Raw genomic sequence first — 70,832 nt, 5'->3', positions numbered from 1 at the left:
TGTGCGTGCGCGTGTGCACGCCGGCCTCTGTGCGTGCGGCCCTGGCACGCTTCCCCGGAGCAGACTCGCCCACAGGTGCTCCTTCCAGCCTCAGGAGCGACGACCCACAACTTCACCTCAGGCCCTCCCCTCTGCACGCCGAGCTTGTCACCCCTGCTATGATCAGCAGGTGACAGTTGATGGGGCATTCGCTGTGTGACTGGCAGTGGCCTCGGAATAACCCTGCAAGGTGCCTACTATTGACCCCCGTTTTATAGATAAAAAGGCCAAGCTCAAGAGCCCCTCAAAGGCCACGTGTGTGGAGGGGGCAGCTTTGAATCCAGGCCCGTTTGACTCAGAGCCTGATGTTGGCCTGGAGGACACGGCTTGCACCCCTGACCTAAGAACCCTTGGCCGCCAAACACCGAATGGCCAGCTGAAGGAAGGCCGGGGAGGTGGCAGCTGGAGATGCCGAGGGCAGGTGGGGTCTGCGGAGGGACACTGTCCTCGCTGTGCTCTGCTGCACGTGCGGGGCTTGTGCAGGGGAGCAGAGGAGGACGCAACGGGCAGCTCACCTGGGCTCAGCTCGGCAGACACTGACGGGCTCCTGCTTGGCTCTGGGCCTTGGGCCCTGGGATCTGAGGACCCAGAGGACCTGCAGGCCTGCCCCTGAGGCTCAAGCAGAGCAGTGGGTGCTCACAGCCCAGTGAGGTGAGAGAAACTCGGAGTGCTGTGTCTGGGCTCCCGGTGAGGCGTCCATGCTGACCTGGGGGCTGCAGAAGCCTCCCTGGGGCTGGAGTTCGGGGCAGGCATGGAGTCTGGGCCAAAAGATGGAGCCAAGCCACCCAGATGAGGCAGCTCCCTCACTCCTGGGTGAATTCCTAAATGAACTGAAAGCAAGCACTCATGAGATATTCCTGCGCCCACATTCATCGCAGCATGATTCACAAGAGCCAAACGTAGAAACAACCCAAGTGTCCATCGATGTGGGGGGATAAGCAACATGTGGGCCATTCACACAAGGGGATATGGTGCAGCCTTAACAAGAGAGGGGCCTCTGACCCCGTCCAGCACCATGGGCCTTGAGGACACTGTGCTCAGGGAGACAAGCCAGCCACAAAGGGACAAGGACTGTATGACTCCATGTCTATGGGGTCTCAGAGGAGCCAGATTCACGGACACAGAGAGTGGACGGGGGCGCCCGGGGCGGCGGCGGGGTGGGGAGTGGGTGCTTCATGGGGACAGAGTTCAGTGTGAAGACATGAAAAAGTCCAGAGACGGATGGGGGCGACGGTGCACAGTGGAGTGACCGTGCTTAATGTCACTGAGCTGGACACCCAAAAACCGTTAAGGTGGGAAATGTTATGTTATGTGTTATTTTATCAGAAGAAGACCCAAGTGACCCACACTCATCCTGGGACTGTTGAGGGTGAAATGAATGAATGAAGGATGAATGAATGAATGGAAAGCAAGCACAGTAGACTTTTAGGGGTCCTGAGAACTGGCCTCACACTCCCGAGTACATACGAGTCCCATGAGAGGCGGGATCCAGACCAGGGCCAGCCTGTGGCGCTTCTAGACCCCGGAGCTCTCCATCTGCGGGCCGGGCCGGAGGGGCTCCTGAGCTCCTGCACCGCCAAGTTGCCCCCAGAAGCCAGGATGCTCCACGCAGGGATGTCCGCCTGGGCCAGGGGCTTGGCTCAGGTCCCCTTGGGACCCCTTTCGGCTCTGGCACGTTCCGCGATGCCACAGAGCTCCCTCATCTGTTGGAGAAACTAGAGAGGCTGCGGACAGACGGCCGGGTCCAGGAGCCTGGGGGTCAGCCCGCTAAGCGCCGGGCCCCGGTGCAGCCTGGAGGGGAGGGACACGGAGGGGCCAAGGCTTCCAGCATCTTCCGCGTGCCTCCGCCTTCCGCCCTCGGGCATCCATTCGTCCTCCACCAAGTCCCTCTGCCGGGACGCGGGCGCCGTCCGGCGGGGCAGCAGGCCTGCCAGCAAGTGCCAGAGGCAAGATCACGGCAGGACGGCGTCCGGTGAAACCAAAGGCAGAAAAAAATCAATTTTCCAATACTCCCTCTTGAAGTGATCTCTTGAAGCTGATTCAAAAATAATAATGTCTGACACTCAGAGGGGGCAACTCGCAATTTCCTAAGCGTGGCTATGTTATCGCTTTCGGGCCTCAGGACAATCTTGCGGGGAAGTAGCCTTACTCGGCAGAGGGAGAAACAGGAGCGGGGAGAGGTTAAGGAGCTCATCAGGCCGCAGAGCGTCTGGCAGGACTTGGGAGGAGCAGAGCACCCGCCAAGGAGTGCGCGTGTCCCCGCTCCCGCCCGCGTGGCCTGCCCCGGCCCCCAGCGCCAGGCCAGCCTCTGGCCACCCGCCCTCGTCCCTGGTGCTGGGGACAGACGGGCCCAGGGGTCCTGCACCGGCAGCCACAGCCTCTGCCTGTCCCCTGGGTCCCTCCTGCGTGGGACCCCGAATGAAGCCCAGCTGACTGGGGGGATCACGTAGCCGTGCCGTGGTTAGGGTTCTCCAGCGAAACAGGACTGCCTCACACTCACGCACACCACACCATGCACACACTCGTGCATGCACACACAATCTCACGCATACACACTCACAGTACTACACACACATGCACGCACACACACTGAAAAATATTTATTTGAAGGAATCGGCTTGTGAGATTCTGGAGTCTGCAGGGGGACAGGTTGGGGCAGGAGCGGCAGGTTGAGGGGGACCCGGGGAAGAGCTGAGGTTGCAGTCTGGTCTGAAGGCCGTCTGTTGGCAGAGTTCCCCCTTTCTTGGGAAGACCAGTTTCTTTCTCTTCTGTCTTCACCTGATGAGATGGAGCCCACCCACCTTAGGAAGGCCAGTTTGCTGTGTGGAAATCCACTGATTTCAGTGTTAATTCCATCCAAAAAAAACCACGTCATAGAAACATCCAAAATAAGATTTGACCAAACATCTGGGCACCATGGCCCAGCCAGGCTGACACATAAAATTAACCGTAACACCCTCACCTGGCTCGGGCTACTGTCTCCCTGCCCCGCTCCTGGCTTTCTGCCCCGAGGTCCAGGCTGTTGGCACTTTGATCCCCCGATATGCCCTGGAACGATGTCAGGGCATCAAGGCGGCGTCCCCTGGGGTCAACTCCTGTGGGCCTATGGGGTGCCTGCCTGTGTGCCAGGAACCCCCACGCCCTGGTGGGCGGGGCAGGGTGGAGGCTTGTGCGCCCGCCGCTCGCCATCCGTGGACTGGGAGCTGGGGGCCCCCGGGCACATGGGCCGTGCACAGTTTTGAGCCCCTGCTCCCCACTGAGTTGCCTGAACCCCTCCAGGGACTCCTCCCCAGACCACGGCCCTCCATTCCCGCTCTCCTCTTCGACACACCCCCTCGCTGGCCCTCAAGGAGCCCCTCTGCTCGGCCTCGTCCCACTTCAGCCCTACAAGGCTGCCGGCGAGGAGCTGGCAGCCCCGCCTTCCGGGTCAGCTCTCAGGTGAGTGGCTGCAGGTGGCAGATGCCCAGTCTCATTTTGTCTCGCTGCCACAGGCTGGGCATGAATCCTCTTTGTCCTGCCTAATTGGTGGTGGAAACCCACTTGGATCATCAATAATCTCTGATTAGGGCTGGATCCAGACTCCTGGCAGAGAGTGGGCCAGCCTCCGGCCCTGGACCCTTTCCCTTGCTGGTGCCCGGTTGGGCAGGACGAGGCCTGTCCAGGTTGCTCACGGACTGGCTCAACACTGGCCTCCCCTGGCGCTCACGAGGCAGGAGGGGCACGGGCCTGGCCAGGCCCTCCCACGACTACCTCCCCGGTCCACCAGCGGCCTGCCCCCCGCTGCCCGGGCCACCTGCTCTGCTCCCCTTCCAAGGGCAGCATGCCTACCGTGCGCCCCAGCACGTGCTTCAGGGCAAGCTGGCTGCTCAGCTGTGTAGACCAGGAGCACCTGCAATATGGAATCTGCCAGAATACGGGCTCCACAGGCCTTGGCGAAGGGAGTAGAAGGTGGTGCTAATGGAGGCCAGATCAGACTCTGGCTTCCGGCAGTCCCGTTCTCTGGCCCCGTCTGCTCCTGCCAATTAGTCAATGAACTACAACCCGCGGAATGCTGGATGCCGCGGGCTGTGGGCCCCGGGGGCGGACGTACCTGAAGAGAGGACAGATCCCAGTCAGCCTGGCGGGCATCACATCTGCTCCAAGTGAGCAGACCATTTGGAGACACACGCATGTGATTCCCACGCCAAGCCTCGCGTTAGCAGTCCCGGGGGCGAGGTGTGGACCTCTGCTGCCGAGTTGGGGTGACCTGGGGAAGCTCGCTTTCTCCGGCCAGGCTCCAGGGCAGTGGTGTGGGCCCAGCAGAGGGGAGCAAGTTCTGCAGTTAGGACGGGCCTGGGCTCTGCGAGGAGCAGGATGGAGATGGGAGAGAGCGAGCCCCGGAGGTGTGTGGAGCGAGCGGTGAACAGGGCAGGCCAGGGGCTCAGAGCAGCACCGCAGGGTGTGGATCGCAGAAAGTGCAGGGCTCTCGCCGACGCCCAGTGCTGTGTCCCCAGCTGGCAGCACCCCGTCTGAGCTGGAAGCCCCTCGCCGCTCTCTTCCCACCGACCCCGTCACGTGGTGCTCGGTGGCGTTGCACCCCGAGTTGGGGCTCTGCTGGGTTCCCGCTCGTCTCCTGCATTTTGCTCAACGGAGTCACAACAGCCGAGAGGTAGAAGCAGCCTGTGCGTCCCCCCCAACAGATGAAAGGATAAACAAAACGAGGTCCATCCAGACAAGCCTTAGAGAGGAGGGGTTCTGACACGGCTACACCAGGGAGGGACCTCGAGGGCACGTGCCAAGTGAAATAAGCCAGGTACAGAGGGACAAATACCGGGCGAGTCCATTGACAGGAAGCAGGCCGAGCCATCAGATCCGTGGAGACTGAGCGTGGATCGTGTCACCAGGCTGGGGGTGGGGGCGAGCGTCTAACGGGGACAGGGTCTCAGCGCGGGAAGATGAACAGGTGGTGGACTCAGATCGCGGTGCTGGTCCCACAGCAGGCTGAGGGTTCTTAGTACCCCGGAACGGCATGTGTAAAAAGGTCAAAATGTAAGTTTTTATATTTTACCACAATAAAAACAAAAGCAATGATACCGACAAAATGCACCCGGGACGCCAGCCCCACGTTCAGCCGAGATGGACGTGGCTACTTCCTCCGGCCACTTGACTCAGCAGAGCCGGGTTCTGAAGAGGACGGGAGCGCGTCATTCATCCGTCACCTACAGAGAGCGAGGGCGACCAGAGAGACCTCACGACAAAGCTGGGAAGACCAGAGGACGTGGTGAACTATCGGTCCCTGGAGAGAGCGCACTGGGCCCTCTGAAGGTCCCCATGTCAGGCCCGGCCCTGGCACATGGACATAAATAACCCGCCTTTAATGATGCCGGAAAACAATGCTAACGTGCTGTCAGATGGGCCATCGGGGGTGGCCAGATGGCGGCTGGAATCCACACACACTTCATTCTTCCATCTGCTCCCACGTACAGCACCCGCTCTGAGCGAGGCCGGGAAGGTGGGTTTTCCTCCAGATTTTGTCATTAGCTTCACATCGAGTTGTTTAGTTGGCTTCATGGGCCATTACCAGGCACCAGGCTGTGGCTCTGGGGCGGGGCACGGCGGAGGGGCGCAGGGCAAGGGCACCCGGGCAGCTCCTCGGGCCCAGCTGCCTCTTCTCCGTGCCCCACGGGCCCGGACCCCTGGGACGCCCCGTCACTGTGCACCTGCTTGGAGAGGCTTGTCTGCCTTGTGCTGCTTGTTCTCCTCTCCCCAGGACCGACCACCCTTGTCTGGAGTCAGAGAGAGCATCTTCACCCTCCCCTCCTTCCTTCCTTCCTTCCTTCCCTCTTTACTTCTTTCCTTCCCTCTTTCCTTCTTTCTTTCCCTCTTTCTTTCCTTCCTTCCCTCCCTCCCTCCCTCCCTCCTTCCTTCCTTCCTTCTTTCCTTCCTTCTTTCCTTCCTTCCTTCCTTCCTTCCTTCCTTCCTTCCTTCCTCCCTCCCTCCCTTCTTTCCTTCCTTCCTTCTCATCTGCTCAGCAGTTCATTCATCCATCTGTCAAGTCATGGAGGCCACCCATGGCCACAGACCCCATAAACCACAAACTGTTGATAAGCAGAGAACTTTGTAGGGCCCCTACTCACAACTGCATACAGATTGCCATGTCATGTTTGTTTAATAATCTCATTAAAACATCCAGTTCCTGCTGCGTGCACGATCGGGTGTCAGGGACTGTGGGCGTGTGGAGGGGCCAGGCGAGGCAGATACACACAGAATGACCTGGGAGGAGCTCACAGAGGACGCGGACCACGTTCCACGAAGCAGGGAAGAACCTCAGGGATTCCCTCTGAGTCTCAGAGACCAGGGCCCCGAGTCCCAGGGAAGGCCAGTGTCCTGCCCGAGATTGTGGGTAATGAGCAGTGGGCCCGGGGCTCAGGCCCAGCACTTGGAGGGCTCCTTCCCTCTAACAGGGGCAGTATAAGGGCTGCAGAGGTTGAGAGAGAGGTGTCCCAGCTGGAACCGCGTGCCCACAATCTAGGTGGAGGACGGGCCCAGAGTTAGGGGGCCTGGCGGGGGTGCTGGGTGGGAGGGCAGGCCGCTGGCGGGAGCCCTGGGCAAGAGCAGGGGGCCGTTTGCCCTCCGTCCTTGTCTGCTCTAACCACAACCCCCACCACGTGCACTAACCTGCAGGAGCCCTGGGCCCCGGGGCAGAGAGCCGGGGGCAGGGCTTGCAGGGCTGAGCATTCAGCTGCTCACTGCATGAGTGCCGGCCCATCTGCTGTGCACACTTTCATTGTGTTTTTATTTTCAGGATAATTGTTGGGGTCTGCAGGACACTGTGGGGACGGGGGCAGGCATGCTCTAATATCACCCTATGACATCCCATCCTGATCCCGTTTCACAAAGAAGACGTGACTGACAAGCCCAGGCCCCTCCCTGCCACCCCCTGAGAGGACCCCCGCCCACGACCGGCACCCGGAGCTGGGTGCTCCTCCCTCTGCCCCAAGGGCACCCCCACTGGACGCGTGCGTTCTACCTGGACATCTGCAGGCACCCGGGAGGGAAATAGGGCATCAAACGACTCAGCACAGGCTCCAGGTAGAGGCCCGGGGCCGGGGGGCGTCACAGGGCGCCCCCCACCCCCAGCCTGTCCGTACATCCAGCTCCTGTGTCTCCGGAGCCGCCCCCGAGGGAAAGATCTGGTTTCCCTGCCCAGAAACAGCACCCAGTTGCACAGCCAGTGTGCCAGCGTCCTCTGGGGGCTCGGGGAGGAACGGGCTGGTGAGGACTGGTGGGGGCAGGGGCAGGGTACACTGAGGCCCTGCTGCTCCTCTGCCCACCCTGACCCAGGGGAAAGCTCACCACATGCTGCCCCGCGTGGCTCCTTCCGACCTGGGAGTTCGGGTATCTTGGCACAATATGTTCCTGTTGTATTTAAATCAGGAGGTACTGATTTGCATCCGCAGCATTTCCACACTCCGCGGCCATCTCTGTACCTTCCGTCCCCTCCCTTCCCGTCTGCTCCTCTCCAGTTTCAGGGGGGTTGCTCCTTCGGCCTCAGGGATGATGGAGAAATCAGTTTATTACACTGTCTTACCTAAGGCAAACCTGACCTCGGCACGGTGTGGGGCAAGGAGAGGGGGTCAGTCACCGTCTCCTAGCAGCTGCTGGGCCCCCTCCCCCAGGGAAAGGGGGCCTGGTTATTTGGGGCACCTGTTCCCTCCCCGGGTGACAGGGCCGGGCCACCACAAGACCCCGAGCCTGTGAGATTATCGCTTCACTGCTGGAGAGTTCCTCCCACCGGTCAGAAGGGCAGGCCCAGGCTCTGCGGGGCTGGTTAGGATGAGCGACCCGGGGTGCTGACGGCAACGCTTCCAGATCCCTTAGTAAAGGGGCCCGGGGGAATCTCGGAGGACAGGGGCCCCAAACCTACCAGGCAGTGTGCCGGGGGCTGTATCAGACCCCGGGAGCACCAGGGCCAGACGCTGGGTCTGCAGGCACTCGAGTGCTGTCTCGGTGCCCGCTGGTTTCAAGCAACAGTTTGTGGGTCAGCTGAAACACACCCGGACCAGCTTGCAGCCTGGGGCCAGGGCTCCTGAGCTGGCCCGGGGGGCCACGGCGCCTGCCTTCTGGAAGTGGTTCCATCCGCAGCCTAGGATGCGGGAAGACACCTGACCGTGTTCTCAGCAGGGGGGCAGCACCCCTCGGAACCCCGTCTGGAACGGCTTTCTACACGTCCTCAGGGAGTGAGGTTGCCACCTGCTGCAGCATCGTCAGGATCCACCTCAGTCTGGAGCAGGGCTGCGGTCAGCCAGGGCCCAGCCCGGGGGCCAGAGCCTGGCCTTCCGCTCATGCTGACCCCCGAGGGCAGCCTTCTTTGCCCCCAGCACCCCGTCGGGTCCCCGCCAGGCATGGCAGCCTCGCGCAGCATCCCGGGTCCCCACCTCACCTGCACCAGAAGTGCTTGAGAGGAGACCCCAGCTGAGAGATCCCATCCGTGGCTCGGATGGCTGCCCTCCAGGGTGGGCACAGAGCAGCTAACAGAGACAAAAGCCTCAGGGTTGCAGCCTGGATCGGGGAGACCGTACCCGACCAAATCCAAAGGTAGGGAGTCAGGTGGTGTGAAGATCTATGGAGAAAAGCCCACGTGGTGAGGAGGCCCAGGAAAAGGAGGTTGGAAGGAGTCCTCACGTTGTGACGGTGGTGGGGAGGGGCTCTCTGGTGGATCTTTGGAGTGGCTATTTTTATCTTAATGTTTTGTTCATAAGCTGTCGGTGGGAAGGGCACGTCAGGACCTTGACTGGATGGAGAGAGTGACTTAGCCTGAGGACATCCCCAGGCCTGGATGGGACATTGTGCCCCGTGTGACAGTGACATTAGGAACACAGACCAGCCCAGAGGACCACAAGTTCTTCCAAAAACACAGCGGGGCTTTGGCGGAGCTGGCCTGGCAGCCACAGGTCACAGATGGAGATCCAGGGAGGACAGTTACTCTTACGGTGGGAAGGGGGGTAGAGAGGTGTCCCTCCCCACCTGCGAGAGAAGAGGGAGAGGGTGGAGGAGCACCTGCAGACCCTGCAGAGAGCCGGATCTGCAGCCCAGCCAAGGACAGTCCTTCAGCTCTGCTCCACAGAGGACCTTAGGAAGGGGCGTATTTAATGGTGATTCAGGAAAACATGCCTGAGAACAAAAAGAGCAAACAGTGAAGCAACATCCGGGAGGAAAGACCGAGGGCATCGCAAGAAAAACAACATGCACAGAGACCTGGCAGATAAATTGGAAGTGACAAGGACGGGCAAGTCTTCTCCTCTGGAATCACCAGCATAAGGAAGAACTCGAGATCATCACAGAAACACACAGGGAAAATACAGACAGGATAATAAGCCAGGTGGTGATACCCACGGAGGGCACGCGATGAACTGCTGCCCGAGTAACTGAGGCTGAGGCGAGCAGGCGGGGCATTTGAGGCGAACATCAGGGAGAAGAAACCTCCCAGGGGTGAGTGAGCTGGCAACGTTATCCCAAAATCCAATACAGAGATAGCTCGAGATGAATCTTGATTAGGTTATTGGACTGTAGAGATAACAACAAAATAATTCTATGGACGTGCACACAGGAACAGAAAACCGTGGTCACCCACGAGATGCAAGGATCAGGCCACCAGGCTTCCTTGTGGTCCCAGGCTCTGGAGCGGTGGGCGAAGCGCAGAACTCAGGCACCTGCATTCACGGAGGCAGATGTCGGGATCTGTGTGCCGCCTGGGGTCAAGCAGGAGAACCGTGTTTGTGGTATTTTCAGGGGAGTCCTGTGACCTAAGCGTTCTGTCATTTAAATATAGCATTTTCTATTTAAAGTTTTTCATTGAAATGTGAGAATCAGCCATTCTCAAGCATGAAAGAGCTTAGGGAGCAGGTTACCAAGGACAGCTTCTTGAAAACAATACATAATCTGAAAAAAAAATACATAATCTGGGCAAATTAAAAGATGAAAAATGAAGACACCCAATTCAACACAGTATCGGTTCAGAAGAATGGATATGGGGTATGTTGACGCAAAATGAACAAACCTTTCAGAGTTCCTAAAAAAGGAGAGTTTTACTCCAGTCCAGGTTAGGACAGTTGCCTGGATACACAATCTTCACGAGGAAGGCTGTGCTCAGGGAAGCGAACATTTGGTGTACGTTATACACAGTTTTTACATAAAAAGTTACAGATTATGAGAAGGTTGCAGACCTTATTTTAAGTTGCTGGGATCTGCAGGGCTGTATGACTTTAATCTTATGGGAACCAGGGAAGTTGGTCCCTTCTTCTTCTCTTGTGTTCAGAAGGCTCCTTTTTGGTTATTTTGTTTAATGAAGCCGATGTGCAATGTGTGTTCAGGGCAGAAATGGAGCCCATGCTTTGAGGTTTCGCGGACTCATTTTGACCCTTGGTAAAAGTTAAAGGATAGCTTCCCTGAGAGCCCAGGAGCAGGGCCCACAAATATTAAAAGTTGAAAATTTCCTTTATCAGTTATACTCAGGGAAAGATGCATCAAACAGAAATTTTATATCCAGCTAAATTGCCTCTCAGTGTCCAATCGCCCCCCAGACCTTCCCTGGAAGACACAGCCCTGAAAAACACCTGTTAGAGAGCCCAGATGAATAACTTGGTTGTGGAGACAGGGGTTGCGGGGGTGGTGGTGGGGGAGGCGTCCAGGCACAAGCAGTGAACACGGAGCCCTTTAAAAATTAGGATGGAATGAAAAATCCTGTGTGAACAATTGTCTTGGAACAACATTGACCTCTGCAAGAATGAAAGACAATTGAAAAAACATCAGGGGAGCTGGAGGCGAGGAGAACAAGGTGGGGAGAATGGTGTCCCCTTCCCCTGTGAGGGGCCTTGGGTAGAACTAAAATGAAAGCATGCTGAGGGAAAAGCAACAATGTCAACCTAAGGTTTCAATGTATTTATTTTCCTTCTTCTTGGAGGTAATGTAGAATAATAAGAACAGAAATTCCTGCAATCTCTCTTCTCTCCCTTTTTATCCTTTTAATGGGAGTAAAATTAAATCAAGATCTAGCTGCAAATGCCCTCAGTACCCTCGTCTTGCTTGGTACGGTTATTCCTATCGCATATCTGCCTGTCTACTCATCTCTGTGCATCTCTGCATCTCTCTGCCTCTCTATCAAGAGTGATCTGGAGTCTTTTTCCCATTGTGATGTTGTTTCTGGGTGATAGGGTTTGGGGTGATTGCTTGCTTTCTTGTTTGTACCTTGGAGTTGCTCTAGTTCTTTATGATAAACGAACATTACATTAGCGAGACCCGTGTCGTCCCTCTAAATAGAAACAGAGGAGCTGGACTCGCCCCTCCCCGCAGTGTGTCTGGGGCAGGGGGCTGGGGTGGTGGGTGCGGCACCTCTAGCCATCGCGGGGCCTGCTGGGCACATGGCACCTGCCCGATAAGCTGTTGTCCACCGTGTTCAGGATGTTGGGACATGGGGTTAAAGACCACAGCGGTCACGTGAGGGGGCCTGTGGTCCCACCAGGTCCTCTGTCCCCTCAGGCTGCCCCCCATGCCCCACGTGCTTGCACACACCTGGGGGAAGGTGGGCTGAGAGGACCTCCAGGTGGGTGTGAGGGAGGCAGGGGGTGGGCGAGGGAAGGATAGAGCGCCAGGGGCACCTCTGTCCCCACCCTGGCACCTTGCAAACCCCTTAAATGTGGCGTTTACCTCCCGGCCACCACCTCTGCCCTAGACGGCTGGCGCCCTGAAGCCAGGAGCCACCTCTGTCCCTCCATGTGTCTGGCAGCCTCGAGTGATCCCTGTGCGGCGCTGGGTTTACTTTGGCTGCTCCTGCCAGGTGCAAAGCCCCCTGCTCCCCTCTCCATATGCAATCCTCCAGAGTCCCGGGCTCTTGCCGGAAACCTCGCCCCTCACAAGGGAATTGCTTTCATTTCCCTTCATGAACTGAAGCATGTTTAAATGACATGAATTTCCATGTGTTCCATCCAAAGGCAGCTTTTTTTTGGGGGGGGAGGGGCTTTTCTCCCACATTTTTTTCCTTCTTCCAGGTTAAAGAAAACATCAGGAAAATGACAACTTGAGTGGTATTTACTACTTTGAACAGGGCAGGTTGCTTTTGGAAAGGGAAATGGGAGCTTCCAGAGCTTTTGCTCCCAATAAAACTGCTGAAGCAAGGTCAAACATTCCCAGGAGGAGATAAAATGTTAATAAATGACGGCCATTGTCCCACATTTCTGAATTTATGCAGTACATCTATACGGCATCGTTCTCTCCTTGGTTAAATTCAGTGAGTAATTTCTGACTGTATTCATTGCCGGAGGATATATTTCTTTAGAGTTAAATATCACTAGCTGTGCATTTTGATATGAGGAATGCGGGCTGCAATTTATAACCAACAAGATCGTCAGTGAATCTGGGCTGCACGGAGAAGCAGGGCGCAGGAAATGTACGCGGCTCCAGTGTTTATTTTAGAATTCATTTGTGAGGAAACATCATTTCAAATTCCACTGTCAAGTTCTCATCCGGGATTGCTCATTCCTTCAGCAGACATCCAGGGGCGGGCAGATGCCCGGCACCGGGGCTTCTGACACCCCGTCACCCGCCTCTGCTCGCCCGCGGGCTCGCTCCCTTCCGTGGTCGGATGAAGGGGTGGCCGTGCAGCGTCCTGACAAGGGTGAGGCGTGATGCCCGAAAGCCCCCGAAAGTGCACAGGTGAGGAAGGAGGCAGCAGTGGGCTGGGGGTGCCCACACCTTTCTGCTGGGGGCCCAGGGAGTCCCGGGCTTGCTGGGAGCTGCAGGGGCTGGAGACCAGGGTTCCAGAAGGGGCATGGGGGAGCTAGGTCTGCAGGAATTCTTCCTCTGGAAGCACCTCCCCTCCCCTCCCTCCTCCCTCCTCTCCTTCCTCTTTCCACCCTCCTCCCCTCATCTCCCCTCCCTCCTGGACCTCCCTTCTCCCCTCCCTCCTCCCTCCCTTCTCTCTCCCTCCTTCCCTCCCCCTCTCTCCTCCCCCCTCCTGCTCCATCTGCCCTCTCTCCTCCCCTTCCCTCTCTCCTCTGCCCTCCTGCTCCATCTGCCCTCCCTCCTCCCCTTCCCCCTCTCCTCCCCCCTCCTGCTCCATCTGCCCTCCCTCCTCCCCTTCCCCTCTCTCCTCCCCCCTCCTGCTCCATCTGCCCTCCCTCCTTGCACCCTCCTCCCCCTCCTCTTCCTTCCCTCCTCCCCCACTCCTTTCCTCTCCTCCCCTTCCTCACCCCTCCCTCCTCCTCCCCCTCCCCCTACTCTTCCCTCCCCTCCCTTCTCACACCTTCTTCCCCTTCCTCTTTCCATGCTCCTCCCCCCACCTTCTTCCTCCTCCCTCCATTCCTCCTCTCCCTCCCCTCTCCTCCCTCCTCCTCCCCCCTTTCCCCTCCTCCCCTCCACTCTAGCTCTCTTCCTGGACTGGAGGTGGGGACACAGGAGGCCCTGTTGTCTGGTCACAGTCCTTGGGAACCCAGCACAGTTACTGAGTGACCTTCCTTCTGTGGTCCTGCCTTCTTCTGCTGGAAGTCTGTGTTCATGAGCCAGGTGCTCTGTAGAAGCCTAAGCTTGTCTATGAAATGCAAGCCTGCCCTCTTAGGAGTGAATCGAGTGGACTGTGCAACCCGGCTGGCCTGCTGGAAAGCAGTGGCTTTGGAACCACCCTGCCACCAGACGAAATGCAGGTCTCCTACTCCTCCGCCATCTTGCTCCAGAATCGGAACCACCCTGCCACCACCTGTGTGCTGTGTGACCCTGGGCAGGTGTCCTAACCTCTCTGAGCTTTAATGCTCCTCAATTGCATGCAACACGGGAATGTTATTGCCAACCTCAGAGGTTTGCTGTGGGAGTCCAGCTGATTGTCTGGGACGGGGCAGGTCCCCAGTGAGCACCAGTCCCCACCCCTCTGTGCTTTGCTCTCCCATCTTGAGATAGGCATGCGCTTGCTTACCCTTTGCGGCTGCAGAGGGAAGCTGTCGAGGTGCTCAGGTGACCTCTGGCAGTGATCCCGTCTGTCTGTCCCCTGACTGTCAGGGACACTCCCAGCTGCTGCCCTCACCGGGCTTGTCCAGGCAGAGAGGTCATGATGCGCCTGCTGCCCATACCGGGGAGACGGTGCGGTGACCTTCGCCCAGCGCCTGGCACATTGTTAACACTCGCAGCGGGGTATCTGTTGTATTATTTAATTTTTCCTATTGCTGTGAGGAGCAGGGGGAACCCCAGGGACACCGGACCTGACAGTCAACAACCGACCATCAGTCCCTCCGCGGGCAGCGCCCCCATGGCCCAGGGAGAGGTCTGTGGGCTGCCCGCCTTCTGGCCTGGAGACACCATATGGCTCCAAGCACGCCCCAGTGTGTACTCTATGAAAATAGCACAATTCTGAAGCCTACTGACAAATTTTATGGGTTTTTATCTTGTGCTAATTTATGGAAAAATAGCTCTTAACCATTTATCCACAAAAGGGCTGCCTGAGCCATGCTGGAAAGATCCACTGGCAGGACCGTCTCTCAGTTTCTCGGTAAGTGACTGTCCACGTAATGCAGACACCCTGGGAAGAGGGTTGTTCTCTATGAGAATGCGTCTGGGCGTCCCCCTCTTTATCAGTGCTGGCGGGGAGCAGGGGGCAGGGACCGTGCGGTGCACTGGGCTAGGGGGCCTGACTGCGGTCCATCTGTGTCTGTAACCTGTCCCCACTCGCCTCCATCAGGTGGCCCCTGTGGGCACGGGAGACACGGGGAGAACACGGAGGCTGCTGCCGGCTCCCCATGCCCTGGCCGATGCTCGTGGAGGACGCAGAGTGAGGGGCTCAGGGAGGGAGCTGGCCTCAGCCTCTGCGTTCCACGCAGCTCTGTTCAGCGTCTCTATGGGACCGGTGGCTAAAGGGACTGGCCCGGCTCCTTGCCAAGGGGACGGGCTGGCTGGGTGAGAGTTCGGGCATCGGGGCTCCTGGAATCCTCAAGGAGCTGCAAGATCAGAGTGCGCTCACTGTGTCCTGGCCCTTGATGTGTTTTCCTGGAACAGAAGCCTGTGAGATGTGCCAGCTGATTGCCTCATCTTACAGAGCAGTGCCCAGAGCTCAGCGTGGCCAAGTGGCTGGTGGAGGCAGGGCAGGGGGCCACCTTGAGGCCCCTCTTGTGTCCCCTATGGGCCCTTCTTCCTGAGTCGAGCTGGCTGAGCTGTCTGTGCACAGGGAGAGTGAGCCGGGGCCAGTCGATCTTGCCGGGCCTCCGTTTCCCCACCTGGGGAGTGGAGACAGAGAGCCTCCCTCCCAGGGCTGCTGGGAAGACGAGTCCCAGGCACGTGCCTCACTCTGGGCTCCGAGTAGCAGCTGAGGGACGCCAGCACCCCCCCCACCCCGCCCGCCGTGGTGGCCCGAGGTGGGCGGTGACCAGTTGGCAGGTTGCTGTGGAAGGACCTCCTCCGAGGGGCTCAGCCCCTGTCCACTTGCCCTTTGCCCCACCAACACTGCACCCCTGCGCTGACCACAGCAGAGCATCCGGGACAGAGCACTCAGGGGGGCAGAGGAACTCAGAAGCCCCCAGGGCAGTTCTGCCCACCCGAAACCCCGCTCCCAAGTGCTTTCTGGACTCAGACATCTGTCTCCTTCCGCGGCCTGCAGCCAGCTCCTCGTTCCTGCTCTTCCCCGCGAGGTGCACGGCCTCCTCAACGAGGCCCGTCAGGGCCAGCGTGTGCCCAGGACCTCCTCTGGTCCCTCAGGTGTGGGGAAGGTGGCAGACCCCAGGCGGCAGTGAGCGTGGAGTGTGAGCCGCTGCAAAGCCTGCCTGACTGGCGTGTGGGCACAGGGACAGAGAGCCGCTGTCTCCCCTCTGGGTCCAGGATGGCTTCATCTCTCTCCCCTCTGGCTCCCGGGCACCTGTCCCTGAGGAACTGTGCTTTGTGAGAAGGACCCGCGGTCCCCGACGCATCCCTGTCTGCCGTGTGAGGCCACCATCCTCACTGTCCAGCCCCCGTGTCACAGACTTGAGGCTCGCCTGCTCTCAGTGCAGTGCACACCTGGTCCGTGCCCAGCACCTGTGCCCTGCCTTGGCTTCCCGGGAGCCCCAAGAAACAGCTTTCAGGAGCTTCCTTGTCTTCAAGGAAGATGATCAATAAGCTGCTGGGCATCACTTTGTGGGTTTAACATGGCTACACCTCTGGTTATTCCTGCTTCGGATCATTGTTTGTAAAGATACAAAGGAATAGTTAGAATCAGGGAATCTGGCCTGTGCCCTCCACTGCCTCCCCCCGCCCCGCCCGGCAGCCTGAGTAGGGGGTGGTCTTGGGCGCTCACGTAGCCCACGGGCCCCCGCCGCCTTCCAGGTCTCGTCTGTTAGCATCACGTGTGTCTCTGACTATGACTTAATACCACACTTGGTGTGTGAGCCTCCGACGGCCCTCCTTCCTCTCTGCCGACCTGTTCTCCTAAGCCCCCAAGGTCCTGGGGTGCACGCGCTCGGCTGTGGGTCCGCGGATGTCGGCTGTGGCGCGGGTGACGGCTGGAGGCCTCGTCGGCGCCCTGGCTGAGTCTGCCCCAAAACTTCAGGGACGTTAGCCTCCAGAAGCCCCTTCCAGGATTCAGGGGGGACAAGCGGATGGCCTGTGGGTTCACACGGGCTCTGGATGCCAGGCCTGTCCTGACGGGGGAGGCAGGCTGGGGCCCAAAGGGCAAGGCGTGGAGGAGGTGAGCCTGGCTGGTCTGCGCCCACTCACCTCCCAGGACTGCTCTCCCTCCTCCAACCCTACAACCTGCCCCCTCTCCGACGTCCCAGCTAAGTCCCACCTCTGCTCGGACCCCTTCCTTGCTGGCTGGCCGCCCTCCCCTCCTCTCTGCGGTGGACAGAGAGGGGTCCTGCTCCGGTCTCCCCACTCACTAGCTCTACGGCCTTGCACGGGTGGTGGGGCCAGATGCTCAGCCAGCAGGGGTGGGGACACTTGTGGCCTCCTATGTTTGGGTGTTGGTGCCGAAAAGCACTCAGCAAGTGCTCCCGGGCTGAGTGGAGGGGTCTGGCCCCAGGTCCCCCAGACCTCAGGGCGGAGGAAGCTCCGGCCGGCCCGGGGGGGGGGCTTCATTGCATTGGTCGGCGCCTTGCTTCATGCACGCTCTCCATGGATGACCACCATCAGCTCCTCAAAGGAAGGGCCCTGTCTTGCACATTTAAAAATAGCCCAGGGTGTCTTTCTCCGAGGCTGGCACATAAGAGGGGCACTGAATCTTTTGTGACTCAGTGTCAGAAATTGCATCCGAAGGCACAAGGCACTGAGAACATTTGCCCAGTGGGCCACTTGGGCCCAGGACGCCCCAAGCCCACCAGCAGCTTCAGGTCCGTGCGTGCCGCAGCGCCTAGGCCGGAGGAAGCCTCTGCCCTCCTGGCGTCCCTCGCCCTCCAACCAGAGCGGCTGTCAGGGTCCCCTCAGTGCGTCTGCAAGGCCGCCTGCCGTGGGAGGGACATGCCGGGCGGACATCGGTGACCCCGATGAGGGGGTCCCAGGCTCCACACCTGGAGAGCCACGCTAATCTCAAGGAGCCCGATTAGAACAATGTCTGGGGAAGGCAATGTTTTCTGGCTCAAACTAACAAAGAAATTCAGAGCGTGCGAGCCAGCGAGCCTGTTATCCTCAGGCTGCCGCGCGGCGCGGAGCGGGCGGGGTGTTCCAGAAAGGTGTTGGAGGATCTGGCGAGTCCTCAGGCTGGTCTCAGCCGCAGTCCGCTCTAGAGAGGGATGAAGTGGCTCCAAGTGGATTTATCTGAAGAGGAGGGATGCTCGGCAGGAGCCCACAGCCCCCAGCCAGCCCGCCCGCACTCTCCACGCCCAGCCTCCAACTCGGGGGCACTTCACTCCCATTTTAAGAGGTTTTTGTCCATCCAAAAGTATTACACGCACACTGTAGGAAACAGAAAAGTTAAAAGAAAATAATCTTAATCCAATCACTCAAGCTAAAGCTATTACTTCCTTTTTCTTCTTCTTCTTTTTTTTTGTATATATTTTTCCTGTGTATTTCCTTCTAGGCATATCCTTCGTACCCAAACAGTAAACGGGAAGAGCTGATGGGGCCGTGGGCCCGGTGTTATTCCGAGCGCCCCACAGACCCTGTGTCCCCTGCTCCCACCAGCCAACGCGGTATCTTACTCACCGTGAGCGGAGGCGTGGGGGGCGGGCTGGCCCCGCACTTCCCACAACACAAGCACCTGCAGCTTGAAGTGCATAAAGTGTGTCTTTGTCCCTTACGAGGCATGGGCTTTCCTCCATGACCGTGTTTATGATGTGGTTGCACCACCACCTGGCTAACCGTCCTTCCGTGGCCAGGTATTCTGGGTCTTTCCAAATGCTCACGGTGATCTGAGAGTCCGTCGTGAGGATGCAGGGCTTACTTCTTCATGGCATTTCAGGTTCCATACCAAAGGAATTCCTGGGTCAGGTGATGAAGGTGTGCCTGTCGGTCGGACTGAGTGGCCGCTTCGCCGTGGCGGCATCCACATCCGCGTCCGCGGGCCGTGGGATGGGCAGGCGTCTTTCTCCCGGCTCCGCACACAAATCGCAGATGGGGGATCATCCCTGTCACTGCAGCTGCTAAGTTATGGAGCCAGGATTCGGACCCAGATCCTGCTGGCTGCAAACCCCACACCCCTTCCACCAGACAGGGGTGCACCTCATTCATTCAGGCATTCATTCATTCAGCAAGCAGTGTCTGCTCAGCACCTCCTTTGTCTACGCTGAGCTCGGCACGGAGTAAACATCAGCGTGCAAGATGAGCAAACTCCCTGCGCGTAGGGGCTTGCGTTCACGCGTGTGGTGTGTGCGGTACGGGCTGCGTGTGTGCCCTACGTGGTGTGATGTGTGTGGGCGTCTAACCACAGACAACGAGCCAGTAAACCAGTGTAGAAACACGATCAGCCCCCAGTGTGGCGTCTGCCGAGGGAGCACCGCAGCAGGACCCTGTGGTGGGCGGCACCTGGAGGGGAACGTGGGGGCTACCCCTCCCAGTAGGTGTCATTTAAGCTGAAGACCCTTTGTTCTAGGGAACATGCAAATGACATAGATGCTTTTAAGTCTTCTGACTGCACATCCCAGGAATGGGGACGAGGGACAGGTACCAGCAGGTGCTCAGAGACGATTGGGACAAGACATGGAGGGCTCCGCTGACTCTGGCCTGAGCAGAACAGATCACAGAAGGCCCCGTGTACGTCCTGCTGGGGCCCTGGGCATTTCTGGGGGAGCCCATCCAGGCAGGGGTTCAGAAGCCCCAGGCAACAGCTGAGGTGACCACCAGAGCCAGGCCCACCCTCAGCCACAGGAGGGACAGAGACCGCTGTTTGAGGGCAGAGCTGCCTTCCCGTCTCCCAGGCTGGTGCTCCGATGAGGGCCCCGGGCGGTCTGCTGGATGGCAATGAGCCCAGGCAGGGCGGGCTGTCCGCTGCTCCGTCAGCCGGGCGCCAATGAAGGCTGACAGGTTGGATTGGGTTGTGTTGCTGCACTGAGGGGTCCAGGCTGGGGGTTGGCCGTGTTGGATCCTTGTCCCGGGAGGGGAGGGGAGGCAGGGAGAGTCCACCTCGGGGCATGACCTGGGGCCTGCTGGTTCCTATCTGAGTCAGGGTGAGCCTCCAGGACACTGAGCTGGCCTCGGTGGTGGAGGGTCCCTGAGGGGGGGTGCTCAGCTCGCAGCAGGGCATGCCCAGAGTGGCGAGGGGCCAGCCTGGGGCGTGAGGTACCAGGTCCAGATGTTTCACTAGAAAATTCTGTCAAACATTTAAGAAAGAAATTATACCAACTCTTCACATCACTGCCAGGAACTAGAAGCAGAGGAAATACCTCCTAACCCATTCCATGAGGTCAGCATGACCTTGATATCAAAACCAGCTAAAGACATCGTAAGAAAGGGAAGTATAGACTAGTGTCTCTCATGAGCACAGATGCAAAATTCCTCAACAAAATGCTAGCAGACTGAATCCAGCAACGCAGAAGAATGATACACCATGAGAAGTGGGACTTAATTCAGGAACGATCTCTATTCCTTTTTAGAAACTCCTCATTAGCTTGTGGACCTTTCAGACCTCTTGATGAGTTATGGCTCCTACTTTATATAGCTGTTTTGTTGTCTTCAGGGGCTTGTTGCACCAAATTTCTCAGCCCACCATAACCAGAAGAGGAGTCCCTTATCCTGTCCTTACTCAGTTTTGGATTTGCAGCATTAGCAGTGAAACAAACCAGTGAAACATCTGGACCTGGTACTTTTTTTTTTTTTTGTAACATAAATTAACTATCAATTCAATTTTCTTGATAGATATAAGCCATTCAGATGATCTATTTCTCCTTATGGATGTTTTGGTAGCTTGTGTCTTTTGAGGAATTGGTCCATTGAATTTAAGTTACCAAATTTGTGGGCATAATGTTGTTCATAGGATTCCTTTATTTTCCTTTTAATGTCTATGAGATCAGGTATGATGGACTGTCTTTCATTTCTGATATTAATAATTTATGTCTTCTCCTTTATTTTCTTGCTTAGACTAGCTAGGGGTTTTCAATTTTATTGATTTTTTTGAAGAACCTGTTTTTGGTTTCATTGGTTTTCTCTGTTGGTTTCTACTCTTCAACTTAACTGATCTGCTCTAATTTTTATTATTTTTTCCTGTTTAAGTTTTAATTACTCTTCTTAGTTTTCTAAGTTTGAAAGTAGATTATTGACTTTAGATTTTTCTTCTTTTCTATTTCATACACTAAATGCTATAAATTTTCCTCAAAGCATTGCATTTGCTGCATCCCACAAATTCTGATGTTATATTTTTATTAAAAAATCTTAGAGAAGTTTTAGGTTTACAGGAAAATCACAAAGATACAAAGAGTTCCCATGTATCCCACATCCAATTTCCTTTTTTTTTAACATTATACATTAATGTGGTCCATTTATTACCATTAACGAACCCATGTTGATACAGTATTTTTCCTAAAATCCATACTTTATTCAGATTTTCTCATTTTTTAACCAATGTCCTTTTTCTGTTCTATGATCCCACATTACATTTAGTCATCATGTCCCCTTATGCTTTTCTTGGTTGTGGTGGTTTTTCAGACATTCTTTGTTTTCTTTTTTTTTTAATTTTTAAAAAATTTTTAAAAAATATTTTTTTTATTTATTTGTGAGAGAGAGCGAGCACGAGCAGGGTGAAGGGCAGAGCGGGGAGGGCCAGAGGGAGAGGGAGAAGCAGACTCCCCGCTGAGTAGGGAACCCAATGTGGGGCTTGATCCCAGGACCCCGGGATCATGACCTGAGCCGAAGGCAGACGCTTAACCCAGTGAGTCACCCAGGTGCCCCAGACATTCCTTGTTTTCGATGACCTTGGCAGTTTTGGAGACTACTGATCATGTCTTTTACAGGATGTCCTTTAATTTGTTGTATTTTCATTTTCATTTAGTTTGCTTCAACTTTTCTCGAGTCTTTTTCTTTAACCCATGTGTTATTTAGAAGTGTGTTATTTCATCTGAGAGTAATTTGGGATTTTCCAGCTACTTTTTTTGCATTTTAGTTTTAATTTTATTGTGGTCTGGGAACATACTCTGCCTGATTTCTGTTTTTAAAAATTTGTTAAGGTGTGTTTTATGATCCAAAATGTGGTCTGTCTTGGTGAATGTCTCATAAAAACTCGAGAAGAATGTGTTTTGAGCTATTGTTGAATTAAATATTCTATAAATGTCAATTAAATAAAGTTGATCAGTGGTGCTGCTCAGTTCAACTATGTCCTTACCAATACACTGGGTCTATCTATTACTAGCAGAAGAGTGTTGGAGTCTCCAACTATCATAGTGGATTTGTCTATTTCTCCTTGTGGTTCTATCAGATTTTACCTTGTGTATTTTGATGTTCTGTTGGTAGGTGCATACATGTTTAGGATTATTATGTATTTGTGGAGAATTGACCCCTTTACCTTGTTCAGAAGTTGCCTATATCTGAAATTATATAGTTATTCCAGCTTTATTTTTTTAATTTAAATTCAATTAGCCAACTTATAGTACATCATTAGTTTCAGATGTAATGTTCAATAATTTATCAGTTGTGTATAGCACCCAATTGCTCATCACATCATGTGCCCTCCTTAATGCCCATCTCCCAATTACCCCATCGCCCCACCCACCTCTCCTCCAGCAACCCTCAGTTTGTTTACTAGAGTTAAGGGTCTCTCATGGTTTTCCTCCCTCTCTGATGACTTCCCATTCAGTTTTCCCTCCCTTCCCCTATGATCCTCTGTGATGTTTCTTATATTCCACATATTCTTTTTTTATTAATGTTAGTTTGATATATCTTTCTTTATCCCTTTACTTTTAGCCTCTCTTTGTCTTTATATTTAAAGTGGGTTTCTAGGAGACTGCTTATAGTTAGATCTCTCTCTTTTTTCTTATCTATTATGACACCCTGGTTTTGAATTGGTATATTTGGACCATTCCCATTAAAAGTGATTATTGATGTAGTTGGATTAGCATCTACCATGTTTGTAATTATTTTCCAATTATTGCATTTGTTCTTTATTTCTTTTCTCCTTCAGTATCTTCTGCCTAATATGGTTTTAACTGGACATTTTATATGATTGAATTTTATCTCATTTCTTAGCAAAGCAGTTATATTCTTTTTAGTGGTTGTCCTGGAGTTTTTAATATATAGCTAAATATTTGAAGTCCATCTCCAGTAATACTATACTACTTTGCATACAGTGTGCTTAGAGTACCACTTTCTCCCTCCCATCACTATGGCACTGCTATCATTTATTTTAACTATCCATATGCTATTATCACCCAATACATTGTTATTATTTCAAGAAATTGGTTATCTTTTAGATCCATTAAGAATAAAAAAATAAAAGACTTTTACCATCATTTATCTCTTCTCTGTTACTCTTCCTTTTTTATGTAGATCCATGTTTATGACCTATGTCATTTACCTTCTCTTTGAAAAACATTTTTTAAACCTTTCTTGCAGAGCAGGTCTGCTGGTGATGAATTCTCTCCATTTTGTTTGTCTGAGAAAGTAAATGCAATGCCATAAGAATAATAACAACCACCATAATAATAACAGATTTGTATTTTATAGCCCTTTATAGCTTACAGAAGTCTTTCACTGACCTCCTTTTCCCCACAGAGCTAATTGTTTTATCCTTGGTGCCCCCATCTCCTATACTTCCTGTTTTGCATCTGTCCACACTCCATAATTGCTGACTTATGTTGCTGTCTTTTCTACCAGGCAGTGAGTCGTTAAAAGCAGTGGCTGTGTCTGCTTAATTGTTTCATCTACATAAACCTGACAGTTTCTCAGTATACACATTTTTAATTAATAGACTTAATTTTTAGAACAGTTTTACATTTACAGAAAAATTGAACAGATAGCACATAGAGTTCCCTTATGGCTCCATCCCCATACACTTTCTTCTATTATTAACATCTTGCATTAGTGTGATACCTTTGTTAAAATTAATGAACCAATATTGATATATTATTATTAACTAAAGTCCATAGTTTACACTTTGGTTCACTCTTTGTGTTGTAAAGTTCTCTGAGTTTTAACACATGCATAATATCGTGCACCCACCATTACACTTTTCTTCAGAATACTTTCTCCACCCTGCAAACCCCCTGTCCTTCACCTACACATCACTCCCTCTACCCTTGCAACTTTAGGCAATTGCTAAACTTTTACTGCCTCCATAGCTTTGCCTTTCCTAGAATGCCATATAATTGAAATAATATATTATGGAGCCTTTTCAGAGTGGCTACCTTCACTTAGCAATGTACATTTAGTGTTCTTCAATGTCCTTTCATGGCTTGACTGCTCATTTGTTTTTAATTGCTGAATAGTGTTCCAATGTATGGCTGTATTACAGTTTGCTTATCCCTTCGTCTATTGAAGAACATCTTAGTTGCTTCTGTTTTTTTGGCAATTGGAAATTGTGAATAAAACCACATTAAGCATTTGTTAAGTTTTATTGTTGTTGTTGTTGTTGTTTTATTGCTGTTGTTATAGACATGTTTTCCAATCAGTTGGGTAAAGACCTAAGAGCACAATTACTGGTCTCTTGGGAAGAGTATGTTTAGTTTTGTAAGAAACTGCTTAACTGTCTTCCAAGGAGGCTGTACTATTCTGCATTCCCACACCATCAATGAATGAGAGGTCTTGTAGTTTAGTGTGCATTTAGTTTGTCACTGTTGTGGATTTTAGCCATTCTAAGAGGTGTCTGGTGGTATCTTGTTGTTTTAGTTTGCAATCTTTTGATATACAATGTTGAAAATATCTTTAAATGTTTATTTGCTGCCTGTATATCTTCTTTGGCGAGGTTTCTGTTCAGATCTTTTATTCATTTTTAAAAACTGGGTTGTTTGTTTTTTATTGTTGTTTTAATAATTCTGAGAAATTTAATGTTAACAACTTCTTTGTGTATTTTAGATACGAGTACTTTATCACATATGTATTTTGCAACAACTGTTTCCCAGTCTGTGGCTTGTCTTCATTCTTTTAACAGTATCTTTGGCAGAGTAGAAAATTTTAATTTCAATGAAATCCAACTTATCAAGTCTTTCATGGATCATGTTTTTGATATCTAAACAGCCGTCTCCAAACCCAGGTCACCTAGATTTTCTCTTATGTTATTTTTAAAGAGATTTTGTAGTATTGTGTTTTAAAATTAGGTTCGTGATCCATTTTGAGTCAGGTTTGTGTGTGTGTGTGTGTGAATGAAATAAGGTTTGTGTCCAAATTTATTTTTCTTCTGTGTAGGATGCAATTGCTCAACATTATTTGTTGAAAAGAGTATTTTCCTTTGAATTGCCTTTGCTCATTTGAAAAGATCAATTGCTTATATTTGTGTGGGTCTGTTTCTGGGCTTTGTTTCGGTTTCATTGATTTTTTTTTTTTTTTTTTTTTTTTGAGAGAGAGAGAGTACACAAACAGCAGGGGAGGGGCAGAGGGAGAGGGAGAGGGAGAGAGAAAATCCCAAGCAGGCTTTATGCCCAGCATAGAGCCTAACATGGGCTTGAGATCATCACCTGAGCCAAAATTAAGAGTCAGACACTCAGCCAGCTGAGCCACCCAGGTGCCCCAATCTATTTTTTTAAATTCTTATCTAATACCATGCTTTCTTGATTACTGCAGCTTTATAGTAAGTCTTGAAGTCAGGTAGTGTCAGTCTTCCCACTTTGTTCTTCTAAGGTATTATGTTGGCTATTCTGGATCTTTGTTTTTCCTTATAAAATTTAGAATCAGTTTGTCCATATCCACAAAATAACATGGTAGAATTTTGATTGTGGTTGCCTTGACTTTATAGATCAGGTTGAAAGGAATTGCCATCTTAACGATATTGGATCCTCCTGTCCATGAAGATGAAACCTGTCTCCATTTATTTTGATCTTCTTTGACTCTTTTCATCAATTTTGTTAGTTTCCTAATGTAAATCCTGTACAGATTTTGTTAAATTTATATATAAGTATTTAATTTTTTGGTGCTAGTGTAAATGATATTGTGTTTTTAATTTCAATTGTTTATTGCTCATACGTAGGAAAGCAATTGACTGTTGTATACTGACCTTGTATTCTCTGCAACCTTGCTTTATAACTTATTACTTCCAAGATGTGGTGTGTGTGTGTGTGTGTGTATTTCTTTAGAATTTTCTGCAAGACAATTATATCATCTGTAAACAAGGACCATTTTATTTCTTTTTTCCCTATCTGTATAGCTCTTTTTTCTTGTCTTATTGTATTAGCTAGGACTTCTTTGACAACGTTGAATAGAAGTGGTGACAGACTAGATCTGATAACTATTGTTGGGCAGAGTTGTTCATATATTCCTTTATTATCTTTTTTTAAAAATTTTATTATGTTATGTTAGTCACCATACAATACATCATTGGTTTTTGATCTGGTATTATCTTTTTAATGTCTGTGGAATCAATAGTGATCATGTTTTGATTTCTGATGTGTCTATAGTTATTTCTTGCTTAGCTAACTAGAATTTTATCACATTTATTGATCTTTTTGAAGAACCAGCTTTTAGTTTCATTGGTCTCTATTGATTTCCTATTTTCATTTCTACTCCAATTTTTATTATTTATTTTCTTCTGCTTACTTTAACTTGCTCTTCTTTTAAGAGTTCCTTAAGGTAGAATATTGATTTTCCATCTTTATTCTTTTCTGATAGATGCACTCAATACTATAGATTTCCCTCTAAGCATTGTTCTTAATACATCCTACAAATTTTGATAGATTGTGCTTTCATTTTCATTTAACTAAATATATTTTAAAAGTTCTCTTGAGATTTTCTTTTTGGGCCCATGTGTTATTTAGCAGTGTGTTGTTTACAAGTATTTTGAGATTTCCCAACTCATTTTCTGTTATTAATTTCAAGTTTAATTCTGTTGTGGTATGCAAGAATACTTTCTGTGATTTATATTCTTTTAAATTTGTTAAGGTGTGTTTTATGGCCGAGAATAATGTCTATTTTGGTAAATGTCCCATGTGAGCTTGGGAAGAATATGTATTCTGCTGTTGTTGAGTGAAGCATTCTCTAAGTGTCAATTATATCCAGCTGATTGATAGTGTTGTTCAGTTCAACTATGTCCTTACTGATTTTGTGTCTGCTGGATCTCTCAATTCCTGATGGGGGGTGTTGAAATCTTCAACTCCAATAGTGGATTTGTCCATTTCTCCTTGTAGTTCTCTGTTATTTGCCCCACATATTTTGACACTTTTGTTGGGTGTGTGCACGTTAAAGATTCTTGTATATCTGTGCATTATTGATTCCTTTATCATGATGTAAGGCTTCTCTTTATTCCTGATAATTTTCCCTATTTTGAAGTCTGCTTTGTCTGAAATTAATAAAGCCACTTAAGCTTTCTTTTGATCAGTATAAGCGTGGTATATCTTTCTCTATCCCTTGACTCAATATATCTGTGTCTTTGTATTGAAAACGGGTTTCTTATGCATAATATATAATTTCTTTTTCATCCACTCTGACAGTAATTGCCTTTTATTTGGTGTATTCAGACCATTCACCTTTAAAGTAATTATAGGTATAGCTGGATTACTATTTACCATGTTTGTAACTGTTTTCTATTCATTACACTTGTCAGTTACTTCCATTAAAAAACTTTCCTCTCTTTTTCTGCCTTCTCTGGTTTTAATTGAGTATCTTATTATTCCATTTTTTGTCCTCTGTTAGTATACAATTATATATATAATTATATAAACATTTTATATTTATAATTATATTTAATATTTATAATTATATAAATACATATTTAAATTTAGTGGTTTCCCTAGACTTTGCAATATGCATTCAAAACTGATCTAAGTCTACCTTCAAATGACACTATGTAATCCGTTCACAGGGGGTGTACTTATAGCAGAGTATTCTGGATCTTTCCCTTCTGCTCCTTATAACATTGCTGCCATTCCTTTCACTTATTCATATATTATAATCACCCAATACATTATAGCTATTACTACTTTGAACAATTATCTATTAGACAAATTAAGAATAAGCAAATTAAGATATTTTACTTGACTTCTTTTTTTCTTTCTCTGATGCTCTTCATTTCTTTCTGTAGATCTGAGTTTTTGATCTATGTAATTTTCCTTCTCTTTGAAGAATGTCTTTTACCATTTCTTGAAGAGCAGGTCTTCTGTTGGCAAATGTTCTCAGTTTTTATTTGTCTGAGAAAATATTTCTCCTTCACTTTTGAAGGATAACTGTGCTGAATACAGGCACCTAGATTAGTGCATTTTGCTTTCAACTCTTTAAATATTTGACTCCATTCTCTTCTTACTTTCATGGTTTCTGGTGAGGAGTCTATTGTAATTCTTGTTCCTTGAAGAGTATACTTTTTCCTTTGGTTTCTTTCAAGGTTTTCTCTTTGTCTATGGTTTCCTGTAGGATGAATATAATAAGCCTATGTGTAGTTTTGGTACTTGTTATGCTTGGTGCTTTCTGAGCTTCTGGGATCTGTGGTTTGGTTTCTGTGATTAATTTTGGGAAATTCTTATCCATAATTACCTCAAATATTGCATATTCCCTAGCCTTTCCATCTCTTATCTTTCTGGTATTCCATCACACATATGCAACTCCTTTTGTCATTATTCTGCAGTTCTTGGATATTTTGTTCCATGTTGGTCATATTTTTTTTCCTCTTTTTTTTTTTTTCATTTTGCAAGTTCTTAATGATGTATCTTCAAGATCACTGATTCTTTTCTTTCTTTTTTTTTTTTTTTGGCTATGTATAGTCTACTTTGATAGCCTATCAAAGGCATTTCTTCATTTCTGTTAAAATGTTTTTTGACTTATGTAATTTCCCTTTGATTTTTTTCTTAGAGTTTTCATCTCTGTCATTAAATTACCCATCTGTTCTTGAATATTGTCTTCTTTCCCATTGAGCCCTTAGCCTATTAATCATAGATGTGTTAAATTCCCAGGCTGATAATTCCAGCATCTGTCCCATGTCTGAGTCTGCTTTGTCTCTTCAGACTGTGGTTCTGTTTGCCTTTTGGCATGCCTTTTAGTATTTTTCTTGAAAGCTGGAAATGGCATATCTGGTAATAGGAACTCAGGAAATCAGGCTTTTAGTGTAGGTTTCAGGTTGCTCTGTTGGAGAGCGGGGCTGCATTCAGTGGTTGCTGATGTGCCAGAGCTTCCAGTTCTCCTCCTTTTTTGCTGCCCCCTCCCCTCTCCAGTTGCCTCTGGGTTTCCCTAACACCTCCTTCTTAAATAGAGTCTGTATTTTGCAACTCTTTCATTTGTAACCTCCTGCCATCATACTGGAGCCTGGTGGGTGGTGAGGGGTTAGGTATGGCAAGTGTTTCACTGTTTTATGATTACATTTATTATTTTTTTATTTTTTAAAAAAGACTTTATTTATATATTTGAGAGAGAGAGCACAAGCAGGGCTGGAGAGGGGCAGAGGGAGAAGGAGAAGCAGACTCCCCACTGAGCAGGAAGCCCTAAACAGGGCTTGATCCCAGGACCCCGAGATCATGACCTGAGCTGAAGGCAGATGCTTAACTGACTGAGCCATGCAGGAGCCCCATATTTGATTTTATTTATTTTTTTGTGGGCCTGAGTTCTTGAGCTGTGACTTTCAGAAGCGTTTTTTTTTTTTTTAATCTGTTTATTCTCCTCTTGCTGAGACAAGAGTGCTAGAGGTCAGGTAAGGCTCTGGGAAAGTAGTTTCCCTTGAAGACAGGTAGTCTTTGTTACTGAGAATAGAACCGCCCAGGCATATCTGGTTGCTCCCCCTTCCCCCAACCATCCCTGGTGCACCATTTTTCTCCCATGTTTGGATCTTCACCCTGAGACCCAGCTGGGAGAACGTCTACAAAAGCCTGGGCCCACATGAGTTTTTAACCCTCCACACGCAGCCTCCAGACATTCATCCACTCTTGTGTGAGTGTCCTACCGGTTCCTGACCCCAAAGCTCCTGCTCCCAGTAAGCTGATATCAGCTGTGATTCTCTGCATCCCCCATCTGTCTCTCTGGTTGTCAAGGTGGCAGTTTGCCTTGGGACCTCAATTCTCTGATAGACCTAAGTGGCTGATTTTCAGCTTGCTCATTTTATTTTCATATTGTGAAGACAGGAGTGATGACCTTTAAGCTCTTTTCATGTTGGAGATGAAGCTGGAAGTCTCTCAGTGTATTTTTCCAATGGGATCCCACCAGCCTGGCAGGTGCTTCACTACAGCCCCCTGGTAGGAGGAGAGAGATGCTCACCACTGGCCCAGGGTTCCTTGCTGGAAACCTGCCTTCCACTCTCCTTCCTTCCTGGCCCAATGCAGCACAAGTAGCAAAAGGCATTGCAAAGGCAGATTACAATATGGCCTTGTGGTGAGACTTTCTGTAGGCATAATTCTGTCCCAGTGATTCCTCAGCTGAGCCACACACCAGCCCTAATTCAAGGCTGTAGGGTCTGTCCTGGCTGCCTCTGTATGTGACCTAATGCGTGTGATGGAAAGTGGAAGAGTCAGGATGGCTCAGCAAGGTCGGCCACCCCGGTTCCGCAGGTGGACGGCACATGGGCGTGAGGGGAAGGACGCATACTGGCCGAGAGTTGTGACTTTGATCTGAGTGGTGACGGTGCAGTCAGCAGGCCTCGTGTGGGTTCCCTTCCCTAACGCCTCATGCCTCCTGCTCTGTGCCCACACATTCAGAGCCGCACAGTCTCCAACCTGCAGAGCTTGCTGGCGAGTGCCCAGCTCCCGGCTCCTCCTGCCCTCCCACTCTATATCCTGCTCTGCAGCCAGGGCGATCTGTAAAAGATCAGATCATGCTGTTCACCCTGCTCCACACCTCCAAGCTTCCCCTGTTCCTAAACTAAAACCCACGCCCCTGCCCCTGGTTGGCAAGTCCTGGGCCTCTCTGGTCCTTCTTCCTGGGCCCCCATGTGCTCACCCGCTGGATGGCCCTGTTCCAGCCATGTGGCCTTTCTGCACCCTGCAAACTCTTTTGGTGTTGACATGCATGCTGGCTGGCCCTCTGCCGGGACCTCCCTCCTCAGCGCTGCTTCCCCGCCACCCCATGTGGAGTGCCACCATCCTCACCAGCCCAGACTCACTGCCCTTACCCTGCTCTTCCCCCGTCAGGCCTCATGCAAGAGGAGAGCATGTTCGCGTTTACGACACCTCTCAAGAGGGCACAGCCGAGCATTAAGCCCAGCACGGGGCCCTCTTGAGCCAGACCTGCTCACTGTATATGCATTTGCTTGCGTTCTCATTGTATTTTTCTATTTTCGTGCAGAAAATAAATGTCTGCCTTGCTCACGTCTGTGTTCTGAGCACCTGGCCTTCCAAGTACATTTGTCCAGCACATGAATGAAGCTGGAGGGAGCTTGCATCATTTGCAGGGCTGGAACAGAATGAAAGACAAGACCACATGGGTTCAGGTGGGATTCCCAGGACGGGATTCCCAGAATGGCTCCCCATTCCCTGCAGGTGCATCCACACTTCCCTGGGGCACAGCGGCAGCTGTCTGAAGACCCCCCACTCTTGGAAGGCAGGAGACAAAAGGCGAGGTTCTGGGTGGGGGCGGGAAAGTGGGGAAGAATGTTGAGCTGATAAAATCCCCTTTTACATTTGCGGCTGTAAAACTTTATAGAGATTTCTCAACACAAGACATGAATAGTAACCATGCTTTCTTTTCAGTAACTGCCAAAGCCGCCAACACCCGTGAGGCCCTTTGCAAGCAGGATAATCCCTGGGCGCCCGGCCCTGGGCAGGAGGCCCCTGGGGAAGGAGCTCCGTGTCCAGGCTGGCCTGAGAGTCGGGCAGCTGCTTTCAGAGGGGGCCAGCTGGGGTCTGCCCACCCCACTCTGCTTGGGCAGGGATGATGCTGCCACCAGGCCAAGGAGCCTGGTCCACAGCAACCTCCTGCGGCCTGTTCCAGAACCTTCTCCTCTCCCAGGACAAACTCGGGGGTGGATCCCGGATGATCTCATGCTCCATTTTGGGCTGGATTCTGCTACCCTTTGGTGAGCTTCCCCCAGCCCCCACCCCCAGCGCTGGGCTTCAGCTGTTGAAAGAGAGAGAAGCCTGGTCGCTTAGCTCATGTAACTGACTGCACTGATTGAGAGTGAGCCTGGCCAGGAGGGAGGCAGGGCCAGGCTGAGCTGGACGCTGGGGTCCCGGGGTCCAGGCCCAGGGGGTGGGGGGCAGGGGCTAGGGCCAGAGCCACGGAAAAAGATGCTCCCCTCCTTCTTTTCCTCTCTCCCCCAACTAACACCTCACTCTCTCGCCTCACAGATCAGGCAGCTTCCTTAGCAGCTCTCTGAGGTCAGGCTCACTATGAAACAGGAGCAAGCTAAAGTGTGGGCATCCGCTCCTTCGCCCACTTGCATTTTCAGCCCCCAGATGTCAGAGGCTGTCTGTCCCCTGAGCCAGTCACATAGGTAATGATGTGCGTGCCATAGTCAGGCGCGGGCTCTTGAGTCCTGACTGTGGGCTGCAGGGTGCACACACAAGTCCCGTGCCTGCACGGCTCCCCCCGCCCCGCCGCAGCTCTCGAGAGCACAGTCTTCAACCACGGCTCGTGCATCAGGGCGCCAGGGACGGGGCAGATGTGTGCAATGTTTGGGGGCCTCCTGACTCCAGGCGCACCTGCTTCCATGGCCCACACCGACAGGCAGGTGCCCTTCTCCTTGGCAGCCTGCGGTTCAGCATGTGCATGTGTGCGTGTGTGCATATCTGTGGATATGTGTGAGGGTGTATGTGTGTGAGCACAAATGGATGTATGTGCACGCGAGTTTGTGTGAGTGTATGTGTATGTTTGCAGATGTGTACACGCATGCGAATTCATGTGTATAGGTGAGTGTATCTGGGTGTGTGTGCGTGCGTGTGTGTTTGAGTGTGTACATATATGTGAGTGTGTATGTGCATGCTCACACCTCACTGCACATCTCAGTGGAGAAAGGGGGGCAGCCACACCTGGGAGGTACATGCCCGGGTTAGTTTTCTCACCCGCAAGCCTCCCACACTAGAACCTGCCCCCTAACATGACCTTTGCCCTGACCTTGTCCTCAGGCACCTCCCCCACCCCTTCCTGGCATCTTCCAGCGCCCAGGGGCATGTGACCTCCCTGCCCAGGGCTGGCTCTCTTGCCTAGGTTCTCCATGCCTGCCCTGTATGCACCTGCCTCATCCTCTGCTGGTGAAGGTCTCTTGAAATTCCAAGTCAAGTGATGTTTCTCTGAGGTCTTCCCAGAGTGATCCTGCCTGAATCTGCCATCTCCTCGGACTCACAGCACAGGGGTCTGTGCTAGTCAACAACACAGAGCGACCGGCTTGCTTACTGTCATTATTGCCATCTTAATTAGGCTGTGAGTTTGTTGGTGAGAAGGGTCTGTCTCTTGTTTCTTGGAACCCCCAGCCCCACCCCATCCATGGCAAAGGCTCTTCAGAGACAAGGAATCATCTGCTTGGCTCAAGAGTCAGACAGGGCTGGATGCATATCCTTTCTCCCTTGCTTTGCTTCATTTCTACTTCATGCCCCCTTGATTAGAGCAGTTCCTGTGGTCAAAGCAGGGTCCTCTGTGCTGTGTTGGCCCCTGGGGAGCAGCATCTTGGTGCATGGAGACTCATACACTCCATGGCTAGCCCTTCCAGAACACATGGACTTCTGAGCACACAGGACCCTGAGTGGGTCCCACGACCCGCTTGAAGGAGGAAGTGACCATTCTACACAGCGGAAGCCTGGAAGGCACCTGCCTCTCCCTATCGGTCTTCCTGACCTCAGCTGACAGACCTGCGCCTGCCGGGAGGTCCAGCCCAGCCCCAGCCCTTACCTGGCGAGTTTGCAAATGGCATCTGGTCCCCATGTGCTTTGACCGTTTGGGTTATCTTTGGGGAAAACCTGAGTTTTCTCCAACTTGAGAAACCACTCTGTGCCCAGGGTTTCCCTGGTGTCTTCAAGGGGCTGCACCTGTGACGCCGCTCCGAACATGGGCTTGCCGGGTGTCACTGCACCCTGAACTTGTTCTCACTGGCTGGTGGTCAGTGTAAAGGAGCCTCGGTCCTTCCACAAGTAGACCTCACACAGCCATGCTACTGTACACACTCAATTTGGCAATTCAAGTTTGTACTCCATATTATATGAAAAGCACTTTTTGTTTTATTACACGGAACTTTTCACAATGACTTTAAATGCTGTCTAATAGCCCATCAAGTAGATCTGTCATAATTTACTTACTTTCTTCTCCCTCCACCCAAACACACCAATGATGTGCTCATCTGTTGGCTCATGTTCTAAAAAGAACCTTCTGGATCCTCCACTGGACAGGATGGTTTGGGAAGGCCCAACTGGAGTGAGGGAGGCCAGTTGGAAGCTGCTGTGGTGACGGAGTCTTGAGTAGAGCACTTCTACATATGTCCATTATACATTATGTTGTAATTATTTCTCCCTCTCCTGATACTCTGAACAACTCAAAACCAAGATCTCTGTCTCACTCAACTTTGTAGAGTGAACTGTTCACACAGGGTCTGGTCACAGGAGGCATCCAGTGAACATAGATTGAACACGGAGTGAGTGGTTAGCAGTCAGGGAGAACAGAGGCCATGAACCTCATGCAGGCCATAGAAGGCTCACTGAGGACCTGATCAGACTCCTGGATACCTGGCCCAAGGGAAAGGAGCTTCTCAGAGAGCAAAGTTAGCACCAAGGGCCAAAACCTAGAGTAGGCTGATTCTGGTTCCATTAAGGAAGACTTTCAATCAAGAGGGGTTTCCATTGGGAATGGCTGATTAAAGGGGGGGGGGTTCCTCGTCACTTTCCTGTTCCTACCACTGTTTTTTTCTTCACAGTTTGGATACCTCCAATATATTATACATGTGTTTGTTTATTTTTGTCTGTCTTTCCTTGTAGAAGGAAATAATTTCTTTTTTCACTATTAAAACCCCAATTATTCTATGAAACATGCATTGGAGGCCCTCAAATAACATGTTCTGAATGAACAGATGGATAGGTAGGTGGATGGATGCGTGTGTGTATGGATGGATAGATGGATGGATGGATGGCTGGTTTGATGATTGGATGGCTGGATGGATGGATAGCTGGGTGAGTGGATGGATGGATGGATGGGTGAGTGGATAGGTGGATGGATAGGTATATGGATGGATGGATGGATGGATGGATGGATGGATGGATGGTTGGATGTATGGATAAGTAGGTGGGTGGATGAATGAATATATAGATAGATGGATAAATGAATGAATAAGTGGATGGATGGATGGATCAATGAGTGGGTGGGTGGGTAGATGGGTGGATAGGTGGGTGGGTGCTTGGATAGGTGGATGGATATTGTTGGACTAGACAGCCTCCAAGGTTTCATTCAATGATGGAATGTACCTGCTATTATCTGCCTCTTTCACTGCATTATCTCTCTAGCTTTTTGGCCTTGAATAACTTGATGTGGCTCCCTGGGTGTCCTTTGTCTCTGTCTTCTCCACACCCCCCTCCTGATTGAGTGCTTGCTCCTTTCTATTAGTTGTCACCTTGGACTAGAGGTCTGTCCTCTCTTACCATGGTACATTTGAGCAAAAGGGGCTGAGACCAGTGTTTGCCAAAGTCCTTCCCATAGTAACAAGTGGACTGAAAAGCAACATTACTTGTCTGAATGCATTTGGAAAAACAGTGCTTGGGTCCTTGGAGATTCAAAATGCTCACTAGCATTTCTAAGGCTCTAAAATGCCCTGTGTCAATCAGACTAACCTGTGCAATGAAGGGTTCCCCAACCTAGTTGACCATGAAGCCCTTCTGTTGTCAGGACTGAAAGACATCCCCTAATGGGTAACACTGTGGACTTGGGCGTTGCATAGACCTGGGCTAGAATCCAGGGTCCATTTCCTTCTGAGCTTCACTGCCTGTGTCTTCGTTTATGAAACAAAGATGGGATCTCAGTAGGGTACAAAAAAAAGTGAGAGAAAGCATGACAGCATTTAGCTCGGAGCCTGATGTGTATGAGCTCAACAAATAATATGCATGTATTAATTATCACTTTTATTTATTATTTATTTTTATTGAGGTACAATTGACATTGAATATTTTATTATTTAGGGGTACAATGGCACACTTTCATGTTTGTATACACTGCAGGATGAGCACCACGATGAATCTAATTAACACCTGTCACCATACATAGTTACAGAACTTTTTTTCTTGTGATGACAACTTTCAAATCCACAGCACAGTGTTACCAACCACAGTCACCATGGTGCCACACATCACTTCCCCGTGACGCGGTTATTTTATAACTACCGGTTTGTACTTTGTGAGCCCCTTTGCCGTTCTGCTTACCCCCATCACCACCTCTGCCACCACTAGTCTGTTCTCTGTCTGCGAACTTGCTTTTTTTTTGGATTCCTCTCATAAGTGAGATCGTTCGGTATTTGTCTTTCTCTGACTTATTTTGCTTAGCATAATGCCCTCGAGGTCCACCCGTGTTGTTGTAAATGGCAAGATCTTGTTCTATTTTATGGCTGAGTGATACACCACGTCTTCTTTATTCATTCATCCATGCGCGGACACTGAGGTGCAGGTATCGTTTTTGCTGTGGTAGAATACACACAACAGGACATGTACAAGCAGCGACAGGTAGTGCCGTCGTGATGTCGCACAACTGTCACCGTTGTCTGCTTCCACGTTTATCACCCCAGACAGAAACCCGTTCCGACCCTTTGGTGGCCATTCTCTGCTCCCCCAGCCGCTGGCAGGCACGAACCCACTTTCTGTCTCTATGGATTTGCCTCCTCTGAACGCTGCTTATTGGTGCAATCATAGGATACGCGGTGTTTTGTGACTGGGTCCTTTCACCGAGCACCATGTTTTCAAGGTTCCCCACGTGGCAGCCCCTGTCGGAGCCACAACATTCCGTTGTATGGAGAACACGTGTTTTATCCTTCTGTTCGTCATCTGATGAACATCTGGGTTGTCTCCACCTTTGGGATGTTGAGAATAGGGCCACCATGAACATGCACATGCGTGTTTTTGTTTGGGTGTCATTTTAACGTCACAAGGAACACGACTGTTCGTGAGGCTAGGGAAGAACGCTTTGGTTCTTACGGACCCCGTGCTCTGTCCTCTGTGCTCTCAATCCATTAACTTCAGCACCTTGTCTGCAGCATCCTATGCACAGTGTGGATAAGGACCCCGACCCCAGAGACGCACCCAGGGTTGCCATGGGGGTGGGATCCCTCCTCGCCGTGGTGTGTGATGTGCAGGTAGATTTCCCGCCCCCCCCACCTTTGTCACTTCCATTCTCGTTCTCGTTCGTCCCTGCCTCATGCTTGGGAGAGAATGTGGTTAAAAGCAGCCCCATTGCAGGACTTCACAGAGGAGACTGGAGGAGGCACTTCATCATCCGCCCGTGACAGGTGGGATGGAGCTAATTTCCTTCCCTGTGTTCTAATAAAGCTCCGAGGCTCACAGTATCTCTTACTTGTCAAAGAGGAGAACAATGGTGCTGTGTGTCACCCCTTCACTTGGGATCCGGTCCACTTTGTCAGAGTCGGTAGGAGCCTCGTTTTCCTACCCACGCACTCAGCCCGCTAAAATATTCATGCAGCGTACTGCCCCGGCGAGTGGCAGACTCCCATGGAGTTGCATGGAGCAGGAGAGGGGCGCCGCCAAGTACACGCACGCCCGTGGTTTCAACATAAAGAAGAAACCACTGGGATGCAGACAATCAAGACTCAAGTTTATCCTTCACTCTGCTTAAAGGCAAAGCCGAAAATAGCAAAGCCCACAGTCCAAACACGTGGGGGTCCTCTTAAGAAAGTTACCTCGTTCTTTCCACCAGCACATGCAACGGGCTCAGCATCTAGCATCCCCACGTGAGTCCTCACCCCACTCAAGGCCTGGGTCTCAGAAAAGGCTGCCCATCAACTGTTTCCATGAACAAGGCAGATGGTCCATGTCCTGGGAAGCCAGAAGGAGAGCCACGCCAACTTGCTTCGGGTAGATACTGCGTGCCCGGGAAGGCACACGGTGCTAATTCTTCCTGGACAGAGCTCTAGAGATGTCATGAGGCCATTGGCTTGAGGATTTGATGGGCACTCTCCCTGGCAGCCTCCCAGGTGCCCCCTCCCTTGCTGCTCCCTCTGCATTACCCATCGGCTTCCAGAGCGAGTCTGGGGCGAGCCTCGACCAGGGTGGAACATCGTCCCTGGACAGTCTGTTCTCTGTGGAAGCTCACCACTCTGTCTCTGTGCTCCGTGCCTCCGAGCCCAAAGTCTTGCCCACCAGGCTTTGCAGTGTGGTGCTCCGAGCAGGCCCTCTTTATTAAACAGATGGTGAGCAACCCTATGTGTGTCCCTGACTCAGAGTGTATTCTCTGCAACGATGTTTGTGAGATCAGAGGACCACGCATTCATTCAACAGAGAGCACCTGAGCACTTGCCACGGGGAAGGCACTGAGCTTAGCACCCTGGGAGCCTGACAACAAACCAGCCATTGTCCCAGTGGTGGAAGAGCTAGTGGTCCAGGGGGAGGGGACCCACTGTGGTCGGGATATAATGGAGGATGTGAGAAGAGGAAGGTAAGACTCGTAAACTCTGCTGAGAGCAAAAAAGGATGCACTGGTAGTGAGGATGTTTAATCTGGGTTTTGAGGGATGAATAGGAGTTCGTCAGGTAGAGGGAATAGTAGCATCTTCAAAGGCTCAAGCGCAGAGCCGGAGGGGACGTTTGGTGTTTTGCAGGTGCTGCAAGGTGGTTAGAGGGCAGGTGTGTTCAGAGGGAGTGAGTATGAGGGAAGAGGTTTGAGAGACAGGTGAGTAGTGAAAACTAAGGGGTTTGCAGGTGATGGGAAATCACTAAGTTTCTAAATAGGAAGTGACATAGTCATATTTCTGTTCAGAATAGTTAAATTTGGTAGAGGCCTTGAGGGTTTTTGAGAGCAGAGTGTTAATAGTGGAACGTCAGCGACCACAGAGAGAGGGTGTGATGAGGAATCGGACCCCACCTCTGACACCAGCATCTGGACGTCCCTACTGGGACACCCTGGGCCTCCCATTTCAGACACACCGTTTCTGGAAATCTACTGCCAACCCACCTTGGCCAACACACTCCTCCAGGCTCCTTGGACGGGCTGAGAGGCCCAGCTGCGCTTGGAGCCCCCGCGAGGCAGAGCACACACAGCCTCCCAGGCCTGCCTGGCAGGCGCCTGGGCCACCGGAGATGGTCAGAAAGGGGCAGGTGACTCCTCGCCAGGGAAGGGCACGTGGGAGGTCGCCAGCTAAGGCCCGTCTGTCCCCACCCGTGGTTCCCCTCCTTTAGGGGCAGAGAAAAATGACACACACCCCACAGACGAACAGACACATGGACGCAGGGGCTCAAAACCTTTCCTTCCCTCTGCCACCCTCTCTTCCCGCCTCTGCTCCTGGGGAGTCAGGCCTCCTCCAAGCTGGACACCCAGGCAGCAAGCAAGTGTGAGCTTTCATTTCCCATCTTTGTAACCTGAGAGGGAAGACAAGCCTCTTGAGACCCAGTTGGGAAGACCCTCGACCTGTCAGGTTGGTCTGGCCATCGGGCCTCAGGGTCTGGGAAGTGGACGCTGGGCGGACCTGTTTGGACAGCTTGCAGAGGGTAGAGCAGCACAGTGTCTTCTCGTGGGTGCGCTGGGCCAAAGACCTGGCCGTCTACACTGGGAGCCAGGCTCCTGATGTCTGTGCCTGGACTGGGGGAAGGCAGGGGTCAGCAGTGCCGGGTCCCGGGCCCCCTGCTTCGGGAGCCCTGACTCCTGCATGGGAAGCGAGCACGCCACGGGGAGGCTGAGGCCCCACGCGGCAGCTCTGGGCGCTCACGGCAAATCCACAGGCTGCTCGAGCACGGCCTGTTCGCACTGGTCTGGTCATAAGGTGTAAGCGGGGCGAGGGAGAGGACAAAAGACCTTTCATTTATTTTGCTTTATTTTTTCTCCAATTTGTAAAATCATGCCCTCGGAGAGCATAGTGCCTCCGGGCTCCAGGACACAATCTGAATACATTCAATTAAAAACCTCGGAGCGGCCTTTGGGGGGCTGGGGCTAGCGCGGGTCCGCAGAGGCCGTCCGGGGCGTGCAGAAGCCCACACAGGGGGAAGCCACCAGGCCCCGTTCTGAGAGCGGCGGGCAGGGCTGGGAGGCTCCGTGGGGCCAGGCGGCCACGCTGGGTCTGCATAATCAGAGTCTGGGGAGCGGCCGGGCCGCAGTCATGGCTTCTGAGCACAGGCATTGAGTGGGCCGGAGGGTCCCAGCTGCGTCCCTTGTCCAGACGGGCCTCTCCGCGGCGTCCTGTCTCGGCTGGACTGGCTAGGGCTTCAGTCCCGCCGGGCGGGTCTCTGGGCGGTGGGGCCCTGCTGGTCTGCAGAGGGTTCGGCTGCCTTGCTTGGTTAACAAGACGTCCCTTCCACAACTGGGGGCTCCCCTTCATCCTGGGCTGGGTCCTTGTCCTGGCTGACCTGTGCTGAGTCCTTATGAGGGACATGACCTTATTTGAAAACAGGGTTAAGATGGGGTCCCTGGGTGGGCTCTGATCCCCTTCCACTGTTGTCCTTAGGAAAAGTGGAAATATGGGCACACACACACACACACACACACACACACACAGCGAGCACCGGCCCCATGCTCACCAGCCTCCGCGGCAGGTTTCCCAAGCAGAGCGGGGTTCTTGGAACTCAGTACTGGAGAGCTGCGTGGTGGAGGCCAGGCCGCTCACGGGTGTGTGAGAGCAGGCGGGCAGCTGGACGTGGGTGAGAGAAATGGGCTCTGGTTTCAGCCGCGCTTGGCCAGTGCTGATCAGTGAGTCCGGCTGTGCCCGAGTCTGAGCCCCTGGAATAAACCTTCTTGCAAGGGTGGCTGTGACGTCATGGGCCATGCCCATGACAAATGGGCAGAGTCCATTTGGGTAAAAGTATGCAACATGAACTTCTCAGTCTGCACTTCTTGCTGGAGGAGCCTCCCTCCCCGTCCCGCTAAACTAGAGGGTAGAGCTGCCATTTCCCAGCCGGGCCTGAGCTCCTGGCCCCTGAGGCCCCCATCCCTCCTCGTGGCCTTTTGCTGCTCGGTCCACAGTGAGTTGCTCAGGCCGCTGACCCCGCGTCCCACGCTGGTCTCCACCGCAGAGCCCCTGCGGCCAGATCCCTGCGCAGACCCTGCCTTCTCCCTGCTGCTGGAGCCCGCGCCCACCTGGAGACAGCGGGCTCCCCCCCTCAGGGAGCGCTTCCCAGACGCTGTCTGTCCCCAGCCTCTGAGTCACCCAGGACCTTGGGTGAATTGGCCTCTTTGGTGGCGGCCCAACCATCCCTTGCTGTCACGTCTTTCCTCTGCACCCTGAGAAATGTCTCCGTTGTTCTTTTGCCCACGTGCCAGGAAGCCTGAGCCTCTCCCATTTTTAACCTGCTGTTGAAGTTCTCTGTCCTCCCTTTTACGGGAGCAGAAGTGTTGGACTGTGAGGCCTTCTTCCTTTGCACCTGCTCTTGAACCCATTCCCTTGGCTCTGCGAGATTCTGCCCTGCAGCTCTGCTGTCCTGCCGGACTGCCCCGAACATCTGGTGCTCGCCCTCGCTCGCTGAGCTGTGAGCCCTAAGGACGCATGTTCAGACCCCGACCCACACCAACAGTGGCCCCCGACTGCAAGACTCCCCACTGGTGGGTTTCAGCTCCCCACGCCCACCTCCCGGCCCGTGCACGTGGATCGTGCTGCACCTGCGGCCCAGGCTTGAAGCCGCTGTCCCCACGAGCCCCTTGCACCTGTCGGGAGGCCACGTGCTATCATCATGACATCCCAACATTTGAAGGGGGCTCTCCCCCGCCCGTGCTGGGGGCGCTCCGTGTCCTGGGGGCTGTCCCATTAAGTCTCTGCCTCTCTTCCTCTGTTGATTTCTTGCAACAGGGTAAGAGTATTTCAGTCCTATTTGCAATGAAAACACTGCCTGTTTCCTTTCCCATCTTCAGGAGAAGCCAGATGCGGTGTCCCTTTCTGGTACTTACCAGTTTCCCTCGTGGGGGTCCCTCTCTTCCTTCAGAACCTGACACCCCGAGCTGAAGCCTTCCCCTGCTCACCTGGACGCCCCAACAGTTTCCTGACCTGCTGCCCGAGGTTCTTTCATCTCTGAGCCTCCTGGCCTGCACGTCGATGGCTTTGGATCCACGGTCAACTACCTCCCTGATGCAAGAGCCCCTCCTGTGACCCCCAAACCCTCCTTCACTGAAGCATCCGCCAGGCTTTCGGGGTCACAGACCTCCTCCTCGAGCCTGTGTTGTAGGAGATGTTGTAGGAGATACTCCAGGAGTCTGGATGCGGTAAGAAGTTGCCCCTGCCCCATCCCCTCCTGGGATCCAGATGTTTTTCCCGTAAGGAGGAAAGGGGTTAGGGCGCTGGCCTGTGGCCCTCCACGCTGCTCCTCACCCTCTAGGGCTGCAGCTTGTTCATTACTTCTTCTAACGCAAGACCAGGGGGATGCCGCTGTGTCTGCAGGTCCGTACCGAAGGGACAGACGCGGTGTGCCTGAGATGAGTCTCTGCCGGAACGGCAGTGGGACACGCTCGCGTGCCCAGCTCGCCTCTGATCCCGAGTTCCTGGCACTCAGCTGTGGACACGGTGCTGGTGGGGAGCAGCACGGAGGCCGGGAGACCCAGGCTGACCGTCGTGGGGGCCAGTGTCCAGCGCAGACCCAGCCACCACCGTGTGCCCTCCCTGCACCTCGAGTCATGCGCCGCCCCCTTGTTACTTTGGTTTCTAAATGCCAGGCTATTTATCAAGGGTCATGACCAAGTTTTCCCAGGAAATATGCAGTGTGTTGGAGTTTGGGGGTGATACCCAACTGCACCTCTTTCTCTTGGTGGATTCTAAACCAACGAGGAGTCTGTGAGGGATGCTTTCGCAGAGCCCTCCGGGTGTGGGGAGAGCCTGCCATGTGAGCAGAACGCTGGCCAGGAGCGGAGGAGAAAGGCTTGCTCACCAGGAGCCTCAGGAGAGCAAGGAGGGCAGGCCCTGTGGAGCAGGGACCTCAGCCTTGTCTCTTGGAGGTCACTGCCTCGTGGGGGCCACGGACGCTGCGTCCAGACTCCCCCGCCCGCCATCCTTGGGGAGAGGGCTGAGAGGTAGGCTGCAGTGGGCTCTGGTGGAAGCATCTTCATGGAAACAAGGGTCCACACAACATGGACTGTGACCTGAGGCTCCCTGAACCCACCTTCTCAGCTTTGCCTAAAGCTCTGAGCAGGCCCTTCTTTGTACCCGAGACCCCTTCATTCTAGGAAAGGACATGGCCACGGCTCCCTTGGGCCCCTTTCTCTCTGTGCCTCCCCTGCTCTGTCCCCTTTCCCCACCACGTCGGTTGACGCTCCCTCCCACGAGAGCCTGCTTTCAATAAAGGATGGGCGCGAGAAGGCGTCTGCAGCATTTCATCTTGAATTCCTGCGATGAATGCATTTGGTCCGGTCAGTGGGCTGGGCCCTGGTCTGAGGAGCTTTGCAGAGTCAGGACCGGTTCTGTGTGGGGGTCTGCATTGTCCCTTAGCGAGATGGGGAGATGGGCCGGCGGCCGCTGGATGTCTGCAGGGACTCTTTGTGGACTCCTCATCAGCAAGCATGTCGAGAGAAAGCCAGCGGTGTGCCCTGCCTGCCCCAGTGTGTGTGTTATGAGCTGCGCCCTTGATGTACTGAGCACCAAAGTATTCTCAACAGAGAGCCCACATTGGGCCTGACGTACCAGTGGGACAGTCATCCATTCATGGAAGGAAAATTAACAGAGAATAGCAAGATCGCCACGAGCAACAACCACAGGTAATGATGGGGATCGTGTCGTGCGCTCCATACATCAGGCACGAGGGTCTTCGACCCCTTTGCTGAGAAGCTCTGGGTGATGCTCCCGGGGTGGGCTGCACAGGGCTGCTCTGGGACCTGGCTCCCGGCAATCCTAACGAGACTCTTCACCTACCACCCCCAGAGCCTCGGATTCTAGGGACGGGGAGGGCCGTCAGGAGTCCTCCCCGACTCCCATCCCAGAGTTCCCCGTTTGCGTATTTGTGAATCATTTACAAACCAGCAGTGGGGGGCCTCGTCGCAAACACACCCTCCATGTCTGGCTCGGCCCCAGGCTGCAGATGCCTCCTCCCAAGGTGGTGCAAACAATTATCACAGTCTTAACAGATATTGCACTCAGAATTGCTTGTCAGACTTGGGAATATCACTTCTCTCTTTTGCAAGGAGGTCATTACAGTATGCACTGCAATTGGATTCTGCTCTGGTTTGTGGCATCACGGAGATGTAAGAAGGTTAGTAATGATTGCTAAAAACATTTGTCGTTGAGTCTTTTGAAAGAAGGACTGCATTTGGGGGAATTAAAATGGATGAAATGCACATAATAGATTTGTGTTTGGAGTTGGCTGACAGTCACAGAACCCGTCCGGAGGATGCTGCCCAGCCTTGGGCCGCTAGGAGCTTCCGCTCATCACCCATGGGGAACACTCACCTCCTCTTGCTGGAGCGTCTCGGGTTCATCAGGGAGCCTGACCTGGGAGTCAGGAGGCCGAGTGGAAGACGTGGAAGGCAGACAGGGAATGTGAACTCTTAGAACCAAACTGGCTTGGGCACGATCTCACCTCCTTTACTATTAAATGTGTGATTGTGGACCTCCGATTCACATGTGCAGACGCGTAGTGACACATAACTGTGGGGTGAGTGCAAACACGTGATGATATGCGGGACAGAGATTATGAGAAGTCACTGTTGTGGGGATCCCCCCTTCTCCGGGGAAGCCGCAGACCCCCACGGGGCCATGGCCCCCCCAGTGCCTGCGTCCTCATTCACAACACGCTCCTGTTAATCCCACGCCCACGGCCCTGGAGGGATTAACGGGGCCCCAGCAACGTAATGTGTCCAAACGACTCTAAGGGCTAAAGTAAAGAGAAGAAAAATCCCCATTTCCCCCTAAAAGGATTATTTAGTCATCAAGAATTAAACTTTGCATTCAGAAAAATCTAAGCCTGGATCTTGGCTCTGTTGCTTTTTCATTGAACGTCTATGAAAGTGTTATTTGTGTGGGTCCCAAAGCAGTCAATTATTGGCCACGTCACATGGTTCGACTTACTAGCGCGTGGTGTTGACTATGCCACGTAACTTTTCCGTGGCCCGGGGCTTTTGTCTGCTCAGTAGATGTCAGCGTGGGAGCCCAGCTCCACGCCTGACTTACAACAGGTGCACTCTGTCTCAATCCGAACCTTCCTAATAACCCATGGCCCACACGCGGGGTTGGCCGTGGTGCTAGGAATTATTTATCCTGTGCAAGAGTGACGAGAACCGTATGTGGGCCTGCATTACCCTTTTGGCTGAAAATCGAAACAAAAAGGCCATGGATATGGTTTCCCACCTGAAATGTCAGCAGATTTTCTCTCCCATCACTTTACGTGAAAACATATTTACAGCCACAACATGGCGTCCAAGGAGAGTTTGCTCTTCCTTTGCTCTGATAGGACGTGGAAAGATACCTTCTGGGAGTTCCTCCAGCTGGATTCTTGCAAACAAGGAGAGATCCCTGTGTCCGTTGACCCTCACCTGTGCAGACGGGCATGGCATTCACCTCCGGGCCCTCACTGGGTGTGTGCGTGTGCATGCGTATGTGTGCGTGTGCGTGTGTGCACGCGTGTGCATGTGCGTGCGTGTCTAGACTGCTGGCTCCTACTGCACCTGTAGTCACAGAAGCCTCCTGAGCCCCTGACTCCAGAGCTGCTGAAAAGAGGCGCTGCCCCATCACATGGTGGGCAAGTTCTAACTGGGTCCAGACTTGAGCTTTGACCTTTATGTCCATTCCTGTTTAATGTCAGCTTGTCCAAAGTCCCACTGCTCGCTGAAGTTGCCTGAGGTTCTCACCGGTCGTCCTGTGATGTGTGTTCTCTCTCTCCTACACATCGGACCAGCATGCAACACCTACCACCTTCTATACCAGCCATTAGCTCGCTGTCCGTTTACTTCTCTGTTCATGCAAAAAGCATTTATTAAGCAAAACTTGAGACAGTATTATTAAGAATCTTTCTATGGTAAGTTTGGGCTCAATTTAGATATCTGCGCCTTTGGATATGATTGCTTAATTGGGTTGAATTCACCCAATTGCCCACTTTCCTCATCTCTACATGGAAAATATTTGTGGGTTGGATGGTTGATTTTATTTGTCCTAAAATTACTTATCTCAGAGTCAGATCATTCTAGGGTTTAATGAAGAATCAAGTATTCCTTTATTCCTGCATGTTATGACAATACTCAACTCACTTCAGTGTTCGACAAGTATCAAGTTCTGTTATTACCCAGAGCATTTAAAGGTCAGCAACGGCTGCCCGCATACTGCACCCCGACCCCGGCAGGCATGCCAGCATTTCTGGGGCTCCAGGTGTGCCCCAGATCTGCGACCCCACTGCGCTGTGTACGGGTCTCCCTGGGCTCTGCTTGTCACCTGCTCCCAAATGTCTCCCTTCTGCTCGAGTCTTGTTCCTCTTTTCGGGTGAAGAATATGACAGATTCTAGTTGCATCAGGAAGGCCATGTCTGGGCACCTTGGAACGGGGGCTCACCCCCTTCTATGCACAGGGGTTAAGGGTGTGACTTCTGTTCCTACCTGAGGGCTCGCTTTTACCTCCCCTCGCCTCTCCCTACCAAAGTGGCTCACTCAGCCACGCACCCCCAGGCGTCCGAGTGGGAAATGACCTGATGTCCTGCACAGAGGCGCGCCCCTCTGATGGAGATGGGACTGCCTTTTCCTTCAAGAAGCCCCATTTCTGAGCTCCATTTTATGGTTAAGATGCAATGTTCTGGCCCTTGTTCTCGGTGTCACATTCTGCAGAAGCAGAGACGTGGGGGTCAGGGCCCCCAAGAGGGGAGGGCGCACAGCTCCCAGGACACGCGGTCTGGTTCTCACAGGGAGGACACCGAGTGACACTGGGGAGTCAGGAGGGCCGTCCTGGGAAAGAGGGGCAGACCAGGCCCCGAGACCCCACGCCGACGAAGAGGGGCAAATGCAGAACAAACTGGAGGAAGAGAAGGGTCAAAGGGGAAAGGTCAAATGGTGGACGTGGGGGCAGAAGCCAGGGCTCGACAAGCAGCCCACATGTGTTTCTTGTCTCCGCATCTCTCTCTATTCATGGGGTCTTCACCTGAGGGTCATGCTTATCATTCCGGACTCTGGGGTTCCTCTGATTTCTCAGCTCTCTTGACCCGGCCCCGGAGAACACGCCTGGAGCCGTGGCCCCTTGCGGGAACTAGCACAGGCAGCCCATTCCCAGTGGCCTCTCCTGAGCACCGTGACCCCTCCGCCTGCACGCTTTGTGGCCCCGGGCGGGGTGGGGGCCCAGTCTCAGCTCATCCTAGCACTTCCCACAGGTTGTGACCGTCCCCCTGGACCACCCTTCTGGGGGTGGGGCGCGTGCTTTTGATAGCTCCCCCTCGCCCGTGGGCCGCGCCAGGCTGGGGGCCGCGTCGGAGCCTAGTCGAGTCTTCCCCCAACTAACGGTTCCATCCCGGCTGAGCTGTGGGGGAAGCAAAGGGCGATGTGTCAGAGAGCCTGGGCCGGGCCCGCTGGGGCCCTGGCGAGACGCCGCATCCTCGGACGTCACGGTCCTCCTCTGCCATCGGTGGTGCCCGCTGCCACGTGCCTGGGGCGGGCCTGAGCCCGTGGGAAAGCTCCTTACAGAAGTAGAAGTGCTGTGTGAGCTTCGTCCCAAGTGTGGGCTGCTTTGGTTTCCCATCAATGGTTCAGATTCAGTTCCTGTTCTCTTGCGCGCCACGGCTTTGGCCCGGGCTCTCCAGCGTCTGGCCCGCGGCCTGGAGAGCACACGGCGGCGGTGGCGTGTCCTGAGGTCCTGTCCTGAGCTCCGGCCAAGCCGCCCCCACACGCGGGCAGGGGCGTCCCGCCAGCCCCTGGAAGCAGGCCGGCCCCCGACGGCAGTGCAGCGCGGGCCCTTGGGCACGCTGGCGGGTTCACTCCGGCTCGTCCGCGCCAGCCCTGGGGCCCTCGGGTCACTCAGCCCGCCGGACCTCGGCAGAAAGCAGGCAGGACTGAGGAGAATAACCACCGTCCTGGCGGCCACCGAGCACAGCGCGCAGAATGTCGCCTGTTTCCAGCAATGACGTGCGCGGCAGGTCCGTCCCTGCTCGGGAAATCTGTGTCCCGTGTGGGGCGCAGACAGAACACACAGGCAGGATGGACACGGCCCCCCCCCCCAGCCCGCCCTCCGTCCACCCCCAGAGCGCAGTGAGCGTCCCTACGCCCCCTCGGTCCCGTGTGCCTGACCAGAGGACCCAGAGGCTGTGTCTGCAGGGCACGTCCATCCACGCTTCCCTCGCCGAATCCCGGCCAGAGCGCTTCAGCCTGAGGCCATGAGAGCCTCCCTTCTGCAAGGGGGGAAACCGAGGCCTGGGGAGGTCAAGGTGACAGAGCAGGGGGTGACGGAGGCAGCACTGGACCCAGTTGTCCCCAGCCCATCTGCATACTGAGCGACTGAGGACAGCACTCCATCAGGACCGCCCAGGCCCCCTGGACCAGCTGCCTCGGCGGGGGCTCCTGCGCAGGTACAGCCGGAGGTCCTGGGGCTGTGGACGGTGACAGACTGGGGAGGGCGCCGTGATCAGGACGCTCAGCTCCAGTGGGGGGCTGACACCACGTGGGGCTGCACATCTGGGCTTCTGCCGGTCGGAGCAGCTGAGGGCCGCTCGGAAAGACCCAGGCACATGCTGCAGAGAGTTCTGATGGAGCCTCGGGGCTCCCAGGTCCCTTCGTCTGCATTCTGTCAGCTAAGTCATGAGGCCAGCCCGGATTCAAGGAAGGGGTCAGATTCTACCTCTTGATGGGATCAAGAGCATGTTAGCAGGGGAGAGCACAGGGCAGCCAGCCTTGGAGCCTATGTGCTGCTCCTGATGAGGAGGGGGAGGAGGGAGGGGAGGGAAGGGGAGGGGAATGGGGAGGACAGGGAGAAGGGAGGGGGCAGGGAGGGGGAGGACTGGGAGGAGAAGGGGAGGAGGGGAAAGGGGAGGAGAGGTGGGGGCTGGTAGAGGAGGAGGGGAGGGGAAGGGGGAGGACTGGGAGGAGAAGGGGGAGGAGGGGAAAGGGGAAGAGAGGTGGGGGATGGTAGAGGAGGAGGGGACGGGAAGGGGGAGGACTGCGAGGAGAAGGGGGAAGAAGGAGAGGGGGAGGGGAAGTGGGGGTGGTGGAGGAGGGAGAGGGGAGGGGAAAGGGCAGGACTGGGAGGGGAAGGGGAGGAGGGAAAGGAAGAGGGGAGGAGGGGAGGGAGGGGGAGGACTGGGAGGAAATGGGGGAGGCGGGGGAGGGAGGCGGGGGCAGGATGACACCTGCGCGTCATAGAGACCTAGCTGGGTGCCTCTACTCTAAGTGCTCCCCTCGCGCTGACCCCAGGGCCTTATCGCGAGCTCACACACACCTGCCCGTAGCTCTAGGCAGTGATGACTCAGCGGGATGTTCTGACATCACTCTGCACTGAACACTCACTTGCAAAGCCTCACCCTGCTCGGGTTGCTTACCTCTACATCACCCGGTCGGACAGGAGGCCTGCCCTCGGGGATGGGCGGACGCGCGGGTGTGGAGGTGGTGAAGGTTTCCAGGGGCTGGAGCAGCTCACAGCGGAACACCGTGCAGACACACAGTAGGATCCCTGCCGTTCAGCAAATGAGACTGGAGGACGTCCCCCCTCTTCCTGGAGCCAGCCTTCCCGAACGGGAGCAGGTGCAACGGGGCTGCTTCTTGGAATTAAACATAGAGTTAGCGAGATGTCGCCCCTGCCTTAATGACAAAGGCAGGCAGATCAGCCGAGGGGTAATTAGTGCTGGCTGTTCCACTGCTCAGTAATAATATCTTAGCCTTATAAAAATAACCGAAATGTGGGAGTTGCCCACGTGAATTAAACATGCTTTGGTGAGTCTGGATCTCTTCCTGGAATTTGGTGAGAAAAACATCTCAGCGTTTTGGTGGCCAGTGTAGAAATGCGCAACGTGCAGGAGACGCCGTGGGATTCTGCTGGGACCTTTTCCTGCCGTGGTGCTCACAGCCACGTGACGTATGTGAGCTGGCAAGGGCGCCCCCGTGGCAGATGGTTCACGGTCGCCCCTGAATATTTGCCCGGTGCATTCATCCTCATAAAGCATTTTGGATTGTCACGAACGCACTTTACCAAATCATTTTTTGAGACGCCTATTTGGATCCTGAATTCTTTGCACAACCCCAAACGGTTGTTTTTCAAGAAACATGCAAATGCGATATGTCCTCTCTCAGTTGGAGTCTTCTCAGTACTTTGGAGAAGACGTTACCGAGACAGGCTCCTTTGGAAAGGAGTCACACTCTGACAGCAAACCCCCCGACAGACCGGGCGCTGCTGGAGCATCGCTCTGCTCCCTCTGTGGGGTTCGGATCTCGCCTCCTCCTCTGCTGCTCGTGACCTTGGCAGGCTTCCTCCTCTCTGAGCCTCTGTGTCTTAATCTTTACAATAGGATAATGCCATCTGCCTCGCAGGGCTGTTGGGCGGATTGGTACACCTGTGAAATGTCTGATGCCCTTGGTATTCAGAACGGTAAAAACTGCTAATACAGGAGCCAAATTGTCCATCCGAGTGTTTCTAAGAGGCAACAGGCCCACAGGAGCAGACCCTGGCTGTTTGCCTGCTTTCTTGCCCACAGAGTGGCTCATTTCCATGGGAAAGACATAAAATATGATGCCGAGCGGAGGTGTGGATGAGCCGTGTGTAATTCAAGTGTGTGATGGGAAGACTGCACCACGGGAATGTTTGTAATCCCGGGCAGATGCTGGTGCCACACGCGGAAGTTAAACTCTCGAAGGGATAGTAACTGCCTTTAGTGTTTGAACATAGCTCCCCTGCGTCGAGTGACTTTTAGGAAGTGCTTACGATGACCCCAAGTGCCCGGCACTGCAAGGACCGTTGCCCATCCCCCACGTGCCAGACGCCGAGGGGAAGCCCACCAGCTCAGCGGTCACTGGCAATAGACCACAACCCGGGAAGCTTTCTGGTCCCAGGCTGGCTTTGCTTCTCTTGCACCCAGTGTGCGCCAACAGCCCGAGACACTGTCGCTATGTATTCAACAAACAGAAGTTCCTACTAAGTGCTGGGTGCGCGTGCGATTGTCCACCGTGCTATTTCATGGGTTCCAAAGCACCGGTTGGGTGGGAAATCCGAGACCTTAGCAGCCTGTACAAAAGGATCTGGAAGAACATTCCCAAATTCGACCAGTGGTCCATTTCCATTTCAGATCAGCAAAAGCGCCGGGCGGCAGCTTTACCCTGTCAGGGCTTGGCTTGGGGGACCCACCCGTCGGCTCGTGCAGAGGGACAGACAGGAGCAGGTCAGTGCATGGAAGAGGGGAGGATCTGAACTCCATGGGGTTGCGTGAAGAGCAATGCTCCCTGTTCACCCAGAAACCACTCAACACCCGGCATTAAAAACAAGAATGGCAGGGTTTTGCTTTTCTTTTTCTATTTCCATGCAACGAAGACAGTCTAATCCTTCATTGCTGGACAGTGTAGCAGTTAGAATTTCTGTTGCACAAAACACCTCGGGACTCCGTGTCAAAAGAACAATCATTTATGCAGCTCGCGGTCTTGCGGGTTGGGCTCAGCTGGGCCTATCTCTCGGTCCTGGCTGGTTAATGCAGGAGCCTGTAGTGGGCTGACAGTTGGTGGTCTCATCACAGGACTGTGCATGGCTGGACCTCGGGTCCCTCCTCATCCTGGAGGTTAGCGGGAGCTTACTCACGTGCTGGTGGTGCTCGCAGGTTTCCCAAAGTAAAAATGGAAGCCTGCACGGGTTCACGAGACCAGGTCAAGAATTGCATGTCTGTCCTGCTCCATTCGTAGACCAGAGCACGTCCCAAGGCCAGCTCGTGTTTGGAGACCAAAGGTGGCAGCATCTGCAGTCTTGGGGCGCCCTACCACAAACCGAAACAGAAAAACGAGTTATGCAAACAGAACAGAGTCTCACTTAAAAAAAAAAAAAAAATCCAAACTAATTTTCCCCCTTAAAGATGTCTTAGCACACATGTTAATGAAATACCAAGAACTAAAGCTAAATCAGGCATAATTTGACATTGAAGAAAGTGTCTGATGGGGCTCTACCTCCCCATCTCAGTTTTCCACCACATTCCATAACATTATCAGATTTTATTCGTTCCGTGCGCTCTGGATTCAAACACAGCTTCAGCTCCAATTTAATCCAATCTCTATATTTAAATCTGAAAGCTCCTGCCAGCTGAATTGCATGTTTTTACAGAATTAAGCTTAAAACCAGGGAGTGGCGGTGATGGTGGGGTAGGAGAGGAGGTTGCCATGGTAACAGCACACAACATCTCCAGTGCGAGTCAGATCTGTGCACACGTTGGATTTGGAACATGTGGGCGTTAATGGTTCTGGGAGAACCCTAACCAACCACAGGCAGACCGGGGCTGGTTACTCAGATGTTTAATGTAACAATACGTTAGCGGAGCCCCCCGTTCTGCAAGAAGGGAGAAGCGGGGTGCTAAGAGCTGCTGGTAAGTACCTCCTCCAGGTCAGGTCCAAAGAAGGAGCGGGAGGGTCTGAGACACAAAAACTGTGCGGGAGCAGGGGCGGCCCCGGACAGGCCAGGAGGAGGAGGAGGTCGTAAGATCTGCTCCCCCCAGAAGCAAGAGAGTCACAGAGGGAACTGGGAATGAGCGCCCCGCTGGGGTGCTTGTCCCCAGTGTCTCTGGGACTTCACAGGTCATCCGCCAGGCCGGAGTGTTCGGCGACACCACCTTGGCCACGGGACCCCGTCCCCCCGGGAAATAGTTCATAACATTTACAGCTCCAAACCATGTATTTGCCCCGTTGTGCTCATGATCTCCCCAAGTTTTACTCCGCACTCGTTCATATTCTAGCATCCATGGTCCCAGAGGCTTCCGTGGTCTTTAGTCCCATCATCACTCAAGACCTTTCCGTCCAGGGTCCGACCGTGCATGTGGCCATGGAGGAGGCTGGACAGTGAGGCTCTGTCCTTGCTCCGGGGCTCCCTCCTCTGACCCCCCGGCTATCCCAGATCTGACGTCCTGTTGCCATGCACACCTGCCCAGCTGCCCCTCCTGCTGGGGTGCCCTCACTTCACGTGTGGACCAGGCTCATCCCAGGACCCGCCCCTAAGGAAAGGGGTGTTTGCCGAGGGAGCTGGAGGCCCCTCCATCGGTCACACCAGCAGCCGCATCCCAAGCTGTCATCCCAGCGTCCTCATGCGACATGTATTTAAGGCCCTGCCATCAGGGTTATTTCAGACGTGGCCCCACATTTCCCGGCTCTGTGTGCAGCGCCTTTTCCAGTTCCTAAGACAGAGCGCGTCATGTCTCAGCCTGCTGGCGAAAGACTCTTGAGTTTGGAGAAAATCTCTGTCTTTTCTCCCTGCCTTGAATTTCTACAGTGTTCTCATAATTCTGGGCTCCCCAGAGAGTCAATTCATTGTCCTCCAGTGGGCCGTCCACCGGAAGGCCAGACCGCGCGCGGGAGGCCCTGTCTCGTCAAGGTTGAGAAGGAGCCGGCGCGAGAGGCCGGGCTGTGACAAAGCGAGTGTCACACGGAGCCCCCGGGAGCATTTGTCTCCGGGTTTCCCCAATCAGCTGCTGTCGGGCAGCAAAGTGGAGAAAGCCAGGGGGAGCCTGGCCTTTGTCGGCACAGACGACCGCGTGCGTGTCCGGGGTGGACGCCGTGCTGACTCGCCCACGGTCCCTGGGAAGACACCACGGTCCCTGGGAAATCCGGAAGGTTTGCCGCCCGAGAGAAAATCAGCAAACCCACCGAGTTAACTCTGCAGTAAAGCTTCTTGGTAAATTCCCTTGTTTGTTTGTTTGTTTGAAGAGGTTCACCTTCAGCAAAGCGCCCGGTGCGGCCGTGCGGGGTGCTGATGAGCACAGCGGCTGGGCGTGCGTGGCGCTTCAGAGCGGATGCGAGTCCAGACGTTTCCAGCTCCCGATTCTGGAAGTCGCGGTGCGGGGCCGGCCGGCAGAGCCGCGGTGGGTGGTCCCTGACCACGAAGGCGGTGCTCGCCCCTCAGGGGCCACCCGCCTCTCCGCTCAGGGCCCCACGTGCGTCCAGGGACAGACGGGGTGCTCACCTGCCCTGAGCAGGCCACCCCGGCGCTCTCCCCAAGCTGCCTGGGACTCCACACCAGCCCTCTGCCTTCGCTTGCAGGGACCATTTTACCCACGTGAAGTCCAGGATTCCTGAACCGCCAACCCGAAAACTGCCCCTCCCCACTCGTTCACCATGCTCAACACACCCTCACGGACCTCGGCAACAGTAAATGCTCACAGCTGTCCCCGGGGGTGAGAGGTACGTATTTCGATAGCCAGTGGCCAGGGGGCTTTTAAATGACCTTACTTCGGGGCAGCACTCTGGAATCCTACAGCCACCAGCAAAAAGCGACCACTTGTTTCCGAAAAGGAGAGAAGTTCGCAAACACAGGCCTGTAATGATTGAATGACACGCGTGCTCGAGGACCACCTTTCCCGGAGAAAAGCTGAGATGTCTTCGGTAAGGTTAGATACTTAGATTTTCTAGGGATGGGTCCAAATGTGGAGGCAGGAGGTGTCCTCATACCCTCCTGATTCCACAGCCAGAGGGAGGCAGGAAAGGAAGGGGGAGGAGGGACAGCAGGGAAGGGAGGGAAGACCCCTTCCCCTCCCCCCTCCCTCCTGCTGCCTTCCCCCCCTCCAGTTCTGTCCACATTTATGTAACAAGCACGTCCTACCTGTAACTGCAGTTGAGGTGCCCCAAACACATTCTCCTGGGAGCAAATTCTCCGTCACTCCTCTCTTCCTTACTTCCCCAAATCTAGCACCTTGGGGACACCTACATTTGATCGTCCCCACATCCCTCTCTTTAGAGTGTGTGCACCTGACTGGTCTCCATAAACATTCGTGAAGCACGTCTGACATGCCTTCGCTCCTAGTGAGTGACATGTGGTGGGAAACGAGGTCTGAGTGTCAGGGGGTCATGAAATTGCTTGTGGCATTCTTGCACCTGTTCAGGGTACATTTTGGGAGCAGCTCTGGGCACAGGGCCCTGGTGTGGGTGGGCAGTCTCTGCCACCACGCGGCTCACGTTTCTGGGGGGGAGTCAGCTGTTGTTTCTGGGCAAATTCTTGAAGGGTCCCTGTCCTGCTCTGAGTGTCTGTGTCCCCCTCAATGTGGACCTCCCCCGACATGATGGTCTTAGGCAGTGGGCCCTTGGGAGGTGATGAGGTCACACGGTTGGGTTCCAAGGACTTTGGTCCAAGAGACTGAAAGAAGAGCTTCCCATTTGCAGAAGGGGGAGGATGGAGGAGAGGCGGGTTTTGAGCAGAAGTCGAGCGATTGGAGTCATAGGGAACGCTGGAGATGCGGGGTGTTTGGTTGTAAAAACAAGGGGATGGGAAGGAAGGAGGGGAGGGAGGGAAGCTGCTGCCTGCAGGCAAGAATCCCGGATGAGGATCTGAGGATCGCTGCAGGTAGATAAGAGCCCTTAAACCCAGAACCCAGTGAGGGGGTGAGATGGCCAGGTGAGGGTCAGCAGAGGTGGTGGTTGAGGTCGAGCTGGGAGGGAGCAGGGTGGGGAGGGAGGAGACCACGGGACAGCATGCTGGAGGCCGGGAGGAAGGAGCATTTTGGGAAGGAGCTGGATGGAGCCCAGGGTCTGCTGGGAGCGGGAGCAAGGTGGCCGTGGGACCCCCAGGGGCAGCGGCAGGGACCCACCTGATGCCTCCAGCCTCTTTCCAAAGTGGGAGTAACGTGCCCACAGTGAGCCCCCAGCAGGCACCTGTCAGCTCGAAAATAATAATAATAATAATAATGGGAACACACATGAGCAGGCGTGGTAACCAGCCCCTTCCTGCAAAAGTCCGAAGCCCGTGGTGTGGTGGGTGGCCCTCGCTCCGGGGCCCAGAGAGCAGCGAGCGTCCCCGGGTGGCAGGACGGGGAGGCCGGGTGCGGGCAGAGGTGCTTGTAAGACACTCGCCGCCGTCACCCTGTCGCTCTGACCTTACCAAGGCCAGTTAAACTTTTGTGCTTAAAACAATGAACACGGTGCCTCAGCCAGCGTCCGACGCGGGTCCTTGGCATCCACAGGCCGGACACGCATCCTGAATGTGCAGGCCACGTGCACAGCTGGGGCCCGACCTCGGTGGCCGTCCCCGAGCGTCCTGCCGGCCCGTGGGAGCCCGCGCCTCACTTCTCACATCGGCTCGCCTGGAGAGGGGAGTACCTCTCTCCTGCCTTGGGAGCCAGGCTGAGGGTGAGCAAAGGAAGAGGCTGTGGAATTGAGAATTTTTGCTTTAGGCATTTTCTCTCTTTGAAAACTATTCTAAGAGCAAGACTGTGCAAAGTGACTCCAAAATATAACTCCAGGGAAGAATTTGCAGACTGCAAACTGAAATCCATTTGCTTAAGTCAGGAGCGAGCTTTTGAGTCACGCTTGTTTAGATGGTTTTATTCTATTTGATACATTTTGCAAATATAAGCACATTTCCTGGAAGAGTTTGTGTTGATGAAAAGCAGGGTCTTGGGAGAAGCTAGCTGCCTCCCTGCCCCACAGGAAGCCTCTGTCTCGCATCCATCTGCTCACCATCCACCGCGTGTCCCCCAGGCAGCCGGGCGGCCAGTGCCCTCATCTGACTGAGGAGCAGACGGGCGTTGATCGATCACCCCGAGGCCACTCGCGGAGAGCACCGAGCCAGCCTCGAACCGGTTCTGATGTCCACACTCCGTTTACACCCGACCACGTGGCTTCTCGCTTTGCAGAAAAACGGAAGCGAGCACACTCTCTGGTCTCGTCGACTTCAGGATGACTGTGACTTCATTACCTGCAAGTGAGGGGCTCCGAAAAACCCCTCCAGCTCTGCGGCCTGCCCTCTGGTGCGAGGCCCACTGCCCAGTGTCCCCCCTCCCGGCTCGCCACCCTTGGGGGCTGATGTCACCCCCGGGGCTCATGGAGGGCTCCTGGTGACCACGGCAGGCGGGCTCTTACCTTCAGTGTCTCTGTTTTACAAAAATTACTTGTTCTGAAATAGTGTCACTTAGAAACATGGGAAGGTCAGTGTAAAAACCCTGACGGTCCTCTTCCATGCAGGCTCACCCATCAGCAGGATTTTATTTTGCCTGGTCTGCTTTGGACTCTCCCTGGACGTGACTGTTACCGCGGCCGTAGCTTCAACACCTGGGGAGCGCACCATGCGCACCGGGCCTCCCGTCCTTCCTACTTCAGCGTGTTTCCCAAGACTGAGGATATCCCCCTAAATAATCACAGTCCTGGCATCACATCTGGAAATTTGTCAGGGTTAAATAATCTATTACGGCCCAGACTCTAGCTCACCCAGTGTCTCAATCATGTCTTTCACGGCGTTTCCTTCTGGTTCAGAATCCCGTCCAGGATCCGGTAGCTGTCACACCTCCGTACCCTCCTTGGATCTGGAGCGGTCCTCAGCTGCTCTTTGTCTCCCACGTCGTGGACATTCCTTCCTAAGAGGACCCCAGGCTCCTCGGAACAGCACAGGCCCCAGCATGCTCACAGACACGGCGCGGGCAGGACCCCCACGGCCAAATCTGGGACAGTCTGAGCACCAAACAGGTAGCAAGTAATGGATTAGTGCCCATTTAATAAAGCACTTCCAATAGATACAGAAATGCGTACAAACAAATCTGCACATAAACTAATAAAGGAGTGCTCTCAGGCAGTACAAGGACGTTTCTACAAACGGGTTAGCCCAATTCCACATCTTCCTAAGGACAACGTCTAAGCACTCAATTAAAACCAAGCCAACCTCACGAGACCACCATCCCCAGTGCCTCTGTGGGTCTGTCTCAGCTCTCCCGGCAGGTGGCAGGAGCTGGGGCATGGATTTCCATTCAGTAAATGTAGCTGGAGAGTATCAGGGCATGTATCAGCCAGGATACGTTAAATTTGTCATTTGCAGTAATGAACAGCCATGGAATAACCAGTGTCTTCACACACACACACACACACACACACACACACCTGTTCTTGTGCATGATTTGGAGGGGCTCTGCTCCACACCACCTCTTGGGGCCCCGGGCTGATGGAGGCTCCATCTTTCAGAGGCTGGACCAAGTAGAGCATGCCCCCCTCCGCCCCCCGCTGCCAGCAGAAGGGGAGGAGAATTTAGAGAATGGCATGTTTGCTGTAAGTGCACCTGTTACCTCTCGATACAGCTCATCGGTCAAACGCAGACCCTCTGTGCACTTGGCTGCTGGGGGCTGGGGAGGGCGGTCTCTCCTGGGTCTGGGCAGGGGAGCAGGCGTGGGCTTTGGTGAGTGTTGTCACGCCTCCCCCAGGGCTAGGGAAAAGAGGTGGCCACAGGGCTCCTGGATCTTCTCTTTGGAAAGACCCTCAGCATCAATCCGCAGGTCAGCAGCTCCGGACTCCGTGTGAGAGGTGAAGTGCACTGAGCAGAACGAGCCATGGATGCTGACGTGACCCACAGGCGAAGAGGAATCCTGTCCCCCAAGAGAGGGCCCTGGAAAGACAACACTCATTTGAACGGTCCGTCCTGGCGGCGGCTGTCCCCCAGTGCTGTCATTTCATGAACTCCCAGCGCATTTTCATCTTTTTATGAGTCTCTTCCTCAGGGCCCACGGCTGATGGGGCTCATAGTAGGTGTGCAGTAAGTGTGTGTTCAATTGCAGCACGCACACACCCCGTGCGGCTCGACCGCCGTCTTGGAGGAAACTGAAGGTGATGGTTGGTTTGCATGTGGTTCTTACCCAGTTTAGAAAAGGTAAACATGCCGCAGGGGAAGTTTTTTCCAGTATTTTTTAAAAGAAAAAAAAAATGATCTTCTTACAATTCACCTGAAATGTAGTTCCTGACTTCTGAGAAATCCGCGGGTCTTTGATCTTATGCGGCGCAGAGCGGGCCCTGGCTAAGCGTCTGGGGATGGGTCATGTTTACTTAGAATTGTTCAGCCGTTTAATGCATCACATTTGCATTTGGGTGAATTTTCCAGCAACAAAAAACCCCGAGGATGTGGGAAGCATGCAGAGCAGTCCTGGGGATGTGCAGTACAGTGCTGCCTCCCCGGCCGGCCTGCGCGATCAGTCACGGCCAAAGTGCAGCGAGGACGTAGATGCACGTTAGTGGAAGGGCTCAAGGTGGACCATCAGACGTTCCCAAGCTCCAGTCCTGGTTCCATGAACATGCTTCCTCCTGGTTTATTGGGGTGATGTCCAGTCCCCAGTAGGGGCCCCGAGGCCTTTGCAGATGACAGAATTTCCAGCCAAGAGGGTCCTGGGTCTGGGGCTGCCCAGCACTGGGCCGGACAGTGGGGTCTGGAGGCAGTAGGGTGTTTTCCCCTGCACCGAAGTGCTGTTGGGGATGTCACACACAAGCAGAGAAGACACAGCGGAGTGGGAACCTGGACCCCTCTCCCTCCGAGGGCGGCTGCCCCAGGGGCCTCTTGTCTCCATCCCCCCATCTCCCGGCCCCGTGTCTCCTGCTTTTCCGTGTCCTGTCTCGTCAGTGAGCGCCTTCCGGGCGTGTGGGAGCTGTTTCGCCACGGGACCATGCCTCCCCCAGCTCTGGCAGGTGGCAGACCTCCCCACGCCATCACTAGGGTGTAGACCAACCTGGTCTCGTCTCCGGAGGAGGGAGGTGTCCCATCCCCTCCCTGCGCCCCCTGGCCACCCGAGGGAGGCCAAGCCAGGTGCCCTAGGAGGGAGGACGTTTGGGGGACAAAGGTGCTCAGCAGGTACAGAAGAGCGTCTTGTGAAAGCTCAGTGACCGTAAGCCGTTCTCATGAGTAGGAAGCCACCCCATGACGGGCAAGACTGCATCTCCCTCCTCGTCCACGCAGGTAGTGTCAGGTGCTGTCTACACCAGGAGGCTGCCCACCGACCACGCACGCGGCTGTGAACCCACGCGAGTGAAGGGGCCGGCCTGGGATGTGAGGCCACCCCTCCTAGGGCTAGCAAGTGGGGTGACCCGCTGACCAGGTTGGGACTTTTTCTGTGGACAAAGGGTTTGCTGACCAGGCTGGGCTTTGCTGATGTTTGCATTTCGGAGGGTAGATTAGCTGAGTGCAGGTGGGTCCCTGGTGAGGGAGGCTGTGCCGGTGGGATAGAGAGAGGCGGGCCTGGATTTCTGTTCACGCACTGAGGAGGTGCTTCCTGCCTACAGTGGGCACCGTCCTCGCCCTGCCCCCTGATACCCGCTCCAGGAGAACCTGTGGAGAGAGATGGGGCCCGAGGGGCGCACAGAGGGGCACCCCGTATGGCCAGGGACGCTTAAGACGGGACCCGAGAGGCGGCACATCGAGGTCGTCTGGACAGAGAGGGCAAGGAGGTGATGGTCGAATTTCTGGGACAGACAGCACAGTCGTGGGGAGGGTCAGGGCCCCGTGTTGGAGGAATTGCAGATCTGTGGGGCAGACGCTGGCTCTGCGTGTCCCGGGAGCGCCAGGAAGCTTTGGCTAGAGAAGCTAGAGGGGTGGGCTGAGCCCAGCGGCCAGATTGCGGCTCGCTCGCTCGCTTCCCACACGCGGGCTGTCACCCGGGGGCAGACGGGGGGACAACAACATGCCTGGAGGAGGAGGAGGGAAGCAGCCCGACACCCAGGCCCTGGCCGGGCACCCACAGCGGGGACGCGGCGTTCCCGTCAGACACAAAACAGCCTCCCAGAAGACCAGTGGCCGCGAGCCAGTGAGACCAAAAAGGAGAGGGTTACGGCTGGCCCTCTCGAGACAGGGGTGATAAGACGCTCTGTGGTAGACGAGGACTGACCACGTGAGTCCACAGTTCACTCCTGGGGATGCAGCAGGGGAAGCGAGCACATACGTTCACACAAAAACTCGTCCACGAGCTCACAGCCACACGCTCACAACAGCCAAAGAGCGGAACAGCCCAACTGTCCGTCGACCGATGGATGGGTAAGCAGGGATGGCCCGGCTCCCGGCGTTCAAGGGGAGGAAGGAGCAGCATGCACTACTGTGCAGACCAGCTTTGAAAACAGTGAGCTGAGAGAAGGGTGTTAGACGGGAAAGACCACACATCATGTGACGTGACATATATGAAAGGTCCAAAGCAGGCAGAAGAGACAGAAAGTACACGAGTGGTTGCCAGGGTCTGGGGGAGGCGGGGAAGGGCTGCCCATGACCTTGGGCGTCCATCCCAGGTGCTGAAAATGCTTGCAATTGGTGGTGATGGTCACACAATCTTATGAATTTACGAAAAACCACAGAAAGGCACTTTAAAACAGGTGAATTTTCTGGGCTTTATATCTCAATTAAAGCAAAGACATCAATCCCGGGATTACCCTTTGTTCCTGATGGAATGCCATCGAAAGCAATAACCATTTCCTACACCCTCCCCCAAAGGCACCTCCTCTGGGAGTCCTGGTGAGCAGCGTCTGACGGACACCCCACAACCCCTGCAGTGGGCTCTCCAAGGAGCAGGGAGCCCCGCTTGTTCAACTACGGGGTCCCCGGCGGGCTGTCCATGGTGGGGGACGCTGGTTTGCCCCAAACGGGACCACGTCTGTGACAGATGGGTCAGTGCTTAAGGAACCAGTATGGTTTTGAGGCCACGGGTTCAGAAGCATCACCGTTGTTCAGAACCCAGGCGCCTCTCAAGGTCCCATCCTTTGAACCTGAACCTCCTGGACCTTAGAGTGCGCGGCTTGGCCTTGGATGACTTTGCCAACACGGCTTCCACCAGCCAGCTCGTCCACCCCTGTGGTCACGTGGGTGGATCTGCACAGGGATCCCCTAGGGGTCTTCCCTGCTGACCCTGCGGCACACCTCTGTGTTCATGGCCCGGCTCTCCAGGATCCCTGTTCTCCGGCCTCTCAGACTGTGGAAGCTATGCTCACATGGGGACCTCATCAGCCCGTGAGAAACAGAGTCCATGCCCATCTGTGTGGGATATGGGCTGGGAGCGGGAAACCCACGCCTTTGGGAGGCGCTGATGTTTTCAGATTGTCCCCAGGGCCTGACGAAGCCACTGCCGAGCGGTGCAGTGAAGCCTCCCGTCTCTGCCCACATGATCTGGCCCCAACGGGAGAGCCGCTAGAGGAGATCCAGCCCGGAAGGGTTGCAGGACTATGAGGGCATCCTCCGGGGGTGTGCATCAGGATGACCTGGGGGGGTGCGAGGGGCTGGGGGTGCAGGGTGTGGGGTCCATAAGGAAGGGCTGCACCCATCTGGCTTCCCTCGTTCCCAGACAGGCAACCTGACGGAGAGGGATTCGGTCATCAGCGAGGTGGTCAGACTGGGCAGGGAGGCATCCGTTCATCCATGTGAAGTCTGAGGCCCTGAGCACATTTGGAGATGGGGGTGCAGATGCAGGGAAAAAGGATCCCAGTCCTGCTCCTTCATTCCGTTCAGGGTCAGCCAGAGGACAGCCAAGGGAGACGCACTGGGAGATTCCAGGCACGCGGTAGGCTTACGTGGCCGTGGGGTCCACCTGGCAAGTCCCAGACCCGCAGGGCAAGCTTTGGGAAGGGCATGCTGGAGCTCTTGGGGGCCGGCCGAATTTCTTTTTCTCCCTCAGGGAATCCTCCGCTGTGCTCTCGAGGCCTTTCACCTGATTGGACCAGGCCCACCCAGGTTATCCAGGACGATTGCCCTCACATAATATCGGCCGACTGGAGCTCAACACTGTGTTTCCCTTCTCCCATGGGTCCTGGCCACACACTGGTTTCCAAAGCCTGAGATAGATTTTATATGCATATAGGGAATATATATAAAGGAGGACTGGGCCTCCCCCCGGCCGGATGGTGGTGCTCGCTCAGCTCTGATGGCACGCGTGGTCCCAATGCCCACGGCAGGGTCTGCTTCCCGGCCACCCGCCACGGGCCCTTCCTCACACGACGTGCGTCTCTGCAAAGGTGCAGGTTTCACCAAATGGGCCGTAACATACATGTTACACCGATGAAATCTGCCCCCGGGCACGAGTCGCTACCTTGTCGCATCTGGACGGAGAACTACGAGAGCCTCCCTGGAGAACAGCACCGTGTCCCTCAGGAAAACCGTCAGCCGCTGGGCAGAGGGCTGTCCCCCTTCCCACGCCCCGAAGCACCGAGCTGACCACCAGCTCCTGCAGACCCAGAGGAGTCCGGGCAGATATGGCCTCACCACATGAAGCCGCTTAGTTAGGACACGGCAAACGAGGTTTGGGTGGATCTGAAGCTGGGCCCCTGGCGCTGAGGGCTCAGTGCAGCCCATCCCCCACCTGCCCCACCCCCGAGGGAAGCCCCGAGCAGCGGGCAGACTCCACTGTCCTGCCCCAGCCTGGAGCAGGCCTTCTGCCTTGATGGGAGGGAGGGTTTCCATTACAGACTGTTATTCCAGAGACGAGGGCTTGTCCCCTCCCAGCATGCGCTCCCCCGCCAGGGAAAGCCAGCGCGTTACTGGGAGGCCTGCAGGGCCCCCACCCGACAGAGAAGAGTGTTTGTGATGGGTCCTGACATTCTCTGTTCTGGAAAATGACTGTCAAGCCTCGTGTCTCCGACAGGGAGCTCTTCTCCTCTTGGCCGTCTTCCCAGGGCCGTTCAGCTGCTTTGAAAGCTTTCCTCCTCCCCAGCCGGTGCAGACCGTGCAGTGGGCCGCGTTCCTCCACGCCGTTGCCAGCCTGGGGTTCCGCAGGCTCAAGCCCACGCGGCTGGGAGCTGTGGCTGATTCGCCCCGAAGGCCCTTGGCTTGATTACCATGTGTTGTGCACACGTCTCTGGGAATTGTGAAACCATAAAGATCGCCCGGGGCTGACAAGATAGTCCTGTTTGGGAGCTGATTGGGCTGGCTACCAACGGCATTTGCGAGCACAGGAGAAAATCAACCCAAGATTCAGTGTTGAGCCTCAGAGATCGGGGCCCGAGGATCCCGGCGGGCTGTGGGAGCTCACCCAGGACGGGGAGCAGCGGATGGGGGACACGTGTATTTCCTGCGAATGTTGGCAGGTGCACGGGGGCTCGAGGGTGCCCTGGCAGGCCCCTCAGGGTCCCGTCCCCCAACACCAGCACCAGGGCCAGCCTCTCAGATGACGGGACGTGCTGAATGCCTCCCTCCCGCTGCTCCGGGTGGTCCTTATGCACACAGAGCCTTGTTCTCGATGGAGGAGCTCTCCTCCTACACAGAGGGTCAGCTAAGCTTCCAGACACATCAGGGCTTAAAACATGTGATGACTTCCGGATAAGGGAGCAGGCGCGGAATGGCCCGGGCTGAGGACCCACGCTCGGACAAACAGAGGCCACGGCTGCCAAGCACACACTTCCCGTAGGAGGGCCACTTAACCCTTTGGTGGACTGCCAGCTGCATCCGGGGTGCGGTGCTGGCTCTTCCAAGCAGGCCCTGACAAACAGAAAGGCCCCCGGGACCCCTCTGGGTGACTTGTTTTATATTCTAGGAACAGAACAGTAGAGAAGGAAAGAGAAGAAAGCACTTAGCAGCCCCCAGCGGGGCTGTGCATGTACATGATGTGTCACGGCCACCAGCACTGAGCAGCCACCCACGCTTGCCCTCCCCGAGGAAGGAGCTGCAAATCCGAGCCTTGCACACCAGCCCTGTCCGCCCACACAGCCCTCCCCTGTCCAGCGCTCTGGGCCTCGCTGCCACAGCCAGGGGAGCCCAAACCTGCCTGGGCTGCAGACTCCCGTGGGAGGCTTACTAAACACAGGTTCATAGTCCTGTTCCAGGCTGACTTGTGTGCTCCCCAGATTCATGTCCTCATCCCCAGGACCTCAGAACATGACCCTATTTGGAAATAGAGTCATTGCCGATGTGATTAGTTACAATGAGGTCATACTGGAGCAGGGTGGGCCCTATTAGACTGGCGTCTTTATAAAAAGGAGGAATTTGGACACAGAGATGCCTAGAGAGAAGGTCACGTGATGAGACACAGGTATAAGCCGGCCCATCTACGAGCCAAGGAGAGAGGCCTGGAGCAGATTCTCCCTCACAGCCCCCCAGAAGGAGCCAACTCTACCAGCACCTCAATCTCGGACTCCCGACCTCTGGACTGGGAGAGAATGCGGTTTTGTTGTTTTGGACACCGCGACTAAAGCACTTTGCTGGGGGCCACAGGCCCCTTCCCAGAATCAGAAGCACCATGGCAGACTCGTCTATTGGGCACAATCTCAGGGCCAGGATGCACAGGTCCCGGTGCAGTGGATTGCCTGGGGATGTTGTTTACAGGCAGATTCTGATTCAGCAGGCCTGGGGACTGAGATCTCGAATGACCACGTGCTTCCACGTGATGCCGATGCTGCTGGTCCACGGATCTCACCTTGGATAGCAAGGCCCCGGTGTTCGTTAGTGACTGGTCCAACAAATGTGTGGTCCACCTAGCGCTTGGTCCACCTGGATGCGTGGTGCATCCAAATCCAAATGCATCGTCTGCCATTTTGGAGCTGAGGGGGTCCTGCAGGATCTCCTGCCCCCCCCCCCCCCGCCCACGTTGCAGACCATGAAGGTGAGGCAGAGAGAAGCCCAGGCTCTTCTACAGTCACAGCTCCAGCTGGTGGGAGGGCTGTGATCAGGAGAGCTTCCTCTCCATTTCTGGTTCTGTTATCTCCAGGCTGCCTGTCTCTGGCTAAGGGGTGCGTGGAATAAAAAGAGGAAACACAATTCTCTCCTAAAGAACCTTGATCCCATTTGGAACACTCATGAGCTCCCTAAGGAGAAACGCCCGATTGAGACGATTAGCACTAAATTGAACTCAAGTATTGCGAAGGTTGTTCACTTGGTCAGCCTTCCCAGGGCCGGCCCGGACACCCTCGACTCCCCATGGATGGGACCATCATGTAGCGGATGGACCGTCATCTGGGATGGTGACCCTGGAAGGCATCTGGCACCAGATTGACACCTTATCCTAGGGTGGTGGGAGGTGGCAGTTTGTAGGATGAATGTCTCAGGTGACCCACACCAAGACGTGAGGAGTGAGGCTTTGGGCTCTTGATTGCAGTGTGCTTAGAAGGAAAGGTCTTGTTTGTCCTGCCCTAACCCTCACAGCGCCCACGTGCCTGGTCCTGGTGTGGGGCCGCCTTCCCTTCACACTCACCCCACTCCCCCTGTGCCCTCCCTGGCTGGGCAGTGACTGCTCCTGCATTTCCCCTGGTGGGGGGCCTCATCTCCCTGCACCCCACCCCTTCCACAAGCCAAAACAAGGAATGGAAGGAGGCGTCATCCCAGGGATGAAGGAGGTCTCATTTTACACATGCCCCTGCCATGCTTCCAAGCATCCCTGACCCACCATGTGAGCTCCCTTGGTGGTGATCGCTGAGCCCTGCTCTCCACAAGAGGACTCCACTCTGCCACCACCCAGAGGCCCCTCAGGAGGGAGAGGCAGGCCAAGAGGAGCCCCCCCACCCCGGGATTCGGAAATGGGAGAGAGATCTGCAGGGGGATACAGCTCACCTGGTGGTAGGCAGAATGATGACCATGCCCCGTGCCCCCCTATGTGTCCGTGTCTTAGTCCCCAGAACCTATGAACAGGTCACTTTACAAGCAAAAGGGAAGCCGAGGTTGCAGATGGAATGAGGACTGCTAATCAGCTGTCTTTAAGACAAGGTGATTATCCTGGATGAGTCTCCTGAGCCCAATGCAGTCACGAGGCTCCTCCAAAGCGGAAGCGGGAGGCGGAGACAAAAGATGTGGAGTGTCGCAGTGTGAGGGCTTCATCTTTGCAGGCTTGGAGGTTGGAGGGAGAGGCCACCAGCCAGAGAAGCAGGTGCCTCAGAAGCTGGAGAAGGTGAGGGGACAGACAACTATGGACTACTCTGTCCAAACCTCGACATCAGCCCCGCGAGACCATATCAGATCTCTGAGGGCAGAACCTGGGTTGCCACCTGTCCGGCTTTTCCCAAGCACCTCTGGCTTCTGCAGGAAAGGGTGTGGGACACCTCGCACACTATGAAGTAGGGATGCAATTTCTTTTCTTTTTTTCCCTTTTATTTGTATCCACGTGGATAAGTACTTGTCCTGCCCCACACCCTCTCTGTGGCCTCTGTTCTGCTCCGTCAGTCTCCTTTGTGTCCTGTCATCAAGCCGCATGGACCGTGACTGTGGACCAGGGACTCTGGAAGTTGGCTTCTGGAGCGCCTCAGCAGCTCCTGGTCCATCTGCTCTTCCATAAATGTTAGAATTTCCATAGAAATCAGGGCTGGGATTTCCACTGAATCTCTTACTTGGTGTGGGAGATTTGACAGCTTTATATGTTGAAGCTTCCCCTCCATAAACATGGAATATGTTTCAAAAGGTTTCTGTTTTTCAGTAAAGATGTATGATTTTCCTCATGCGAGGTTTCGCACATATTTTGCTAATTTCTTCCCGAGTACCTTATATTGCCCTCCCAGTGTGTGCTTTTGGTTTATCTGCCCGGCTTCCTTCAGCAGGTGTTTGCTGGGAACGTGTTTTTCTTTTCTGTTCACCTCGACCACTTCTGTTTCCTTTTGTCTCCATCGTATATCTAGCTTAAAGCTTGTAATCCTATCATTTGTCATACATTTTAATGATGTTCCTATTCTACACATGTAATTTTCTCCATTTACATTTGTTGGGATAAATGATGTGCAGAGATCTATTACTACCATCTTATTTTGTGTTTCCTATTTACCAAATTTTCTGTTTCTTAGTTTCTCTCTTGTCTTACTTTCTCTTAGATGGGTTTAGTTTTCCTCCTTCCACGATTTCCCATTTACACTGTTGGAATTTACACTTAAAATTCTGCCTTGTCTAAGAATCATTATAAATGCTTAAGGTAATTGACTTAATGACTTGACCCCTTCTGAATAACAAAGGTATTTGCTAGCTCTAACAGCAACCCGGTCTAAAAGTCTTTTTGTTTTTTTTTTCCCAATTGAGTAGGTCATGTATTAATATTTTAAAATCTCATAAATGATGTATTATTATGAAATCTCACAGATGTCATGTTGTTATTTGTTCCTGTTCATCTCTATTGCACCAGTGTGATCAGCCTTTCTTTTTGTGTCTCGTATTTTTATTCTGGGACCATTTTCCTTTTTTATAAAGCACATCTTTTGGGAGTTCTTTTGGTGAGGATTGGTTGACGTTTTTCTTCTAAAAGCTTTTTATTTCCCCCTTGTACTTTTCCTGGTCACAGAATTATAGGCTAACCATGATTTTTTTCTTAGCACTTTGAAGATATTATTACCCAATTTTTCTGGCTTCCACTGTTGCTGTTTAGAGGTCTGCTGTTTACAAGAATGCAGGGTAATTTGCTGAATTAAGCTGAGTGACTAATAGGCACTCAATAAATGTCTGTTGATGCGGTGTAGGCACTAGGGGGGGTCACCAGACAAGAGTTGGCTTCTACACTTTGCTGAAGATGCAGACTCCCAGCTGATGAGATGCACAGCTTACCACCCACTTGCCCCTCATGCTTCCTCGCCCTGTTGCTCAGCCATAGGTGGGTGGTCAGGGGGTTCTGTCCAGGCTGGGACCATGCAGGTCTAAGATTTTGGTCTAAGATAAGAAGAGTCCTCATCTATCCCCAGGGCATGTTGTCCCAATAAGGTGGGTGTAGACTGTCTGCTCCTTCAAGGAGATTTGAACTCTGATCTCAGGTTACATGCATCAAATATCACCCCAATGAAGAAAAAGACAAGCATGTTGTCTGTACTGACTTTTTAGTTGTCTTTGGTGCGGGCAGTATTAATGTGGAATTTAAAGAAGATGGGTGGATGCTGAATAGCAATCCTGAGGTAATAATTGCCTTAATTTATTTTTCAGGAACCAAAATTAGAGACAAATTTGTCCCCCGTCTCCTCTCTGAAAGCAAAGTCTCCTCAAACCAGCTATGTTTAATTTAGATAAAAAGCTATTATCGCTCCCAAGTCCTTTGAGGTTCCTCATGCACCTGAAGTCCTGTTACTTTGATTTATACCTCCTTCAAATTCATTTGGATCCTAGAGACACCTTGCTTTTAAGGTTTGTTTCTACATAGTGCTTTGTTCGTATAATTTCAATAAAACTCTTCGGGGAACCCAGGGAGGAGTCGGCATCATGCCACATGCTCAGATGACACAAGGGTCAGCCCCAGATGTCCAGGACCCCAGTTCAGGGGAGGACACACAAGGAGGCCACTGACCCAATGTTCATTGTGATCTGCATATTTTGTGGAGCTATGGGAATACAGAAGAGGTGCAGTTGGGACTTGTCTAGATAGACTTATTAAATCAAATATTATCATTAATTAAGTCATGAGGATGGACACAAGTAAGCAGGACAAAAACAGAGGAACGAGAACCCCAAATAGGAGGACCATCATGAGAAAGTCACAGGGGCAACAAGATGAACAGTGAAGAAAAAATTTATCCTTCAAATCCAAACATATTTAAGATTGAAAGAGACACTGTGGATCACAACTGGACAGCGGGCAGGCATCAGCATGGTCCAGGGATGCTGGGGGTTTGGTCATCCTGTGTGGAGAAGCCCATAGCACATGGCTCACTTAGACTTGGAGCAGCGAGCTGTCTGGTCCTGGCATTTTGCTTCTGGCCTTCCACACAGACAAGCAGGACTGTGCACCTGTTGGGGGACCACTGCCACGCTCTGGCACCAGGGATCCCTTGCCTCTACCAAGGAGCTATGTCAGAGCCAGTAGAAGGGATCCTTGGAGCCTCTCTAAGATGGTGCTGGTACCCCCAAGTGCATCGCAGGCAAAAGCATTTTACATATTTTAACTGCCCATCTTACTTTTGCCTCCATTTGGTGCCAGTTCCTTGATGCATTGCACCAATTCTCATGAGGTTTTAAGAAAATGCTCGAGCATCCATTTGCTCACAATTTCATGGAATGAGAAACTCATCTAATCCCTGGAGTAGCAGTGACCATTAGGGTGGAGGCGCAGGTGGCCAGGATGGACCAGGGGACCTGGTAGGAAGAACGGGGGTCCCTCCTAGAATTCCACAAGTGGTCTTAGGGGGCAGCTCTCCTGTGTTCTAAAGATCCCTCTGCTTCACTTTCCAATTTATTTTCATTCTGTGGTGAAGAGAGCGATTCCCAGGCCATCAAGGGGACTTAGTGGGAATGCCAGGTGGGATGGATTGATAAAACCTTTCCTGTATCTCAGTCTCTTGAAGTTTTGAAATTGCTTTTTCTACTTACTCCCAAAGGGATTTCAGGCAACTAACCTTCCCTTTAATGTGAGCTAGAACCTGGTCCAGGTACCTTAACCTTCAGAGCAACTTTTTATTAAATTTTACCGACTTAAAGGATGTATGGCACACAATTTGCAAATAATAATAAACAACACAATATCCTTTATTAAAATTCCACATAGCCAATTGATTCTCATGGAGTGCTCTCATTGATTTTGCTGAACTCTTGAATGTGCAGCCGACCTATAGTTGCAGTTGATGAATGAGTGTGTAGATCTGCAAGAATGTTGGTTGATACCTTTGTTCACGTTAATGAGCAACATGTAAGGTAAACGTGGATCAACAAAGAACATGCTGGAAGCTCACTTTTGGCCAATGGCTCAAGCACCTCCTTCCTGAATGGCGTCATGGTTTCTAAGCACTCGATGACTCCTTCTTCATTGTTGGGTGCTGTACAAAGTGCACAATGATTGCCACCGTACCCCACGCCTGTACTTTCAATCCGTGTGATTCGCGGTTTCTCCACTGCTTCACCTCCAGACGACCAACAGCACAACACATCGGGCACTTATCTCTTGTACCTGTCAATTTTCACAGTGTCAATACTCCCACCCTGGCCAATTTCAAGCTAAAACATGACCTTGCTGAGTGTGGAGTTTGGCAAAGAAGCATGATATCGCACCATTGATTGGTGTTTCCACTGTGCAGGAAAAACATGTGTAAATAAGACCCCAAGAGCAAAAGTAATAGTAAGATGTAGGAAAGCAATTAGGAAGTACTGGGCTTTAAGTATGATTGTCCTTATTTTTGTTTATTTAATTGTAAATTTACATACTATAGTTTTTAATAATGTCTATTGCATTAGTTTCCTGGCACTGCTATAATAAATAACTACAAACCAGGGGTTCAGAACAACAGAAATTTATTCTCCTGCAGTTTGGAGCCCAAAGCCTGGAATCAAGGTGTGAGCAGGGCTGCACCCCTCCCAAGGCTCCAGGGGAGACCCCTTCCTGCCTCTGCCCACTCCTGGCAGCTCCAGCCACTTTTGTCCTGTGGCCACATCATCCAGTCTCTGCCTGTCTTCCCGTGGCCTCCTCCCCTGTGTGTGTGGGTCTCATGTCACCCTCTGTCCGTCTCTCATAAGGACTCCTGTCAATGGATTTAGGGCCCACTTCAGTCCTGAATGAGCTCATCTCAGGAGCCCTAGCTGACAAG

The 70,832-nt window shown here is 53.3% G+C and overlaps 1 long non-coding RNA gene across 2 annotated transcripts; it reads left to right on the top strand.

The window, feature by feature from the left end:
* The first annotated feature begins 12,376 nt into the window (after nucleotides 1-12,376).
* Nucleotides 12,377-44,894, top strand: LOC116639914. 2 transcript variants are annotated; one of them, XR_004300941.1, is made up of 4 exons: nucleotides 12,377-12,463; nucleotides 12,562-12,729; nucleotides 31,191-31,516; nucleotides 41,537-44,894. It is a non-coding gene; the product is annotated as an uncharacterized LOC116639914 (long non-coding RNA). The 2 variants fall into 2 exon arrangements; XR_004300940.1 differs by having other exon boundaries at nucleotides 12,431-12,729.
* The last annotated feature ends 25,938 nt before the right edge of the window (nucleotides 44,895-70,832 follow it).

The sequence above is a fragment of the Phoca vitulina genome, unplaced genomic scaffold (genome assembly GCF_004348235.1).
Source record: "Phoca vitulina isolate PV1807 unplaced genomic scaffold, GSC_HSeal_1.0 scaffold19, whole genome shotgun sequence".
In the NCBI taxonomy this organism is placed as follows: domain Eukaryota; kingdom Metazoa; phylum Chordata; class Mammalia; order Carnivora; family Phocidae; genus Phoca; species Phoca vitulina.
Note: the sequence above shows the minus strand (reverse complement) of the source record. Positions and strands in the feature narration are given on the sequence as shown.